Below are 72,089 nucleotides of genomic sequence, written 5' to 3'. Positions count from 1 at the left end.
ATAAGGTGATCTGTATGTTTTCAATGTGTCAGGGATTCCCATACTGGTAAAGTTATTCCCTGTGCTGCAAGTTCAGATGACAGTGGCTCACAATCATCCATCCCAGTATGCCCCATTACAACACACCCTTGTTCGTACATCCCCCAAGTTCCAGCTTTCATTGACACATAGCTGCCCTTCTGTACTGCCCTCAGTCCCTGTCTGTAATGCAGACCGTGGGGTGTGACTCTTGGGAGTCTAAGCATGCAGCCAATGTAGCTGTGCGTGGAGTTATGTGTATGGATTGCACTGGTTGTTTAGCCTTTAGTAGCTCACAATGATTGTGAGTAATCAGGGGTGGCACTCACATTAGAATAGGTTACACAGCCCTGGCCTAAATTACCTTGCAGGCCTTATTGGGTAACATGAGGAGCTAGAAAGTGTTGAGGGTGCATATAAAATTAATGTAACTCAGAATTTCCACGCTACCTCTGAATGTGTTGTGAAAAAATGGAGATACTGTTTAGTGAATGCATGTGTGCAACATCAATTACTCATGTCCCAGCAGTACTGACAAACAAAATCACGCAAAATGTATTTTCTTTTTCTTTCCTGTCATCCATACAGGTCAATGCCCATCAGAAGTGTGAGATATATAAGGGAATTGCAAAGAAGGTGCAGACCCTGGGGGTCCACAAATGCTGCAGCCAGCACTGTCAGAAGAGGTGGGAGGACTTGCATTGGGTGACTCGCAAGTCTGCTGAAGGCCAAGTTGGGCAGTCCTGCCAGCGATCCAGGTGCGTGCACCGCACCGTGACCCCCTAATGGCCCACATCCTTGCCGCGGCTTACCCAGAGTTTGATGGCCAGTTGAAGGCCCAACAGCAGCATTAAGGGGTTAAGTCATTATCTTTAGATATTGTTGCTGTTCAACATTATTATTTCCATCAACGTTGTATGACATCAACATTAAGTTTGACACACAGCCAAAGCCCACGAGAATCTCTGGAGATGTAAGTTAGTCTGACAGTGTCTGATGCTGTGTGTGGTGTAATTGTTTGTGCAGAAGCTTGACAATATATTCCACTTCACAAGGCAAATAATGTTGTGAGCAGACACATGGCTGCATGCAAACAAACAGGGTACCTGCATTTTCTCAATGTCATGAGTGTCAGTTGCACCAGACATGCCACATGTCATGATGGGATCAAGTGGGATGCTCCATCACAAGTGTGAGTAGGTAACGTAGGCCCAATAAATGGTGACTATGGCAAACTGTGCAATCATGATGCCATTTGTATACCGGACTTTACATTGGTAAGTTTGTGCTATGACAATATGAGAATGTGCATTCAAACCAAATGAATGAACTGGAATTCTGTGTACAGTGGCATCATTCATAGTCTGCAACATGTTTGGAACCAGTTTGTCCAGCAAACTTCTAGTCAGTTTATGTGGGCAGTGGCAGTTGACCTGAGGCCTTCATCATTTACAAATGTGCACGTAAGTCGGTATTCATTTTTCCGCAGGGCATACTCTCCTTCGGCTGTTGAGACTTTTGAATAGTTCCTGCATTGGCAGTTGTGCTATTTTCCTGGATCACGGCATGACATGCTCTTTTTTACCTCATATCCTCATCATTCACATATTCCAGCAATGCTTCATAGGAGAAGATTTTAAATTGCTGAGCACTTCCCTGAGCCCTTCCGGCATGGTGGATTGGTGTGGATCCTGCTGCTTGTGGGTACACATTTGGTAAGCCACATATGAACCTCAGGCAAATATCCTTTTGTCTGAATGATGATCCCGATAATTAATTAAGGGGATTGAAATGTCTTTGACTACAGTACCATGACTCAAAATGATGTAACTCTGTACTTGTGAATATGCGCATGGTTACTTGATAATAGTGAAATTACTATTTGGTTCTCATTTAATGTCACATATGAAGTGCCTGAGTGGAAAATGTTTTATGACCTTCCCCACTTCGACTCACTTATTTATGATTTTAAAAATGTATATAACTATCCATTTGTATATTTTACTTAGAACTCATTATATTTATCTGTTCAGTTGGTTGCCCCACCCTTGCACTTTAGGGACCGTTGTTCCTTTAAAACATTTGTACCCCTGGTTCATGAATACCCATAGGGTGTCCTTGTTCTTATAGATTTGTAAGCCAGTATGTTTCAGACAACATGAACTTGTATGCCAAACTGTATTAATTGCAGCAGACAGGAATGTGTCCACATTGGTGAGAGTCACATGTCCCCACACAACATTTTGATGTCCTTATTTCTGTCCGGAGGAGAAGTAAAGGATGGAGAGCTATGTGATACTCAAAGGGACTTTTGTAGATGGAAGGTTAAACACATAGATGTTGCAATGTCCCATCTTGAGCAGTCAATTTTCAGCCCTACACCCGGCCCCGTGCATAACGTGAATACATTTTAGCTCTGTACATCAGTGGTTCACAGTTGTCTCAAGGCCTATTTTTTTTATTCATGCTGTTGAAACCCCTTTTCATGGAGGGACCTACAAGTGTATAAGTGGCAAAGGCATACATGAAATGTGAGCTGGTATGGGGGATTATTGTAATTTGTGCAAATGTTGTATGTTGAACAATAATGTTTAAATGTATTGGCACAGATACCCTCAAACTGTTGTATCTGTATTTTCAACATCATCTGGGAAAGGTGAAGGTGACAGTGGCCAAGTCGGCGGGAGGAAGCAGGCAACTGAGATTTGGGTGTGGACACCACTGTCACAGAGGGACCCAGTGGCATGGAGGGTGAGAAGACTGGCACAGAGGCCATAACTGACTCATCATCTTCTTCTGAAGCCTCAAATCAAGACCAGTCCCTAGTGGTGGCGGACCCTGCAGCAACTGAGACACTTGCATCATCGTCCGTCACCCACATTCCAAGCTTCACCCTCCCTGTTGATCTCTCCCAGTTGGTTGTAGCCACCCCCTAAAAGTGGCGGCATCACCTTTGCTGCAGGCACCTCTGCCCCTGCATCCCAGGCTGTGCTCACTGAAGAGGCTGTAGACCTGTTACGGACCTTCGCCGTAGGCCAGGCTGCACTTCTGAAAGCCATCCAGAGGCTGACTAGCCAGAACACCCAGATTCTGGCTTACATCCCAACACTGAACCAGAAAAAACACAGACACATACATGCAGACACCACACACACACACCACCACAAGCATACCCACAGGCATCACACCCACCACGAAACAAATGCACACACTGACCACAAGCACACCCATAGACACAACGACCACCACTACACCAACACCCCACACACCACAGTCACACCACCGGTCAGCACAACCACCACCATACCAACACCCACATACACCACAAGCACATCCCCAGTCTGCATACCCACCGCTACACCAGCAACAACAGACACAAGCACACCTCTAGTCAGCACACCCACCACCAAACGTGCATGCACCAGCACACCCACAGACACCACACCAACACACACCACATCCACAACATACACATGCACACATACTGAACCGAAACGCCCACACTCAACCGCCCAACAGACAATCTGTAAGAGACACAAATCTAAGCATGCAGCACACACACACCAGACCCTCAAGCACCCACACCTTCAACACACACACACACAGCAGACACAGCCACTTCCTCCAGCTTCCAACCCCAAATCCCTCTCGAACGCCTACCTATTTTCCTAAAGAAAACCTCATATTTGCCTTTGCCCTGACCCCTTCCTCATCCCAGATCACCCTACCCAAATGTTTTGGAACCCCTTCCACATACCAACCCACCCCTTCCTCACTCCAACCCTCCCCCTTCAAATCCTAAACTACCCCTTCCACATCCCAACCCGCCCCTTCCAAATCCAATCCCACCCCTTCCACATCCCAATCCAACCCTTTCAAATCCCATCTCTTCCATATCCCAACCCACCTCTTCCAAATCTAAACCAACCCCTTCCAAATCCCAACCAACCTCTCCCAAATCCAAACACACCCTTCCCAAATCCAAACCCATCCCTCCCAAACCCAAGCCCGCCCCTCCCAAACCCCCCAAAAGGAATGATGTGCCTGCTATCTGCCCCATAGATGCCCTTCGAGAGGAGCTTTATTTTTGTTGTGACATTAGGAGACAAGCTGTGGGAAAACACCCATATGATAGACTCATCACCGGGGCCTTTGTTAATTTATTTGTTATTATCTTTATTTCATTTATTAGAGAGGTTTCTCATTTATATAAAACATTTTTATTTTGAAAATCCCTTTGTCCTGGCCCTATTTTGTGATTGTTACTAATTGTTAGCTGATGTTGTCCTTTCTGGTAATGTGTGTGTCATGCACTTAGTCTCATTTGTGACAGTGACAAGCAGAGGATGTATATTTTTGATTATTTTTCAATACACACAATAGTGTTTTACATTAGTGATGGACATATTAATTTTTGTGCAAGCATTCATGTTGTCACTGTTCACTTACAGCAAAAGTCTATGGGGGTCATTACAACATTGGCGGTATAAGGCGCTTACCGCCGTACAGAAGACCGCCAATACACCGCCGCGGCCGCGGTAGACTGCCACAGCTATTATGACACACATCACGGAATCCGCCGAAATTCAGACACCCACACAATACCGCCACACCAAAGGTCAGCGAGAAACTGGCGGAAACACATCCTCCACGCCAATAGAAACACACCCATGCCATTACGACCCACGAATCCACGCGGCGGTCTTTCAACCGTGGTATTCCATTGGCGGTACACACCGCCGCGCTCAAAATACACACACATCTCCAAAACACCGCCACATTGTACAATTTGAAATACACACACCTGACACACATACACACACCACTCCCACACACCCAATACTATATAAAACACACACCCACATCCCCCACAAACCCCTACTACCAAAAATTCAGAGAGAAGGCCAGAGAGACAGCACAGAACAGACAACCCCATCACACAGAGGCACACAACACCATCATCCACGCAACATCCAAGCACAAAACACCACATACCACTACACTCACTACACTCATCAACACATACACCACCCCACACATCACCTACACCACCCCATGTCATGCCAAAGACATCCCCGCTTCTCCGAGGAGGAGCTCAGGGTCATGGTGGAGGAAATCATCCGGGTAGAGCCACAGCTATTTGGCTCACAGGTACAGCACACATCCATAGCCAGGAAGATGGAGCTATGGCAAAGAATAGTGGACAGGGTCAACGCTGTGGGACAGCACCCAAGAAATAGGGAGGACATCAGGAAGAGGTGGAACGACCTACGGGGGAAGGTGCGTTCCACGGTATCCAGGCACCACATCGCGGTACAGCGGACTGGCGGCGGACCCCCACCTCCTCCCCCACAACTAACAACATGGGAGGAGCAAGTCTTGTCCATCTTGCATTCTGAGGGCCTCGGAGGAGTCGTTGGAGGAACGGACACTGGTAAGTCTAATCTTAACCATCATACCCCCCACCCTACCTACATGCTATCACACACCCCCACCATCACACCCTCCCCTATCACCCCAAATCCTCACCTATCTACCCATGACACCAACCACCCATCCCAACCCCAAGACCTGCATGACATAACTAATCATGGACACCCATCACCAAAGCATGCCCACTGCACAGACCCACAACAACCCCCAACCATCAGCACACAAGCCCCCAAACAGGGATGCCTGCACTGGGGTTCACGAACACCCAACCATTGCACTCCATGAAACACACACATGCAATAATCATGTACTTATACCCCCGCAGGAACCCGAAGGAATGTCACCACACCAGAGGGTCCAGACAACACCACTCCACCCCCAGAAGAGGCCCACAGTGACGACAGCAGTTCTGCCCCACTGGATCTTGATGACCAGGGCGGACCATCGTGGGCCTCAGGACAGTCGGTTCCCCTTGCCCAGCCACAGCCCAACACCGAGCTTACACCCTCTGGTAACACCAGCACAGCACCCACCCAGCGGGCCCAAACCTCCCTACCCAGGACAGGTCAATCAGCGGTGTGTCCACCACTACAGGGCACCCAGGCGAACCCACCACCCCAACAACAACAGCGACCTGGGGGCAGTGGTAGTGGGCACACGGTCCAGGGGACGGAGGCACAGGAACACAAGGGAACTGGGAGGGCTGCTGTGCGACAGAGGGAGGACAGGCCAAGGGAACCAACTCTCAACGAGGCCCTCTCCTCCATCATGAGAGCATACCACTACTCCCAGAAGACGATGGCCACGGTCCTGGACAATTTGCAGGAGACCCTGCGTCTGCAGGAGGAACAATATTTGGGGTTCAGGGAGGAGCTCAGGACCATCGGCTCCGCCCTGGGCACCATCGTAGGGGTGCTGACGGACATTCAAAAGACCTTGAGGGACACCGTGGAACTCCAAGGGGCCCCTGACACTAGCCACGATCATGAAATGCCCACCACCTCCGCCGGCGCTAGTGGACAGGACGCCCGCCACAGGACCAACACACCAACACCCCATCCCCTGCAGACGGACAACCACCACGCAAGCGGGTCCTGAGATCCAGGAACAGGACAGAGCAAGATGTCAAGACCCCCGCCAGGAAATAAGACCACCCTGATTGTCCCCCCACTGTCCCACTTTGTTACCCTGTCCAAATCGGAACTGACCTAGCTCCACTTCCAATGCCCAGATGTGCAATGTACCTGTGAGACTAATAGACTGGACTCTGCCATGGACATTCCTCCACCATCACCCATCACCAGTTTACAACCCCCTTCATTTTTTGAGCACTTAAATAAACACCCTTGAAACACTAAAAGCAAATGGAGTCAGACTATGATTTGTAAATCTGTATTATAAATTACAGTTTCATAATGGGTTACCCATTGGAAGGCTAACATACCTATGTCACACATCACAAGCCCTTCAAGGATGCAAACAGTTGACACGTAGGTTACCACACTTGTGAAACTAAAATGGAAGGGTACAACTCAGTTAATAAATAGTGATTGAAATGTAGGTACAGGATAGAGGTAGATGTGTGAAAGTTAATGTAATGGTAAAAATGAAAATGTTCTCACCTGTGTGTCACTGGAAATATTGCTGTATGACTGACTCCCTGTTGTCGTTTTCGTCTTCCTCAGCTTCATCCTCATCACTGTCCACAGGCTCCACAGACTCCACAGCTGCCACAACACCGTCATCTGGATCATCCTCCTGCAGAAAAGGCCCCTGGCGTCGCAATGCCAAGTTATGGAGCAGGCGATGATGATGTCGCACACCTTCTTCGGTGAGTAGAATAGGGACCCACCTGTCATCTGGAGGCACCGGAACCTGGCCTTAAGGAGGCCGAAGGTGCGTTCGATAACCCTCCTAGTCCGCCCATGGGCCTCATTGTAGCGTTCCTCTGCCCTGGTCCTGGGATTCCTCACTGGGGTCAATAGCCAGGAAAGGTTGGGGTAACCAGAGTCCCCCCAATATCCATACACGGTGCCTCTGGAGTTCACCCATCATATCAGGGATGCTGCTATTCCGCAGGATGTAGGCGTCATTCACTGAGCCAGGGAACATAGCATTTACCTGCGAGATGTACTGGTCTCCCAAACAGACCATCTGGACATTCATTGAATGATAACTCTTCCTGTTCCTGTACACCTGTTCAGTCCTGCGGGGGGACCAGAGCTACATGGGTCCCATCAATGGCACCTATGACGATGTGGATATGTCCAAGGGCATAGAAGTCACCTTTCACTGTAGGCAAATCCTCCACCTGAGGGAATATGATGTATCTCCTTACGTGTTTCAGCAGGGCAGACAACACTCTGGACAACACATTGGAAAACATAGGCTGGGACATCCCAGATGCCATGGCCACTGTTGTTTGAAATGACCCACTTGCAAGGAAATGGAGCACTGACAGCACCTGCACGTCAGGGGGGATTCCAGTCGGATGGCGGATTGGTGACATCAGGTCTGGCTCCAACTGGGTACATAGTTCCTGGATTGTAGCACGGTCAAACCGGTAGGTCACGATTAAATGTCTCTCTTTCATTGTCAACAGGTCCACCAGCGGTCGGTACACCGGAGGATTCCGCCATCTTCTCATATGTCCCAGCTGACGGTGCCTAAGAAGGACAACAGCGAAGAACCAGTCACTATTCCTCCAGGTATGTACCCACAGTTACACACAAGACTACAGCAGACACAAAACCCTTCCTGTATGTGTGTTGAGTGTAGGCCTCAGTATGTGTGACGCAGTTGAAAAGGAATCCATGTGGGCCCCTGAAATGGCGGCTGCCTGACCTCTAAACTGGGACAATGGGATTGTGGGGTAACAGCGCTGGTGTTTCACACCGTCGCGGTAGGCGGTCGTAGACTGCGGCGCAATGCTGCATTGGTTAACATTGGACCCTATGGGTCCCAGGAGCCAATGAACAGGTGCGCCGGCGGTGATGATGCGCCCCGCCGCGGACGTCACCACCATTTTCTATCTGTTCAATCACTAGATACCTGACCTTTGACAGGAGAGGACCTACACTGCTAGTGCTGCTGTGACCTCGGTCTGGATGCGACGATGGCTGCTGCGTCTGCGGAAAGGGACCCTGCCTTCACTGCACAAGAGTTGGAGAAACTTGTGGATGGGGTCCTCCCCCAGTACATGCTACTCTACGGTCCTCCAGACCAACAGGTTAGTACACAGGGAGCACGTTGTAGGGGCTAGGCCTGGGTGGACAGGGCTGGGTGGAAGAGGGAAGGGGGCAGAAGTCATACTACAGTAAAGCATGGGAATAAATGGGCCACATGGTCAGAGTAGGGAGGGGGCCACTCACATTGATGGTGCAGTTGGTAATGACTGTTCCTCTTTCCTTGTGCATGTCATGTAGGTCAGCGCCCACCAGAAGAGGGACATTTGGCGTGCCATCGCCAAGGAGGTCCGGACCCTGGGGGCCCCCCAGAGACGGGGCACCCAGTGCCGTAAGAGATGGGAGGACATTCGCCGCTGCTGCAAGAAGATGGCGGAGGCTCAGCTGGGGATGGCCTCCCAATGTGGGAGGGGTGCCCGTCGTATCATGACCCCCCTGATGTTCCGGATCCTGGCGGTGGCCTACTCGGAGTTGGATGGGCGCTGAAGGACATCACAGCAGACACAATGGGGTGAGTACACTCTCATTCTGCTGACTTTGCGTGCAGTGGAGGTGTCTGGGTGGGGGAGGTGGGCTCTGGGTGTCCCTAGGCCAGGGCGAGTTAGGTAGGCAAGGCCCCTCCGTAATGTAGTCCATGTGGCACTCTACCCCACCTCAGTAAATTATCAAGTTGAGGTATAGTTGCCCCTGTGGCATCCATGTGCGCAGATTTCCACCAATGCCATGTAGGCCATATCCCAGAAATTGCCTGTGCAGAGAGCAGGAGCGTGGCGTTGTGCATGGAGCTGCTGCGTCTGTCTTGTCCGCCAACGGTAGCGGTATGCCATGCATTAAAACTCTTTTTGTTCTGTCCCCCCCCCTTTTCCTGCTCTCCCTGTCCTTTTGTACATCAGCATCAACAGGCGGAGGTACAGTGGCACCGGAGCACGAGGGAGCTGCATCCCACATGGCCATGGAGGGCCACACCACAGACTCTGAATACACCAGTGGGACGGAGGGCGAGGGGAGCTTCACGTCGGCCACCGGATCTCAACCAGCGACACAGACTCGTCCGCCGATGTGAGCACCCCTGTGGTGGCGGCACCATCTGTGCGCCCCACTTCTACAGGTACAGCCGCCACCCCCCCTACCAGCACCGCCCTCCCAGCAGCCCCTCAGCGTTCGCCCCGTGCCCGCTCACCCAGGAGGGTGGGCATCACCTTCACCCCAGGCACCTCAGGCCCTGCCCCAGTCACACCTGCTGCCCTCAGTGAGGAGGCCATTCACCTCCTCAGGTCACTCACTGTTGGGCAGTCTACCATTGTGAATGCCATCCAGGGTGTAGAAAGGGCGTTGCAACACGGTCATGCATTCCTGGAGCGCACTCATTCTGGTCAGGCTGTCCTTCAGCGAACTCTGCAATCTCTGGCCTCAGCACTGATGGCAGCAATTGTCCCTGTGTCCAGCCTCCCCCCTCCAACTTCCTCCACCCAGACCCAATCCCCTGTACCCCAGCCCATCCCAAGCACACCTACAGACCAGCATGCACACAAGTCAACACCCAAAAGTAGCTCAGGCAAACATAGGCACCACACATCCCACAGGCACTCACACAAGCATCACACCCATACAGACACAGCAACATCCACTGTCTCCACTGTGTCCCCCTCCTCCTCTTCTCCCTCCTCCCTCCCAGTCTCGTCTACACACACACACCTGCATGCACCACATCTACAGGCACTAGGACTCGCACCAGGACACCCAGCACCACACGCCGCTCACCTGCACTCACCACCTCCACTGCCATTTACACGTCCCCTGTGTCCTCTCCCAGTGTGTCTGTGACGCCCCCTCCCAAAGTACCCAAACGCCGGCAATCACTTACCCAAAATCCATCCACCTCACGACAGCCTCCAGTACCTGCACCTGCACCCAAAACAGCTAAAGTGACACCTCCTACAACCACCTTCTCTTCCTCCACTCCCAGACCCCCTCCAGCTACCCATCCCAGTGTTCGTCAGAAACTGTCCCTCTGTCAAATTGACCTTTTTGCCCCCCCCTCCAATTCATCAGTCCCGTCGTAGCGCCTCAGCCAAAAAGCCACCAGTACCAGTGGTGCGTGTTCCAGGTTTTTGGAGTGCACCGTCCACCAGGGCAGGCAGTAGGACCCGGAGCCAAGGCACTGACAGCCCCCCCCCCTGTAAAGGCTCCGAAATTGGAGAGTGGACGACGGGACCGTGTCAAGACTCCTGGTGGGACAACAAGTGAAATGGGATCGAAGGCGATTGGTGAGTCAGCTGTACCTCCAAAAAAGGTGGGGAAGGTCCTGAGGAAGTCTGCCCAGCCTGTTGCGAGTGTCACGGCGGAGAAGTGCGCCATCATTTCCGGCGGTCCAGACACAACCGCCAGCACCGTCATCACTGGTCCAGAGCCCACCGCCAGAGTCAGTGCCCAGGAGGGCCCAAGTATTGTAATGGGTCCAGAGCCCACCGCCAGAGTCAGTGCCCAGGAGGGCCCAAGTATCGTAACGGGTCCAGAGCCCACCGCCAGAGTCAGTGCCCAGGAGGGCCCAAGTATCGTAACGGGTCCAGAGCCCACCGCCAGAGTCAGTGCCCAGGAGGGCCCAAGTATCGTCACTGGTCCAGAGACCACCGCACAAGACACAGCCCAGGAGGGCCCAAGTATCGTCACTGGTCCAGAGACCACCGCACAAGACACAGCCCAGGAGGGCCCAAGTATCGTCACTGGTCCAGAGACCACCGCACAAGACACAGCCCAGGCGGGGCCAGGATGCCACAGCCCCGCTGGGCAATGATGGAACGTCATGCCACACACCAATGTCCAGTATGGAGATTGTCATGCCACACACCAATGTCCAGTGTGGAGATCGTCATGCCACACACCAATGTCTGTATCAGAACCGCCATGTCAAAGCACCGCTGAACAGTCCAGAGACCGCCATGGCAAAGCACCGCTGAACAGGGCAAAGACCGCCATGGCAAAGCACCGCTGAACAGTCCAGAACCGCCATGTCAAAGCACCGCTGAACAGGGCAAAGACCGCCATGGCAAAGCACCGCTGAACAGGGCAAAGACCGCCATGGCAAAGCACCGCTGAACAGTCCAGAGACCGCCATGGCAAAGCACCGCTGAACAGTCCAGAACCGCCATGTCAAAGCACCGCTGAACAGGGCAAAGACCGCCATGGCAAAGCACCGCTGAACAGGGCAAAGACCGCCATGGCAAAGCACCGCTGAACAGTCCAGAGACCGCCATGGCAAAGCACCGCTGAACAGTCCAGAACCACCATGTCAAAGCACCGCTGAACAGTCCAGAGACTGCCATGGCAAAGCACCGCTGAACAGTCCAGAACCGCCATGGCAAAGCAACGTAGAACAGTCCAGAACCGCCATGGCAAAGCACCGCTGAACAGGGCAAAGAACGCCATGGCAAAGCACTGCTGAACAGTCCAGAGACCGCCATGGCAAAGCACAGCTGAACAGTCCAGAGACCTCCATGGCAAAGCACCGCTGAACAGGGCAATGCACCGGGTAGGAATGAATGGCCCACCACATCAGGCATCCTTATCCCATGTGCAGCTGGGACAGTGACAGGACACTACCTTTCACGGGGAGACTCATCCAGTCTGGGCACCAGTCACCCCCCAGTACCAGTATGGACCTGCATCGACTTGAGAGACTGTGGCTTTGCACTCCCCAGGATTGAACAGTGGGCAAGCCACCCACTGTAGAGACTTGAGAGACTGTGGCTTTGCACTCCCCAGGATTGAACAGTGGGCAAGCCACCCACTGTAGAGACTTGAGAGACTGTGGCTTTGCACTCCCCAGGATTGAACAGTGGGCAAGCCAACCACTGTAGAGACTTGAGAGACTGTGGCTTTGCACTCCCCAGGATTGAACAGTGGGCAAGCCAACCACTGTAGAGACTTGAGAGACTGTGGCTTTGCACTCCCCGGGATACATCAATGGGCATGGAGCCCCATCGTGGATCTGGCTTTGCATTCATGTGGCTGAGGTGCCCCCCCTTCCCTTCCCTCTGAGGTGCCTGTGGTGTTTCTATCTGATGCCCCGGAAGTGTTCTCTCGGATTTTGGTCAGGTATCTATTGTGGGCCTCGCCCATGCATTTTTGGACTGTTTGTGCACGGACAGTGTTGTGTACATATCTGCAATACTTCTCGGATTATTTATGTAAATATGAGTGATTTTGGAATACATATATTTGTATATTTTTGTATGACATGTATATTGGCACATTATAATGTTTGCCCGAAATTCCCATTGTCTTTGCATTCTTCCAGGGGGATTGTGGGTTGTTACTGTTCTTTTTGTGACTGCATTGGTGTGTATGTTGTACTATGCGAGGGTGGGGGTGGGGGTGTTTGGTGGGTGTCCCCCTAACTTTTGCCTCCCCGTGTCGTAGGTGCAGTACTCACCAGTATCTTCTGCGCCTACGTCGCTGTTGGTCATGAAGGAGCAGAAAGACAAGGGCGGGTAGTATTTGGAGTTCCGGCTCCATGGAGTCGTCGTTCCTCGTGGGATGTGGAGAAGGTGAGCGTTTTCCCATAGCAAAAGCTGTTTCTGCCGTGTTTTTATCCACGGTGAATCCACCCCGGAAAAGGTGGCGGATTGGCCTGTTGTGATACTGCGGGCGGTACATTGTCTCCTGCCTGTCTGTTGGCGGTGACCGCTGCGCTGCTTGTCTGTACCGCCGTGGCGGGCGGTGTGTTAAAGTGGCTGTCTTTGTTGGCGGTTTCCGCCAGGGTCATAATTCCCTTTTTTTGTCCGACGGCCTGTTTGCGGTATTACCGCATCTTTAACACCGTCCGCCAGGGTTGTAATGACCACCTATGTGTTTATGTTTTTGTGACTGGATAATGCAATTGTGTTTATTTTGAGATAATGTGTCAATAATATGAACATATGCAGTACACAGGGAACCTGGCACAGTTAAATAGGATCTTATGTTTGTGATATATTACACACACCAAGGTGGACATGTGACCTTCATACATTTCTGTCATGTTTTCAGTTTGCCAGTAAAATTGGTAGAACATTCTGTGTACACCCACCTGTAGCATGTTGTAGTGTAATTGCTATATTATCATGCAATTGTTTGGTTCAGATTGGGTATATTGTTACAGTTCATGCTTTCAATATTTTGTGGACATTATTACACACACGCTGATATCGAAATAGGGCAAACAGACCAACACGGCAGCAGATGGGTTTCCAGTCAAAAACTCGACTGCAGGACCGTTATTGCCAACATCTAAATTAAGCCAGTAGTCAGAAGGTAAAATCTTTGACCAGGATAAGCTTGGTTGGTATCTATGGCCCATGCTCTATCACGATCTGCCTCAAATTGCTCCTAGATCCAGGGCTACTGCGACCATTGACTATCATTGGCAATTTGTTCTTTTTGGTGCTACTTCTATTTAAATATTTTTAAAAATCATATCCACAGTTCCCCTTATCAGACTTGTATCATTTTTGCATGAAATTTTTTCTAAATGTTACTTTGTTTGTGATTTTTATTGTTTTGGATTTTGACTTTATTACTCTTTTGGTATTTGATAAATACTTTACAATTGCCCTAAGTTAAGCCTGTCTGCTCTATGCCGTAACGACCAAGGTCAGGTTAATTTAGTGACTTTGAGTGTTTACCTTAACAAGGGTTGTGATCATGTCTTGAGGTGGGTAGTATCCCACCCCATATAATAACACAGTTTCTTACAAATGGGATAGCAAATAGAGGCACAGCACTACCTGCTGGTGCAAATGACTCTAAATTTAGGCCCATATTTATACTTTTTGACGCAAAACTGTGCCAACGCAGTTTTGCATCAAAAAATTTAGCGCCGGCGCTGTCTGGTGTGCGTTAAAAAAAACGACGTACACCAGGCAGCGCCGGCGTAGGGGGAAAATGGCGTATGGGCGTCCAGAAATGGTGCAAGTCAGGCTGAGGCAAAAAATTCGCCACAACCCGATTTGCGCCATTTTTTTACGACGCCCATCCCCCATTGAAATGACTCCTGTCTTAGCAAAGACAGGAGTCATGCCCCCTTGCCCAATGGCCATGCCCAGGGGACTTCTGTCCCCTGGGCATGGTCATTGGGCATAGTGGCATGTAGGGGGGCACAAATCAGGCCCCCCTATGCCACAAAAAAAAAAAAAATACTTACCTGGACTTACCTTAATGTCCCTGGGGTGGGTCCCTCCATCCTTGGGTGTCCTCCTGGGGTGGGCAAGGGTGGCAGGGGGTGTCCCTGGGGGCTTGGGAGGGCACCTCTGGGCTCATTCTGAGCCCACAGGTCCCTTAACGCCTGCCCTGACCCAGGCGCTAAAATCCGGCGCAAATGCAGGTTTTTTAGTCCCGCCCACTCCCGGGCGTCATTTTTGCCCGGGACTATAAATACGACGCATATGCATCGCAGTCATTTTTTAAGACGGAAACGCCTACCTTGCATATCATTAACGCAAGGAAGGTGTTCACGCAAAAAAATGACGCTAACTCCATGAACTTTGGCGCTAGACGCGTCTAACGCCAAAGTATAAATATGGAGTTAGTTTTGCGTCGAATTTGCGTCGAAAAAAACGACGCAAATTCGGCGCAAACGGAGTATAAATATGCCCCTTAATCTTGTAGTTATTCTATGTATTATTCCATTCTAGTTTGTATTAAAATACGTCTCTTTCTTGGAAAGATGAGCATTGGGATGGTTATTAATTTATTGTGTACTTGTGCGATTGTACAGCTCTGAACCCCAACACCCACACACTACCTCCACTGCTACCACTTAGAGTCCAGTGTGGAAAGAGTTGCACTTGACGCAGTTTGCCTAGCCAAACATGGACAGACTTTGGGACATCTGAGGCAAATTATCTCAACCTCCATGGTTGCCCCATGTACCTCCAAGTGGAATCTGACACTGTTTTACATGTTGTGTATGTAAAAGATAATCTTATGCTGCTGCTGTCTGCGCTTAACCTGCTCTGCATGTGTGAAGGAGGAGTGTAGCACCTCTTTTTATGCAACAAGTGCCCTGTACATGTTTGAATCTTGCCCAACTTCTGCCCATTCCGTACCTGTTCTACATATCAATAAAAGCGTTACTCAAAATCAATCATTCACTGTCTTTGAAGCAAACAAATGCTCTTGAAAATGTTATTTTCTTTAACATGGTTGACTCTTAAATGGAGAGTCTGCAACTCAGAATCTGGTATTTATATGTGTAAACTAATTTGCAGTCCTAAAATGTTCGTCCAACCCTCGTATGCCTGAAATGTACATTGAATCTCTACTTTCTGGGTGGTAATTTTCTTACATTATTTATTGAATAATGTTTGCATTGCGCTTGACATTTTGCCTGCTTGGTGCTTGATGGACGATGGTAATAATCGGTATAGTACTCTCCGTCCATTGATCTTCAAGGAGAGCAATGCAATGTCATAGTCACAGTTGGCTAATCTGTAAAATTCTAGAATAGGGGTTTTAAGCTTCCTTGGCTGGGCCCCTTCAGTACGGCAGGCTGCCATGTTCAGGCAGTGATATACCAAAACATTCTTGAGGTTATTTGGCTAACATCCTAAAGTTTATTTAAGTTCATTCCAGAAGCAGGGACCCAGACCTTTTTAGAATTTATATATTTCTTCTTTATTTGGACATTTTATGACATAATCGAGCATCATTTTTCAATCTAAGATTTCATGTTGGTTGATTGTGGGTGAACAGATTTTACAAAAGTTAGGGATTCTTTTTCAGAAGTCACTGTGCATGGTGCACATCATTTCTAACTTGATCCTTTGCCGTACTGGTAGCCAATGTAGTGACTTCTATTTAGGAGTGACAAGCTTTTTTTGAGATTTAAACACATACTAGGTATCTGTGTCAGGACCCAACAACTCTGCCTAATTTGTTAACATCCTCAGGGGCATTGTTTTAATCATGTGCATGTAGCCCCACTGGGTTACTTGTAACATCATTGTACTGTCTGCATTTCAGGATAGATATTGCCAATGTTTGATATGTACTTGATGTTACCAATGCTTGTTGCACTATATAGTTGTTTTCACCAATGCTTGTTGCACTACATAGTTGTTTTCACCAATGCTTGTTGAACACATGTGAACGTGTCAAGTCCTCCTGCTTCTAAAGGTGTCAGGTTAACTTGTTTATTGGTTGCCAGGCATCCACCACAAACCCCAAGGTCTCCAGGGAGCAGGTGTTTTAAAAAAACATGAGTCATGCTGGCTATAAATACTCTTGCTGTGCACATGACTCTGCCTGGCTTTCTTCCTGTCTGGCATGGAAATCTCTCTGCACTCTGGAATTTCCCCCAGGCCCCACCTGCTGCCCTCCAGCTGGCAGGAAAGAGTCTCAGCAGAGATCTTCTAGAAAGAACACACTTCAGGAGAATGCGGTCTGGAATCTGTTTGTGTAGAATTTTATTATGTGGCTTTGTTTTTTGTTGAAAGCTGAAAACTGAGACTCATTGCACTCTAGCCTTCTTGAGACTTTGAGAGGCCTTGTCTAAGGACACAGACATGATTTATGAGTTATGCCTTGATGAGGGTTGAATAACAGATGTAGCTCAGGGGACTTGACAACTTTTGTTTTGTAACTGCGAAATGTGACAGAACTTCACTATCTTCCACTTGTTTATTTTTTGTACTAATAGTGATTACGCAATTCAGTGCTAGGATTACTTTATGTGTGAGTTTACTTGCTTTTTAAATTGCAATTCATTTTATGTTAATAGTGATTATGCAATTCAGTGCTAGTAATACTCTATATGTGAGTTTTCTTGCTTTTGTTATTGCAACTCATTTTATGTTGTAGTTTTACCATAGAAAACTTAGTGTGAAAGTGCAGATCCATGAAAGAGACTTGTAGAACATCCTAATTTGTTTACAGACATTCAGATTTTGTCACCTTTTGTAGATATTAATCCATGAGAAGAGAGAGATGGCCAAGTTGCTGATATTACCAGGTGAATGTGCTGTGATAACCAAATTAGATTAATTTAATGAGGTCTTTGCATGCCTTTTTGAATGCTGTTTAAGGAAACCAGTGCATGCTTTATTGAATGTTGTGAAACAGTTTCTTAATAGCACATAGCTTCACCAATACCCTAATTCATCACAGAAAAGCAACTTCCAGGCGCTCCACTGACAGTCCGCCATAACCCGAAGAACTGCACCCGGCTGGACCTGGTGAAAAGGAGTGCAGTGTTTCTTTCTTTCTTTTTCCAAATCCCCTTCCCTTTTGCAATCAGCAGCACCAAGAGGTGCCTCAGGAGGTCGGTCATTGCCCCTGCAGACAGCCTGGTTTTCAGGTGGGTGGCTGCGCCACAACAATCTGATTCTGGATTAAACTCATGTAAACCATTATAGATGATGCTGCAATTATTCTACCTCGATGGGACCAGGGCTGTAGTTATTTTGATAAGGTCATTAGCCAGTGGCAGAAGTTGCATTTCCTCAGCCAGGCACATTGGCAATCTGTGCTTTTGACCACCGTGAGGATATAAGGAATGAAGGGCATCTCTGTATAAATTAAGTCTTAGGTGGTCATTACAACATTGGCGGTAAAAGGCGCTTACCGCCGTGCAGAAGACCGCCAATGCACCGCCGCGGCCGCGGTAGACCGCCACAGCTATTATGATACACATCTCGAAATCCGCCGAAATTCAGACACCCACACAACACCGCCACACCAAAGGTCAGTCATAAACTGGCAGAAACAAATCCTCCACCTCCACGCCAACAGAAACACGCCCATGCTATTACGACCCACAAATCCACGCGGCGGTCTTTCAACCGCGGTATTCCTTTGGCGGCACACACCGCCGCGCTCAAAATACACACACATCTACAAAACACCGCCACATTGGACAATTACAAATACACACACTTGATACACATACACACACCACTCCCACACACCCAACACAATATAAAATACACACCCACATCACCCACAAACCCCTATGACCCAAAATTCTGAAAGAAGGCCAGAGAGACAGCCCAGCAATTGACAACCCAATCACACAGAGGCCCACAACACCATCACCCACACAACATCCACGCACAAAACACCACAAACCACTACACTCACCACACTCATCACCACATACACCACCCCACACCTCACCCACACCACCCCATGGCACGCCAAAGACACCCCCGCTTCTCTGAGGAGGAGCTCAGGGTCATGGTGGAGGAAATCGTCTGGGTAGAGCCACAGCTATTTGGATCACAGGTACAGCACGCATCAATAGCCAGGAAGATGGAGTTATGGCGCAGAATAGTGGACAGGGTGAGCGCCGTGGGACAGCACCCAAGAAATAGGGAGGACATCAGGAAGAGGTGGAACGACCTACAGGGGAAGGTGTGTTCCACGGTCTCCAGGCACAACATTGCAGTGCAGCGGACTGGCGGCGGACCCCCACCTCCTCCCCCACAACTAACAACATGGGAGGAGCAAGTCTTGACCATCTTGCATCCTGAGGGCCTCGGAGGAATCGGTGGAGGATGGGACACTGGTAAGTCAAATCTCAACTATCATATCCCCCACCCTACCTGCATGCTATCACACACCCCCACCCTCACCCCCTCCCCTATCACTCAAAATCCTCACTAATCTACCCATAACACTAACCACCCATCCCAACACCAAGCCCTGCATGACACAACTAAGCATGGACACCCATCACTAAAGCATGCTCACTGCACATACCCATAACAACCCCCCAACCATCATCACACAAGCCCCCACACAGGAATGCTTGCACTGGGGTACACGCACACCCACACATTGCACACCATTACACACACACATGCAATAATCATGCTCTTATACCCGTGCAGGAACCCGAAGGACCGTTACCACACCAGAGGGTCCAGACAACACCACTCCACCCCCAGAAGATGCCCACAGTGACGAGAGCAGCTCTGCCCTACTGGATCTTGATGACCAGCCCGGACCATCGTGGGCCTGAGGACAGTTGGTTCCCCTTGCACAGGCACAGCCCAACACCGACCTTCCACCCTCTGGTAACACCAGCACAGCACCCACCCAGCGGGCCCAAACCTCCCTACCCAGGACAGGTCAATCAGCGGTGTGTCCACCACTACAGGGCACCCAGGGTAACCCACCACCCCAACAACAGGGACCTGGGGCAGTGGTAGTGGGCACACGGTCCAGGGGACGGAGGCACAGGAACATAGGTGAACTGGGAGGGCTGCTGTGCGACAGGGGGCGGACAGGCCAAGGGAACCCACTCTCCACGAGGCCCTATCCTCCATCATGGGAGCATACCACCACTCCCAGGAGACGATGACAACGGTCCTGGACAAGTTGCAGGAGACCCTGCGCCTGCAGGAGGAGCAGTATATGGGGTTCAGGGAGGAGCTCAGGACCATCGGCTCCGCCCTGGGCACCATCGTAGGGGTGCTGAAGGACATACAGCAGACCTTGAGGGACACCGTGGCACTCCAAGGGGCCCCTGACACTAGCCACGATGATGAACTGCCCACCACCTCCGCCGGCGCTAGTGGACAGGACGCCCCGCCACATGACCACCACACCAGCACCCCATCCCCTGCAGACGGACAACCACTACGCAAGCGGTCCCTGAGATCCAGGAACAGGACAGAGCAAGATGGCAAGACCCCCGCCAGGAAATAAGACCACCATGATTGTCCTCCCACTGTCCCACTTTGTAACCCTGTCCATAGTCGAACTGCCCCAGCTCCACTTACAATGCCCAGATGGGCAGTGCACCTGTGAGACTAATAGACTGGACTCTGCCATGGACATTCCTCCACCATCCCCCATCACCATTTTACAATCCCCCTTCATTGTTTTGAGCACTTAAATAAACACCCTTGAAACACAAAACAATCTGGAGTCAGTCTATGATTTGGTACTTTGTATTATCAATGACAGTGTCATAATGGCTGTACCATTGTAAGGTTAACATACCTATGTCACACATCACAAGCCCATGAAGGATGCAAACAGTTGACACGTAGGTTACCACACCTGTGAAACTGAAATTGAAGGGTACAACTCAGTTAACAAATAGTGATTGAAATGGAGGAACAGGATAGAGGTAGACGTGTGAAAGTTAATGTAATGTTAAACCTGAAAATGTTCTCACCTGTGTGTCACTGGAAATATTGCTGTATGACTGACTCCCTGTTGTCGTTTTCTTCTTCCTCAGCTTCATCCTCATCACTGTCCACAGGCTCCACAGGCTCCACAGCTGCTACAACACCGTCATCTGGATCATCCTCCTGCAGAAAAGGCGCCTGGTGTTGCAAAGCCAAATTATGGAGCATGGAGCAGGCGATGATGATGTCGCACACCTTCTTCGGTGAGTAGAATAGGGATCCACCTGTCATATGGAGGCACCTGAACCTGGCCTTCAGGAGGCCGAAGGTGCATTCGATCACCCTCCTAGTCCGCCCATGGGCCTCATTGTACCGTTCTTCTGCCCTGGGCCTGGGATTTCTCACTGGGGTCAATAGCCACGAAAGCTTGGGGTAACCAGAGTCCCCCAATAGCCGTACACGGTGCCTCTGGAGTTGACCCATCATATCAGGGATGCTGCTATTCCGCAGGATGTAGGCGTCATGCACTGAGCCAGGGAACATAGCATTTACCTGCGAGATGTACTGGTCTGCCAAACAGACCATCTGGACATTAATCGAATGATAATTCTTCCTGTTCCTGTATACCTGTTCACTCCTGTGGGGGCGGACCAGAGCTACATGGGTACCATCAATAGCACCTATGACGTTGGGGATATGTCCAAGGGCATAGAAGTCAGCTTTCACTGTAGCCAAATCCTCCACCTCAGGGAAAATGATGTATCTCCTTACGTGTTTCAGCAGGGCAGACAACACTCTGGACAACACGTTGGAAAACATAGGCTGGGACATCCCTGATGCCATGGCCACAGTAGTCTGAAATGACCCACTTGCAAGGAAATGGAGCACTGACAGCACCTGCACGTCAGGGGGGATTCCAGTCGGATGGCGGATTGGTGACGTCAGGTCTGGCTCCAACTGGGTACACAGTTCCTGGATTGTGGCATGGTCAAACCGGTAGGTGACGATGACATGTCTTTCTTCCATTGTCAACAGGTCCACCAGCGGTCGGTACACTGGAGGATTCCGCCATCTTCTTATATGTCCCAGCTGACGGTGCCTACGAAGGACAACAGCGAAGAACCAGTCACTATTCCTCCAGGTATGTACCCACAGTTACACACAAGACTACACCAGACACAAAACCCTTCCTGTATGTGTGTTGAGTGTAGGCCTAGCTATGTGTGGCACAGAAGTTAATGGAGCCATGTGGGCCCCTGAAATGGCGGCTGCCTGACCTCTAAAGTGGGACAATGGAATTGTGGGTAACTGCACTGGCGTTGCACACCGTCGCGGTAGGCGGTCGTAGACCGCGGCGCAATGCTGCATTGGTTAACATTGGACCCTATGGGTCCCAGGAGCCAATGAAGAGGTGCGCTGGCGGTGATGATGTGCACCGCCGCGGACGTCACCGCCGCGGACGTCACCGCCGCGGACGTCACCGCCATTTTCTATCTGTTCAATCACTAGATACCTGACCTTCGACAGGAGAGGACCTACACTGCTAGTGCTGCTGTGACCTCGGTCTGGAAGCGACGATGGCTGCTGCGTCTGGGGAAAGGGCCCCTGCCTTCACTGCACAGGAGTTGGAGAAACTTGTGGATGGGGTCCTCCCCCAGTACACGCTACTCTACGGTCCTCCAGACCAACAGGTCAATACACAGCGAGCACGTTGTATGGGCTAGGCCTGGGTGGAGAGGGCTGGGTGGAAGAGGGAAGGGGGCAGAGTTCATAGAACATTAATGCATGGGAATGAATGGGCCACATGGCCAGAGTAGGGAGGGGGCCACTCAGAACGACGGTGCAGTTGGTAATGACTGTTCCTCTTCCCTTGTGCATGTCATGTAGGGCAGCGCCCACCAGAAGAGGGACATTTGTCGTGCCATCGCCAAGGAGGTCCGGACCCTGGGGGCCCACCAGAGACGTGGCACCCACTGCCGGAAGAGATGGGAGGACATTCGCCGCTGCAGCAAGAACACGGCGGAAGCTCAGCTGGGGATGGCCTCCCGACGTGGGAGGGGTGCCCGTCGCACCATGACCCCCCTTATGTTCCGGATCCTGGCGGTGGCCTACCCGGAGTTGGATGGGCGCTTGAGGACATCACAGCAGACACAAGGGGGTGAGTACAACCTCATTCTGCTGACTTTGCGTGCAGTGAAGGTGTCTGGGTGGGGGAGGTGGGCTGTGGGTGTCCCTAGGCCAGGGCGAGTTAGGTAGTCAATGCCCCTCCGTAATGTAGGCCATGTGGCACTCAACCCCACCTCAGCAGAGTGCCAAGTCTAGGTATAGTTGCCCCTGTGGCATCCATGTGCGCAGATGTCTACCATTGCCATGTAGGCCATAACCCAGAAATTGCATGTGCAGAGGGCAGGCGCACGGCGTTATGCAGGGGGCTGCTGCGTCTGTCTTGTCTGCCAACGGTAGCGGAATGCCATGCACTAAAACTCTCTTTCTTCTGTCTCCCTGTCCTTTTGTACATCAGCATCAACAGGCGGAGGTACAGTGGCACCGGAGCACGAGGGAGCTGCATCCCACATGGCCATGGAGGGCCACACCATGGACTCAGAATGCACCAGTGGGACGGAGGGCGAGGGGAGCTTCACGTCGGCCACCGGATCACCAACCAGCGACACGGACTCGTCCGCCGATGGGAGCCCCCCCTTGTGGTGGCGGCCCCATCTGTGCCCCCCACTTCAACAGGTACAGCTGCCACCTCCCCTACCAGCACCGCCCTCCCAGCAGCCCCTCAGCGTTCGCCCGTGCCCGCTCACCCAGGAGGGTGGGCATCACCTTCGCCCCAGGCACCTCAGGCCCTGCCCCAGTCACCCCTGCTGCCCTCAGTGAGGAGGCCATTGACCTACTCAGGTCACTCACTGTTGGGCAGTCTACCATTGTGAATGCCATCCAGGGTGTAGAACGAGAGTTGCAACACAGTAATGCATTCCTGGAAGGCATTCATTCTGGTCAGGCTGTCCTTCAGCGAACCCTGCAATCTCTGGCCTCAGCACTGATGGCAGCCATTGTCCCTGTGTCTAGCCTTCCCCTCCAACTACCTCCACCCACCTCCACCCAGACCCAATCCCCTGTACCCCAGCCCATCCCAAGCACACCTACAGACCAGCATGCACACAAGTCAACACACAAAAGTAGCTCAAGCAAACATAGGCACCACACATCCCACAGGCACTCACACAAGCATCACACCCATACAGACACAGCATCATCCACTGTCTCCACTGTGTCCCCCTCCTCCTCTTCTTCCTCCTCCCTCCCGGTCTCGTCTACACACACACCTGCATGCACCACATCTACAGGCACCATGAGTCGCACAAGGAGAACCAGCACCCCAAGCCGCTCACTTGCACTCACCACCTCCACTGCCATTTACACGTCCCCTGTGTCCTCTCCCAATGTGTCTGTGATGCCGCCTCCCAAAGTACACAAACGCCGGCAATCAATCACTCAACATCCATCCACCTCACAACAGCCTCCAGTACCCACACCTGCACCCAAAACAGCTAAAGTGACACCTCCGACAACCACCTCCTCTTCCTCCCCGCCCAGACCACCTCCAGCTACCCATCCCAGTGTTCGTCAGAAACTGTCCCTCGGTAAAATTGACCTTTTTGCCCCCAACCCCTCCAATTCATCAGTCCCGTCGTAGCACCTCAGCCAAAAAGCCTCCAATACCAGTGGTGCGTGTTCAAGGCTTGTGGAGTGCACCGGCCACTAGGGCAGGCAGTAGGACCCGGAGCCAAGGCACTGGCAGCCCACCCCCTGTAAAGGCTCTCAAATTGGAGAGTGGACGACGGGACTGTGTTAAGACTCCTGGTGGGACAACAACTGACATGGGTTCGAAGGAGATTGGTGAGTCAGCTGTGACTCCAACAAAGGTGGGGAAGGTCCAGAGGAAGTCTGCCCAGCCTCTTGTGAGTGTAACGGCGGAGAAGTGCGCCATCATTTCCCGCGGACCAGACACAACTGCCAGCACCGTCGTCACTGCTCCAGAGACCACCGCCAGAGTCACAGCGCAGGAGGGCCCAAGTATCGTCACTGGTCCAGAGACCACCGCCAGAGTCAGTGCCCAGGAGGGCCCAAGTATCGTCGCTGGTCAGGAGACCACCGCCAGAGTCACTGCCCAGGAGGGCCCCACTATCGTCACTGGTCAGGAGACCACCGCCAGAGTCACTGCCCAGAAGGGCCCGACTATCGTCACTGGTCAGGAGACCACCGCCACCCCTGGAGTCAGTGCCCAGGAGGGCCCCACTATCGTCACTGGTCCAGAGACCACCGCCAGAGTCACTGCCCAGGAGGGCCCCACTATCGTCACTGGTCAGGAGACCACCACCAGAGTCACTGCCCAGGAGGGCCCGAGTATCGTCACTGGTCAGGAGACCACCGCCACTGCCGGAGTCAGTGCCCAGGAGGGCCCCACTATCGTCACTGGTCCAGAGACCACCGCCAGAGTCACTGCCCAGGAGGGCCCCACTATCGTCACTGGTCAGGAGACCACCGCCAGAGTCACTGCCCAGGAGGGCCCGACTATCGTCACTGGTCAGGAGACCACTGCCACCCCTGGAGTCAGTGCCCAGGAGGGCCCCACTATCGTCACTGATCCAGAGACCACCGCCAGAGTCACTGCCCAGGAGGGCCCGAGTATCGTCACTGGTCAGGAGACCACCGCCAGAGTCACTGCCCAGGAGGGCCCGAGTATCGTCACTGGTCAGGAGACCACCGCCAGAGTCACAGCCCCGGAGGGCCCAAGTATCGTCACTGGTCCAGAGACCACCGCCAGAGTCACTGCCCAGGAGGGCCCGATTATCATCACTGGTCAGGAGACCACAGCCAGAGTCACAGCCCCGGAGGGCCCAAGTATCGTCACTGGTCCAGAGACCACCGCCACAGTCACTGCCCTGGAGGGCCCCGGCTGCCACAGTCCCGCTGGGCCTCACACCAATGCCCAGTGTAGAGAACGTCATGCCACACACCAATGCCCAGTGTAGAGAACGTCATGCCACACACCAATGTCCGTATCAGAACCGCCATGTCAAAGCACAGCTGAACAGGGCAAAGACCACCATGTCAGAGCACCGCTGAACAGTCCTGAACCGCCATGTCAAAGCACCGCTGAACAGGGCAAAGACCGCCATTACAGAGCACCGCTGAACAGGGCAAAGACCGCCATGTCAGAGCACCGCTGAACAGTCCTGAACCGCCATGGCAAAGCACAGCTGAACAGGGCAAAGACCGCCATGCCAGAGCACCGCTGAACAGGGCAAAGACCGCCATGGGGAAGACCGCTGAACAGGGCAAAGACCGCCATGTCAGAGCACCGCTGAACAGGGCAAAGACCGCCATGTCAAAGCACCGCTGAACAGTCCTGAACCACCATGGCAAAGCACTGCTGAACAGGGCAAAGACCACCATGGTGAAAACCGCTGAACAGGGCAAAGACCGCCATGGTGAAGACCGCTGAACAGGGCAAAGACCGTGTAGGAATGAAAAGGCCGCCACATCAGGCATCCTTATCCCATGTGCAGCTGGGACAGTGACAGGACATGAACTTTCACGGGGAGACTCATCCAGTCTGGGCACCAGTCCCACACAGTACCAGTAGAGAACTGCATCTACACGAGAGACTGTGGCTTTGCACTCCCCAGGATGGCACAGTGGGCAACCCACCCACTGTAGAGACTTGTGAGACTGTGGCTTTGCACTCCCCAGGATGGCACAGTGGGCAACCCACCCACTGTATAGACTTGTGAGACTGTGGCTTTGCACTCCCCAGGATGGCACAGTGGGCAACCCACCCACTGTATAGACTTGTGAGACTGTGGCTTTGCACTCCCCAGGATACATCAATGGGCATGGAGCCCCGTCGTGGATCTGGCTTCGCATTCATCTTGTTGAGGTGCCCCCCCTTCCATTCCCCCTGAGATGCCTGTAGTATTTCGATCTAATGCCCCGGCAGTGTTCTCTCCGATAGTGGTCAGGTATCGTTTGTCGGCCTCGTCCATGCATTTTTGGACTGTTGGTGCACGGACATTGTTGTGTACATATCTGCACTACTTCTCAGATTGTATCTATAATTAGGAGTGAATTTGAAATATATATCTGTATATTTTTGTATGACATGTATATTGGCACATTACATTGTTTGACCGAATTTCGCATTGTCTATTCATTCTTCCGGGGGGATTGTGGGTTATTACTGTGATTTATTGTGAATGTATTGGTGTGTATGTTGTAATATGCGAGGGTGGGGGTGTTTGGTGGGTGTCCCCCTAACTTTTGCCTCCCCCCTCCCCGTGTCGTAGGTGCAGTTCTCACCGGTGTCTTCGGTGCCTACTTCGCTGTTGGTCGTAGAGGAGCAGAAAGACAAGGGCAGGGAGTATTTGTAATTCCGGCTCCATGGAGTCGTCTTTCCTCGTGGGATGTGTTCAGGTGAGCGTTTTCCCATAGCAAAAGCTGTTTCCGCCGTGTTTTTATCCACGGTGAATCCACCCCGGAAAAGGTGGCGGATTGGTAGGTTGTAATACTGTGGGCGGTACATTGTCTCCCGCCTGTCTGTTGGCGGTGACCGCCGCGCTGTTTGTCTGTACCGCCGTGGCGGGCGGTGTGTTAAAGTGGCTGTCTTTGTTGGCGGTTTCCGCCAGGGTCATAATTCCCTTTTTTTGTCCGCCGGCCTGTTTGCGGTATTACTGCACCTTTAACACCATCTGCCAGGGTTGTAATGACCCCCTTAGTGTATTTTTCTTTTATTTTATTTTGGAATTGGGACTAGGGCCAGCAGAGGAAGTTTTTTCACATTTGGAACATTTCTGTGTTAAGGACATTTCCTACAAAGAAGGTGCCTGCTTTTCTCCCTTCAAGCTGAGGAAACATTGCCTTATCTAATGAAACATATGCTTGAGGCACTTAATGATGTCATATTAGTTAACTGATCCTTTCTTGATCCGGAGCTGGTTCTGTGTGTCATTGGTGTAAAGCTGGAACTGAAAATATATATTGATGTTGATGTGATGAAAAAGAGAAACAGGTATATATCCTTTAGGAAGATGATGCATCTATGTTCTGGGGAGAAGTGGTGATAACAAGGATCCCTGTGGTAAACTCTGTTGGGTCTCTTTGATCCATATACATTTTGCTTTCATCCAGCTATCCGAGTGCTCTTATGTCTCTACACTAGTGCTAGTATTTATGTTTTCCTAATGGATTGAAGCTTACCCATGTGCCCCATATAGTCATTTAGTTGTGACCCCTGGCTCGCCCTTTGCAACTCCTGACACTGCCTTTGCGACCCCTGGCTTCAGAGGAGGCAAATTCAGTGCCAGGAACACAGTGGCTTACCAACCACAGAGGGTAACCCATGAAACCCCCAAAGGGGTCTGGGTAAAGCTTAATTACAAAAACAACAGAGACCCCTATGAACAAAATTGTTTTTTAAAACTCCCATCCATTCAATCCTCATCTATACATACACATCATTACCCTGCATTTATTACAAAAATAATTTATTACAATTACCAAAAATATTTCTTTATACACAATTTATAACGTCCCCCATCATATCACAGCCAAAAAGGAATAGAAGAGAAACAAGTGCAATAGAGATAAAGTGCTCGTGTTTTTAGTAAAGAATGAGAAGTGATAGATTTCACCCTCAAAACATCCCAGAAACCATCCTCTTAAGAAACATGTAAAATATAAAATACAGCCTGTTGGTTAATCCTTAAACCACATCGAATCGCAAAAAATTTCTTCAAAATATCCCCCATTTCAATTCTCTAAAAAATAAACCAAATCCAGGCTAGACCAATATCGTCGACGTTTCGACCCACTCACGCTCTTGGGCCAAATATCGTCTCCACATGGGTCTTCATCAGGACTGATAGATAGGGGAACCTACAATTAACCAAATGAAATAAATCAACCTACACATCAACCACTATATTTCCTGGGTAATGCACCACATCCTACATACTCTCCATACTCACCCATATGAATCCACATTAAATTAAATAAACTTCTTCATCCATAGCGCTTAGTACATCCATCAATCTACAACACAAAAAAACCTCCATATAATATCACAACACAATAACCATTAACAACCATATAAAAACCTACAAACACATTCTTACCTTAACTCATAAAATACAAGATAATTTCATTATTCCACAGTTTTCTGGCTCTTCAAAGACTTCCAACAAGTGCCTCTTCTATTTCTATTTCACAGCCTTAAATAAAACACAATTATTTATATAGTTTTAAAAAAAAAACACACCCTATTTCTATCCCTCAATAAAATGCAATAATAGCATCAATATATCCTCAAACCTTCACTACTGTATCCTTTCTATTCCATATTGAACCATCATATAATTCATTCCAATCTTCATTATTAAACCCAAACAACCCTCAACACTTAAATATTCTGTCCAAAGGTCCTTCAATCCCATTTAATTCGATCACCGTAACCCTCTTTAATCATAATAACTCACAAAAACGGGAACAATGCCAAACCTTTCACTCAGCAAGCTTATTTACAGGTCAATCGCTTCGTCAAGAAACTAGGCGCTGTAAAATTCCGCGTTTAACAACTCTTTTGTGCGCGCATACGTATGCGTCAGCACGTTCGATAACAAGAGGATTGCGGAAGTCCTCCCAAAGGGCAGCCATGTTTTCCTAGTGTATCTTAAACAGGCGCATGCACGTCTAATGCCAAAAGACTTCCATGGGAATGCGGAAATATTCGTAATCCCTCTTCCGTCTAACAACCAAGGGAAAATAGATGTCAAAACCACCAGCACATCCGCACTATGGAACCAAAATTCCACATAAACAGCATAAGATCTTTAACCTTTAAATTCCTACATCTTGCCACATTATAATGGCACAATTTCATTATCCATTGCCAACCATCCTTATATCATTCTGTGCCAGACAACTATTCAAATTCATGAACATTTGCACAAGTGTCATCATGAATCACCTCTTGTATAAACAATATCAAGACACGCCCATGTGTCTAAACAAGAGGATTCAATCAGTGAAACAATATATCCTAGAATTATCCTGATCAGTCAAATTGTTTCTAATATCCATACTGGCAAGAGACACACTTATCCGAACCACCAGCTATTTTCAAAACAATCTAAAGATTTTCAGGGCCACAGCAACCACCTACCGGGGGTCTATATCTCAGATTATTAACCAGAATATATATACATATCTTAACCATTCAATAGACTAGCTGTTTGTCTTGCTATCTCCTCATATTCATTTAGGCCATGTGAGACAGAATCCAAAACATGGATCCATTTACATTCCTGTAGGTTAAGATTGTTCGAAAGATTTCCCCCTCCTCTATTCACCTTGATTTTTTATAATACAAACCATCTCAATGATTCAACTGGATGAGTCAATGTGGTAAAATGACCAACCAAAGGAGCCCCTTGGGTTTGACATCGAATTCGACTACAATGTTGCATAATCCGCACCTTCACTTTCTGTTTCGTTTGTCCAACATGTAATAAATCACATGGACATTTGACCACATAAATAACATTATTGCTATTGGAATTTGTGTGTTCCTTCAATGTCACAGACAGATGTTTATATTTAAATATTTTTATTTCTAGACATTTTACACATAACTTCCATGACCCACATTTAAAATATCCAACAATCCCTGGTAAATTCAACATCATTGTTAGTGATGGTCTGATCGGTTCCGTAAAAAATGAGCTCATCACCCAGTCTTTAATGTTCTTGCCCCTTTTAAAAGCATACATAGGGGGACCATTGACTTCAAGTTCATCTGCAATTAGATTCCAGTGATGATTAAAATTCTTTTTAATTTCCGTGATCTTGCATTTTATGAGTTAAGGTAAGAATGTGTTTGTAGCTTTTTATATGGTTGTTAGTGGTTATTGTGTTGAGGTTTTTTTTGTGTTGTAGATTGATGGATGTACTAAGCGCTATGGATGAAGAAGTTTATTTAATTTAATGTGGATTCATATGGGTGAGTATGGAGAGTATGTAGGATGTGGTACATTACCCGGAAATATAGTGGTTGATGTGTAGGTTGATTTATTTCATTTGGTTAATTGTAGGTTCCCCTATCTATCAGTCCTGATGAAGACCCGTGTGGAGCCGATATTTGGCCCAAGAGCATGAGGGGGTCGAAACGTTGACGATATTGCTCTAGCCTGGATTTGTTTGTTTTTTTGGAAGAGAATTGAAATGTGGGATACAATTCTATTTTGAAGAAATCATTTTGTGATTCGATTTGGTTTAAGAATTAACCAACAGGCAGTATTTTATATTTTAAATGTTTCTTAAGAGGATGGTTTCTGGGATGTTTTGAGGGTAAAATCTATCACTTCTCATTCTTTACTAAAAACACGAGCAGTTTATCTCTATTACAGTTGTTTCTCTTCTATTCATTTTTTGTTGTGATATGATGGGGGATGTTATAAATTGTGTATAAAGAAATATTTTTGTTAATTGTAATAAAAAATTTTTGTAATAAATGCAGGGTAATGATGTGTATGTATACATGAGGATTGAGTGGTTGGGAGTTTAAAAAAATGTTTTGTTCCTAGGGGGTCTCTGTTGTTTTTGTAATTAGGAACACAGTGGCAACTAGTTAGTTGGGGCTCTTCTCTCTTTGTTTTCTGTCAATTTTTATTACACTAATCGTCAAGTCTAACATATTATTCACTACTAGAGTAATAGAAATGAGGTACAGTTAGCTGGAATATGCCCTTCCATGGCAGCTGACGTAAGCAAAAATGTTTTGATGTGTATGCTGTGTGCGTGCTTGCGGGTGAGAATGTGTTCATGTGAGAGAGTGTGTAAGTGAATTTGTGTGTATGTGTATGTGTGTATGAGTGAAAGTGGGGGTCAAAGGGTGCATGAGGTCACTTCCGCTACCCCTGCTATTTTGGTGGATTGACGTCCATGATGTGCCCGAGCTGATGCAATCACTGTAGCCAAGAGGCTACTCCAAGACTTTCTCCTGAGGTTTGGAGTCTCACACTGGATCTTGAGACTACTGCAAATTGTCTCAATAGCTTTGGTTCTCAGGTCCAAGTTACACTGTCTAGTTGTGTGACCGAATCTATCACAATCAACAGCCTAGAGACTGGTTTCATATTAAGCTTCATCAGTGAAAGCAAACATTTTAATCATGGACATGGGGCACATCCCAGATCCTGCTCATCATGAACACTGCACCGAAATGCTGCAGACTACCTGCCTCAATCCATGCTTCATACTACAAGTGGACGACAGAGCCAAAAGACATCACACCTGCAAACCAAAGTGATCCTGTACCTGCACCCCAAGGAGCAACTGTGCTTTCAACCAAATGCACCCCTGCTGCTGCCACTACAGTGTATGGTTGTCATCAGGATGAAGCCCCTTCTCTTGCCCATGGCAATGACATGCAACCTAAGTAGGGGAAAGCCTCTCAAGTACCTGTTCCCTCGTTGTGTCTGGCCTGACTGACTCACTGTTTGGCCGTATCTGGAGGGAATCTGTGGCGGTGTGAAGAAATCAACTGAATTGTTCCAGCTTCAAACTTCTGGAGCAAACTTCTGCTATAACGAGACAATATTTTTTTTCATTTCATGGAGCAGTACAAGTATAATATAAATCGTTTTGTTGGGTACATGCTTACTTGCACGCTAACTCTTATGGAGGAGGGCCCATAGTCCCAATCCCGTTGAACAAAGATAAAAAACGAACTGTATGTACATGGTCACTTTAATTTTTTAATGTGACAAAGTCACCACTCTCATTCCCATCTCTTGCCACGACCTGTACCTAACCGAGCAAGAGATTTAACCCCGCCACTCTGCTGTCCACCTCAGTGTTATTGCTTATGCACTGGCTGATAACATTGGAGTCAGAAGCGTCTCAGTAGTGCACAGTAGCTCACAGTACTGACGCAGCACATTCCTTTCTGCTTTAACTGAACCCACCTCATTTATCTCTCATTTTAAACATTATTCCAGAGTACTGTTTGCATGCAATGGCTTGGCTGATCAATGCCAGACCTTCGTCTGTAGAAACTGAGCTTACCTCTGGTCCCCAAAAGGCTGATCTGGATCTTGCTTCATTTATTTTGTGACACTCTGAAACAACACCACCGCATTTGCGCAAGAGGCAACTCATAGACATTTCAGAGACTTCCTTATCTTTGCCATCTTATTATTAATGTATGGTAAGGGTCTACTCATCTAAGAAATATATCAAGTTGCCAAAGTACTAGAAGAGGTAGAAAACAACTGCTCTTGCCTTACCGTGGATCAATGAGAGGCCCGACAGACACTTACTTTACAGAAAAGAAAAGCTTTTGATTTTGTCCTAGGCTGCCTAAGGTGGAGTTTGTGCAAATAAAAGTACAGAATGCTTTATGTGTCAGTGACAGTAGGTTTGCTTTTAGTGAAAGAGAGGGGGAGGGTAGAATCTTATGTGTCATTAAAAGGCAGTCCATATAGCATGTGGTTGTGCAGAGGGCAGCCTTCTCGAGTGGGGTGAGACAAATATGAGACCCTAATGGCAGTACCTCAGCTAGCTTAATCCTGGAGAACGTCTCCTCCACTCACCTCCTCTCATCTTGTCATTCCTTTACAATATCCTCCACAGTGAAGACCTCATCCCCAAATGGGTTGATAGTCTCCCCTTCTGCCAAAAGGCTGCCTTCTGTGTTCCACTGAGGGAGAATGGAAGCAGCCCATATAGTTGTGTGTAGGATTTTACAACAAACATAACTACAAATGATGTCTCATCCACGGTGAAATGTATTTTCCTCTTGAGCATGGAGGTCTGCATCCTTCAGCTTCAATGTCAGCAAGACGCAGAGGAAAAAAGAAGATCCTTTGGTCTGGACAGTATTTATGTAGTTGGAAGGGAACGGGTGTCAAGTGTGGAGAATTGTTTTCTGGTGTATGATGTTCCTATTTCCTTCCATGTGGAGGTTGTGGTAAGAGTGCTGAACATAAAATATGATCATAAAATTACAGTTGAAAATTACTTTTATTCAGACTTCACCCTGTAACCTTAGGTAGTGGAGACATGCAGATTTATACTTTGTGGCAAATGTAAGCTTGTAAATGGTGTCTGGCCTAAAGGGGTATTTTTACTACAAGCTGAAAGAATAAACTTACATGTGTAGGTTGCTTCATGTGTAAGTTTACCTTTGTGAATAGCCCCTGAAATGTCTAGAGTATTTATAAACAAAATAATGTGTATTAGCCACTGGCCAAAGGGAGCTTTGAGGTGGATGATGAGGATAAAATGATAAAATAAGATGTTATTTGGGCTTCCTGGGTTTCAATGAATGCCCATTCAAGGCTCTATAAATGTAGTAACCCCATTATCGGTTTACCTGTGGGTGTGCAGGCAAAGGGCGGGATAAACAGCAATGGCTTCCTACAAGGTGTCAAAACCAACTCGGGACTTAAAAAAAAGATTTGGCTAGGGAGGTCACTGGATCTATGCAGTTGGTCATCTGGTTTGGTCATTGAAATGGATAAAAAACTCTGCCTGGATTAAACTCTCCTGAATGCCAAAGCAATTTGCAAGTTTCTTGGATCAATGAAGCAGGCTCCTGCTTTTACCTCTTTCTAGGATGGCGCAAGAATCTCAGAGTGGGGCACCTGAAGTGGTTATCCAACAAAGGCTCAGTGTTATTTGTGGGGCTTGATGGATTACTCTCTGCCATGCTCTTGATTTTCCTTGCTCTTGATTCTCTTGATGAATTCTCAAACTTGGAATACTACTTAACACTCCAAGCAGATTATAGAGTCCCACCTCAACAGTTGTTAACTTATGATGGCAGTGACCAGCTTCTTCTGCATCATGGGCACCGTACTTTTACTTGCATCAAGGAGCTACTATTCTAGTATCTCCAAGAAACCTTTTGTGCTGTCCAAGTAAATACTTCAGACCCCTCCTCTTTCCAAGGCACTTAGCAATACAGGTATTGTATTGTATTGTATTGTAATCGTATTTATATAGCGCTTACTACCCCTGACGAGGCGTCGAAGCGCTTTTCGATGAGTAGCACGCTACTCCGGTACCCAAAAGAATTAGTGATGGATTAGTATAATTTAATAAGGAGTACAGTTTTAGTATTATTATGAGTTAATTTGAGTTGCGGATATGAGAGTTTGTTAGTTAGATTGACTGGAGTAATGGAGGGGTGGAGGAGGAAAGAAATCCAGAAGTGTTAATTGGGAGTTTCTCCTTCATTTACTCAATCCAAAGGCTTGAGATGAATAAAAGGGGGAGCGGAGGGGAAAGAGGATGTGGAAGGGTTAGGGAGAGCATAGTAGGAGGGTGAGATGAATGCAGGAGAATTTAGTAGGGTTGTGTGGGAGGTCACAGAGGTACAGTGAGGTTTGGTGAGTTAGATGTGGAGGTGGAGGGAAGAGCTTAGGCAGAGATGTTTAGGAGATGAAAGTGGTCGAAGGGATTTGGGATGAGTCCGAGTGAGAATGGAGGATAGTTTGATAGAGACATGACATAAGAGTGATGAGTAGATAAGTGTGATAAAAGAGAGCAGAAATTCATAGATATCTAGTATAACAACCCAAAAAACCAGGAGCCATGCAAAGATCCACAAACATGCCAGGCACAGAAACAACATATACACATACATACACATATATATATATATATTTATACACACACACATATGAATACAACACACATATGCACATATAATACATAATTAGAATCATGGGTAAAAATATACTTAGTCATCCATCCATCATCCTGGTAAAAGGCGGGAATTCCTTTACCTACTTCGAGGGTGGACGGGGTGTGGCTCAGCGGGCGGAGCTTACAGGTGCTTTATAAAGGGAGAGCCTTCTCCTCTGTGTCTCCAGCAGAGGAAGATAGAACCCGCGCGTCTCAGTCATATACAGATTACGCTCCAGTACATCCTCAGTTCACCTCCAGGAAGGATTCTAGATCTTTTCTGCTATGGGATCTCTGAGCGCACAGCCTTGCTTTATCTTTGCCAAGTCCAAGAGTTAGGGTGGCTTGTCCTTTCCAGAAGGTGAGCTTCAACTGCGGCATCTGCTGCGTTTATATTGTACACTAGGGGTACGTGATGGGCCATGGGGTAAACGTCTCCAGCAACCTTGTGTGCCTTTGGCAATGTTATTGTTACTAGTGCGTCTTTGTGGAGATGTCCTCGTGCTTCTGAGCATCAATAACGCACCACGTGAATCGGCGGTAAACGCAGTGGGGTCGTTTGGAAAGATGACCATCATCCTGGTAAGAGGCGGGAATTCCTTTACCTACTTCGAGGGTGGACGGGGCGTGGCTCAGCGGGCGGAGCTTACAGGTGCTTTATGAAGGGAGAACCTTCTACTCTGTGTCTCCCGGAGAGGAAGATAGAACCCGCGCGTCACAGTCAGATACAGATTACGCTCCAGTACATCATCAGTTCACCAGTATGATGTTTTGAACTTAAGGAATCCAGGATACTGGATACAAAACAGCAAAGCAGGTCTAAATTCCAGCAAGACGAAAAGTCACATTAGTACTTGGAATAGAACTGGATCACTATTTCTCGTACTTCTGGAAAGAATCAGTTTAGCAGAACAATTAGAAAATCAGCTTTTCTTCAGCTAAGTAGAGAGACAAGCTATTTACAAGTATATTCACATGGCTTGGCATTGTAAAGTAGAAATCATTTGGGTGATTGGTTCATGCTCAAACCTAGCAGCCATCCAATGATGAATGTGTCTGACTATTGTGCCCGCTCATCTTTACTACAGAGTGGGTACCCATAACTATCAAAAGAGCTGCATGTTGGCACCAAGCATTTACATCAGTGATACCCCATGTGATCAAAATGGCTATTGATAGGTTTTCTGAGAAATTACTCCTCTCTGCCTCACTGTTAGATCACAGTAACTTCACATTGGAATACCAGGCCGCCTGTGTTGATTACTCCAGAATATCCTATGAGGCAATGCCCTGCCACGTACATTGGAGTCCTCAATCCCCTTTTGAGATAGTCAGTGCACTCACAACAAATAGGTTCAATAGATCTTTTTGCCAGAAGGTGTACTACATATTTGATAGTGTGGTCTGGGTCATGAGTCCACATTTTCCAAACTTGCAGGAAACATACAATTCCAATATATATTCACATCTCAGCCTATATTAAATGTGTTGGGCAGTGGTTGGAGGCAAGGGACACCTTTCTACTGGACTCTGAATGTTGACCCTTACTTTCTCATAGTCATAATTTCCTTTATTTCGGCTCAAATGAACCACAAAAGGTGCAAAATAAAACATATATCAAAAATATAAAAAAGTGACACACAAATTCATATCTCCAAATAAAACACATGCCATTAAAATACAGTGCTGTTAAAACCCAATACAGGATAAAAAAAAGAAACAGTTCATAAAACACACAGAACAGATAGTGTACGACCAAATCTCATATCCTCAGAGAATATTTCAAATTACATAAAGTGTCCAGCAATCGGAAGAATCATTTACATCTTATTAAGAGCTTTCATCCTGATATGCCATATTGAGAGCATATAACTGGAGACTGAAAAAACACCGCTGTCTCCAGTATCAGTTTTACATATTCTTAGTACAACGAGCCCTGCAATCAAGGAGTTTGCATAAAGGAATAATCCAATTTGAACGTTGCTTCACATAAGCTTTACAAAGGAACAAAACACGTTCAATATTTTCGACTGCCAGACAGCCCATCGGACACATATTTGATGCATCCCCTTTTTTAGACCAAGTACAAGTAAAATAAGCCAAAGGTAAAATCCCTAATCTGAGCTTTAGATAAAGAACACATGCAGTTGGATTAATAATGAGGTCTGAATATGGCTCGAAATCTGTTACACACCTAAACCACAAATAAAGGTCTACGAAGGTGCCCGAGGTAGTTTCGGATATTTCAGCTCCCAGCACAATATTCCAAAAGCACTTCTTTAGTCTGTCCCTGTCATCTTTTGGTAGGGCAGTTAGATGGAACCAAAAATCCCTCAAACCCAGCTTTAATAACAAGGTTTTCACTAGGCCTGGGCCGAGTTCACACAGTTCTGATATGCAGACCTCTACAAAGTGCCGAAAAAAATTCTGCTGCGCTACGTGGAGTTCTGCGGGCGGTGGAGTTTGGATAAGTCACTCTGTTGGCACTGATTTTCAGCGTTGGAGTTTCCCCTGCACTATAAAATCAGCTTGAGTGGCATCACACAGAGCGCCAGAGGATGCTAACTTTTTTCTGCCGCTAGAGTAGATTTTTTACTCGAGCGACAGCTTCCTCAATGGGAGTGGTAGCTTTCTCATTGCGAATGGTCACAGCCTACAGCAATCACTTGCGTTCAGAAATCTTGGTCGCCATCTTAGCGATTTCTCTCGTTCACTAACTTAACATTGGTGCTCCACAGCAAGAGAAAAAAACTACGCTCTGCGTCACTTCGCAGAGTTTTTGGGAACTCGGCGCAGAGTGGGGGAAATCCCTGAACTCTGCTAGCGGAGCCGAATTCTTCACCCACCCCTAGTTTTTACTTGGTCCATTCAGGGAATATTCCCAACTGATTGACCATCCAATATACCCCTAACGCAGTCCGTGTAAGGTTCCAACTCCTCTTTTGACCACAGCCTAATGTAATATATAATAATAGGTCTCAAGGTTGTAATGTTGGCCACTGATGTTAAATTAATGTCAAATCTAATTGGGAGAGTGGGGATAAAAGTAGGAAGCCTCAAAAGAGATGTTATGAAAATATTTTCCGCCTTATCAAGTGAGCTAAGGTTACAATACCCCCAAAAATCTGCCCTGTATAAGGCTGCCCCACAGGTTTGGAACTTGTATATCTCAATGGGGGGTAAGATGGTAAAGGTGGACATCCTGTTTGCAAATCTTGTAATGGCTCCTGCTCTCTATTTTAGGATCAAAGCACTTGTCTCTATCTTTGGTGGCCATCTATGAGAATCATTCAATCTTGCACCCAAACAATCAAATTTAAGTAACTCCTTCCAGTACCGTACCCTCTGGGAGAGCCTTGCCTTTTGTTTTTTTTATATGCACTAAAAACATATATTTTGATTTATTACAATTCATTTCTAAAGTGTGCTGTTTGAAAAAAAAAGACTGAATTTATCTAAAAGAGCAGATAAACCCAGAGGAGTTTTGGAAAGTAGCAGGGTTCCATCTTTGAAAAGGAGACATGGTATTTTGTGACCTGCCATCCTAGGGAAATTGTTTTCACAGTTTAGAAGATAAGGAAAATAGCCATTTAGTTTTTTACGCACACTAAAAACCATATATTTTGTTTTATTACAACTCATTTCTGAACTGTGACCTTTGAAAAAAAGACTGAATCTGATAGAATAGTTGAACCCCGAGGAGTTTTGGAAAGTAGCAGGATATCATCTGCAAAAAGGAGACATGGTATTTTGTGACCTTCCATCCTATGGTCAATCCGATTTATCGGTCTGTAATTTCCTGGGATACATTTATCTGCTTTTTCAAAAACAGGGATTATCTCTGCCCCTTTCCTCGAGCTAGGAATAGGAGCTCCTGACATTACTGCATTTGACAAGAGATTTAGATAAGGGCCCCATATCTTAAGCTTGGAGCAAAATATATCAGGGATCTTGTCCAAACCAGAGGCTTTCCCTGGTCTCTGGGCCAAAATTGCTGCAATTGTTTCTTCTAATGTAAACAGCATCTCCTTTTCTCCAGAAGATTCAGTAATAATAATAAGTGACAAGGTATCATTTATGCTGTCGCTTGAATTTTTACCACCATATAGAACTGAAAAGTGTTGGATCCAGTCCCTTGGGGCAATATGACAATCGGGACAGGCTGGATCTCTACAACCATTTTGTGCAACCAAGTGCCAAAAGCACTTATTAACCCTCTGTTTTGATGCATCCAATAGGTCATCCCCCAATGCCAGCCTCCCACTGAGCTTTGGTGATTCTAATCGTCCTGTCATACTTCCTTCTAGAATCAACTATCTCTATTCTTTCTTGCCAAAGTCCTTCTTTGCAGCTCTACAGGATTCACTAAACCATTAATTTATTCTTGTTTTCAGAGTGCCACTTTACTTCTACTCTTTTATAAACATATTGCCTAGCTTGGTGAAAAAATATTCATGCAACTCCGCAATCTGGGAAGATAACAGGGCAGGGTGCTCGAAAGATTCCAATTCATTGGATACAGTCCCATAAATCTCAGGTTTCGCCACTTTAGATTTACAAAGAACCTCTCATTTCACTTTTCATTTATTATTACTCAACACTACCGGGTTAGATAGCAGAGATGGGATCAAGGTCTCAGTGTCTCTTATTTGCACCTTATCCCAGTCTAATGCAATAGGGGAATGATCAATATCATGACAGTCTTCAACTGCCATGTCTGCCATTTCATTCCATGCCCGAACATTTAAAAGGATAACATCAATATAACTTTTACAGTTAACCCTCGCAAACGTAAACTTAGCCACAATATCCAATGGAAAACGTCCATTACCTGGTCTCAGACCAGAGGAGACCACCATATCAATAATCTGAAGGGCAACAGAACTCATTTTGGGTGGTTTCCTAGAGGCACCAAAAGTAGAGGTTCTCCAACATTCGCCTTCTCCCTTGATTAATTCCAAAAAAGGGATATACTGTTTAAAACAAAAATTAAAATCACCTGCAATTATCACAATATGGCTAGGACTTAAATCTGCTAAAAAAGTCTTCAAGATTCGGTGGTCCTGGGGTGGTTTATTGAAGGAGCCTGTTATAAACGTTAATCAGAAAGTAAGGAGCACCAAGCTTGGGTGACATACTGAGGGCTAGGTGATCAGGGAAGTCAATATTTCAATATGCATTCTCTTGATAACAAAAATAAGGATTACTTTGGACCATATAAGAAGCCACCCGCCCGATGGTCTACACTCTCCTGATGGCCATTACGCTGAATCCCATGCTTCTGACCAATTATATTCTTTTTTCGTGAAGGAACCCGATGCCCACACTCTTCCGTATAGGCTGGTCTATCATAGACTGGGGTCTTATTTTGAAACGAATTTCAGAACCATCTAGGGGAGAAGAGCACTGGTCTACAGAAATCAAACCATCCACCAAGTCAGGCAAAATTAGTTTAACTTCAATTGTGTCCCGGGGACCAGTAGGCGCTATAAGGTGCTTTACATAGGAAATGTCAGAATAGATGATCAAGAAACACTGTCTGACATGCCCGATCCAGTGTAAAACATTATTTCTCAAAGAGGCACTCCCTTTGAAAGAACCAGATGACAACTTCGGCACTTTAACCATACAAAATGAATGGTCTGATGCATGAAAAGGTTTCCACTGTGGACTTTAAGGGGAACAAGGCCAAAAGAAAGTGACAATCTATGGCTACGAGACCCCCATGTGGAACTGTGAACAGGTTGAGATATCGGATAAGCAGTTGGAGCTTGGATCAACACCGACTTACGAAACTCCAGTTTGCAAGATACAAACAAGGGAGGAACAGAATTAACAGAAACACAGCATCACATGCTTTTAGAATGATCACCTTGAGAACTGCGGAGAGGGATCTGACTAGCTGAAAATGTTCTGCGTAAACCCCTAATAATCTAGTCGGAACCCTTTGGTCTTGCAGGGCAAAAGCAGTCTATGCACGGTGGTGCAGTTGAGGTGTAAGTTATAAGGACTCTGACAACTTACTAAGGTGGTCATTACAACCCTGGCGGAAGGTGTTAAAGCAGTGCCATATTGCAATTACGACCGTGGCGGAAACCGCCAACAAAGACAGCCACTTTAACACTCAGACCGCCACGGCGGTACAAACAAACAGCGCGGCGGTCACCACCAACAGACAAGCGGGAGACAATGTACCGCCCACACTATTATAACAGGCCAATCCGCCACCTTTTCCGGGGCATATTCACCGTGGATAAAAACACGGTGGAAACAGGAATTTCAAAGGGAAAACGCTCACCTCTACAAACCCCATGAGGAATGAGGAATGAGGATACCATGGAACCGGAACTCCAAATTCTACCTGCGATAGGGAGGCAAAAAACAGGGACACACACATGCAACACCCCCACCCTCACCCACTACAACACACACACTAATACATGTTGATACATTACAGTTACACCCCACAAGCCCCCCGGAAGAATGCAAAGACAAAAGGAAATGATTGTAACCATTGTAATCTATTGAAATCCAGTACTCAAAAATATATATACACTCTAAACAAATATATACACCAATAATACAAGTCCAGGTATTGCACCATTTATAGTCCGTGGACCACTGGGCTCAAAATGCATGGGCGAGGCCCACACTCGATACCCGATCAAAACAGAGAGAACACTGCAGGGGCATCAGATAGAAATACAACAGGCACCTCTGTGGGAAGGGAAGGGGGGGCACCTCAGCCGGATGAGTGCACAACGCCAGATCCATGAGGGGGCTCAATGCCCACTGTTCAATCCTGGGGAGTGCAAAGCCACAGTCTCTCAAGTCTCTCCAGTGGGTGGCTTGCCCACTGTTCATTCCTGGGGAGTGCAAAGCCACAGTCTCTCAAGTCTCTACAGTGGGTGGGTTGCCCACTGTGCAATCCTGGGGAGTGCAAAGCCACAGTCTCTTAAGTGGATAACAGTCTCCACTGGTTCTGGAGGGGGACTGGTGCCCAGAGTGCTTCATCCTGTGAAGGACAGAGGTAGTGGATGGATATCTCCACTGGTTCTGGAGGGGGACTGGTGCCCAGAGTGCTTCATCCTGTGAAGAACAGAAGTAGTGGATGGATGTCTCCACTGGTTCTGGAGGAGGACTGGTGCCCAGAGTGCATCACTCACCCCGTGACGGACCCAGTTGCGTCAGTGCCCCTGCCACTCATGGGCTAGCGGTGCTTGAGTTGGCGGTGCCCTGTTCAGCGGTGCTTGAGTTGGCGGTGCCCTGTTCAGCGGTGTGTTGGCGGTCTTCTGCGCGGCGGTAAGCGGCTTTTACCGCCAATGTTGTAATGACCCCCTAAGGGTTTTAACTCCACCCAACATTATTCACTTCAAACTAGCACTTCATTTTTTAGGGCAACAATTAATTCAATAGCATCATGGAGAGAAAAAGGTGAAGTAGATGGAGAGGAAACAATAACACCCTGCGTTTCGGTAGTTGGATCATGAACCTCCTGTCATGCTGCATACCTGTTTGAACCAATGGCAGCTGGTATGTAGGCAGAGTGTGGAGGCGGGCAAATATGATGTTGGTGCCTGCATGCATGCATGCAAGGTGAGTGGTGTGTGTAAAGAAAAAGAAAAAAAACACTTACCTTGCTTGCTGCACAATGTCCGACGTCCTCCTTGCTCAGGTCTCCTCGGGCTCCAGCAAATTCCCTCAAGTAATCCTGGTGCTGCTTTCATGTGGTAACCCTCATGAATGACGCATTAGAAATGGAGGGAGTGGCCTCTCTAAGCACTTACAAGAGGGCTGGAGGTCTGTCCTTTCTCTAACCCAGCTGTGTTAAAATAGGTAACAGAAGTTTAAAGTGTGCATGTCTGGCTGGCCTTCCCAAGACACCCGGCCAAATAGACATGCACATTTTAAACTGTGCACAGCTCACTGCTGCCACTCATCAGAAGTGGCCCCACGCCATCCTGAAATTCGGTTCAGGATGGGAGCATAGAAAATAAAATTATAATAAATTAACTTTATTACCATTTTATTTTGTATTCCTAAGGTGGCATTTTAGGCAGAGAGGGCAGTACTCCTCTACCCTAAAGAAGGAACCGGCGCTGGTTTGAACATTTGATATTTATGTCAGTATGAGAATCCTCTTTATGAGCAGAAGCAGAAGAGTGATTAATACCTAAATCCATTATAGGGACCAGGACTAGAGAGTGGAAAAAGTAATTTACAGTTGAAACTGGATTGTTTCAGGGCCTAGATTTTGTCATGAGAAGGTCCGGGACCTCACCCCCCCCTCCCCCCCCACCCACTCTATGGTGACTTTCCCTCCATTTGTGTCTTTAGTATTTAAAAGTCTCATCTTCTTCAACTGGGGTATCAGTCTCATTAGCAACACACTTCGCAGCCCCATGATTTGGCTGTTTTGGAAGTTCAGAAAGTTTAGATTGAGCAACGAAACCAAGAGGACTATTTTGAGCCTTCCTTTTCCCTGTTTTTAGCACTCCATATAATATTGTGATAAACAGTTGCAACAATACCTTCAAAACCAAGAACATAGAGCACAGAAGCAGTAGAAAGTCTGGGATCCAAGACCAAGAGGGGTGGCCCGGCCCTGCCTCTTCTGGGCACTAGGGGGCATGTGGTGAATTTTACCTGAGACACCAGAGAGGTAGCAAGATGGCATTTGGCATGGGATGCCTAGGTTGGTGGTGGTCCTGGTGATGAGATTGTGGTGCCATCTTCATCTTAAAGGGTGATGGACCACTGTGCTCTCGAGCAATAGGAGATATATTGATTGGTGGCCAGAGCGCACTGGCAGAGTCTGTGACAGTGCTGGATTTCAAAACCAAAGCAAGCAAGACAGGCGAGAAGTATTGTGCAGGAAGGTGATCCCAGAGAGTGTAGTTTATACTAAAAGGCCTGCAGGAAGACCAAAACACAGAATGACAGCATTGGGGAATTTCAGGCAAAGAACAATGGAGAGAAAGCCATGGAATAAGAAAAGGGAGAGTGGAACTTCTTCATGTCCCCTGTGTTTAATAAAAATTGTGGAGAAATCCAACTCAGTCTGCCTAAAATTATGTGATGTGATTGATGTCTTAATATGCTAAGGTATCTCCATTGGGTATGCTAATGCATTTTCTCCTTTCGGTCAGGATTCAAAAATGCTTTCCTCCGAGGTCGAAGGGATCTTTTGACCAAGTGAGGAGTGTGGTTAACCACATATAATCATTCCTATCTCAATCAAAACAACAACAAAAAATTTAAACACCATGACCAATGTGGCCACAGAAACATGACTCCAATCTGTGAAATGTTTTCAAGCTTATTATGACCACAGAGCCAAAATAACGCAAATTGTGTGCAAGATTAAGCTGTACAAATAAAGGAAAACCATAGACAAGAAAAGGAAGTCAAAAATAATTTGGAAAAGTAATCTATCTCAGGCTAAGTTAGTCTAACTCTAAAAATAGGCAGGTGCCAACATGCTCACTCTAAATCTCTAAATAAGAAAAATACAAGGCAAGGGGACACTTTGTATTGCATTTAAATATATCTATCAGGGGATCAGCACACAATTCAGGTTTATCGACAAAACAAGGAATCTTCAGCAAAGTCCATTAAAAGCATCATCAGGGGAGTGCAGAACATGGGCTGCACATAGGAAACATGCAAAATCTAAGGGGACAAGTTAACAATTCAAAGTGGAGAATGTCAATGGGCAAGAATCAAGAGAGGACTGACTGAAACTTAGAATGTCCGTCCCTAATCTAAAACTCGCAAATCAATTTGACTGGTCAATCCGATGAGTCCACATTATGCAAAAAGGACAATATCCAATTAAAATTAAAACACAAGATGAAGATTCCCAGGTCTGGGGAAGTCGTCTCTCCTTCCGTGTGACACCGGCAATAACTAACAACTCTGTACAATATTTGATACATTCCAACATCTTCCCATGGCTCACAGCAGTTCCAATGGTTCTCATGAGACTGGATAATGAAACAGTAGGGTCTGTCTGGAATCCAAATCTCCTGCTCTCAATGTACCATGTTAAAGGCCAGTGGGGGGGAAAGTAACAAATAATACAACAGGACTCTTTACTATTCATGTGAAACATTATAAGGGAAAAATTCATGTTAGAACAAAAGATGAGTCAACATTTCATGTTACTGCAATACAAAAACTTTAGGCCTCGTTATGCTAACACAACAAATTAAGGCCCAGATTGAAACGAAAATGACGGAGCACGATGCTGCACCAAAATTGGCAGCGCTGCACTCTGTCATTTTCACAACGCAGGGATGTGCCGTATTTAATGACATTCGGTGCACCCCTGTGTTCCCCCCATGCACCGGCACTAAATTTGCTGCTGAGCGCCAAGCCGGCCATCCTTCCGCCATGGTGCAAGGATGGCTGCGTTGTGGACACATGTAACTTTAAACTAATAAGCTATAAATTATTATAAATCATATCATTTTCTACTCATAATGAATCATTCTAATGATTAATATATTTCAACATTGTTAAATCATGTTAGCTTTTTATCAGTTCTGGTACGCACAGCATCTGCCATGGTAGCCACAATGTCCACCACTAATTAAAACATGTACACTTTTCAAAAATAGATGTTAGTGCAATTGTATAAGCTGAGCTTTAAAATGCAAATATAAAGTCGCCTAGTGCTGAAACTAAAATTTACGCTCCAACAATCCCTCCTCTGACGGCAAATTATGCCATCACAAAAGGACATTCTCATTTACAGTGAGACAACATAAAGCCTAGTTGTTTGATAACATAAGGGCCTTGGTCTACTGAAACTCTCAATTCTCTTCAGATTCTTGTAATAACTGCTCCTCATTTTCTCCATTTCAATTTCTTCCCTTCTCTGTTTATTCTTGGCTCCTTGTATCTTCCAGGAATTGTATAACTTGTGAAATCCAAATGTGACTACGACACACACAGTCACAATTAACAAAGGTCTCAGGATCATTCTACCATTTCCTGTTCTAGATCTCGAAACCAAGATCCAAAATTTGAAAATCCTTTACCTGTTTTTTCCAAGATATCTGTCTCCTTCAGGTCTTTTAGGTAATTTTTCGGATTTGTCATGTTCAAATAAAGATCCAAAAATCCTTACTGTTATTTCGAATATACGTGCAACAATGTTGCGTCTGAAAAACTTTGCAAACTCTGCCTTCCCTCGCCAATAAGATGTCTAACATAAGACGATTTGGCAAAACATTGATCTCATAACAACCATTTCCATGTCCACTAAAAGCATAGCATCTGCATAATCAGTTGACCTCTTGCATACAATAGTTGACAACTTTCTAATCTTTATATCACACCAACTGACAGAATCATGGCACCAAAAATGTCACCTATAATCTCCTCTGCACTAACTCCTCTCTTTGACCTAGAATTAGATTTCCCTTTCCAGACTGGATTGTCAAAATTGTCCACATGGTAGATTTTCAGAAAAACTACCCATAAATAGCACATATCATACAGCCTTTCGGCAGCTTGAAATAGGCATTTTTCCCACAAATGAAATAAACACCTGGTACGGCAGGATCCTATCTATTTCACATAAAGGTCCAAACACTCACACAAAAACATGTCTACATTCACAAGTTCCTACAAACGTATTAGCAGTCTTTGATTGTGGCGTGTTTATACATAGCTTCCCTACATGATGCCAATCTAAAGCTAGGCGCCCCTGTGTATCACCACCTGCAAGATGTGTAGCATCTTTCTGCCAGTCCTGTAAAACGATTCCCTTTTCTATTTTGGTTTTCATTGCCTTTCTCCTGTCATCCATTTGATTAATGAAATCTTTCTGTACTTGTGTGAGAATGCAGGTTAAATTATTCTTGTGTGCATAATCAGTGCCAAAGGTTGGTGTTGGTTCAAAAGAAACCTCCTAGTATGTCAATGTTAATAGCTTTAGCAATGCTACTCAAATGCTGGTTAATAGGCACAAAGGAAAAGATGGGATCAAAGTTAGAATAAACATCATGAATATACTCTTGATTATATAGATGTGTTAATAACAGACTGCTACTAATACCATAAGTCAAAGACAGACTATGGTATGTGATTTCTTCCTGTACAGATGAAGGAATCTTTATACACACATAACAATAACACACATCTTTAGTTTCAAACTATTCATAGAGTAATCAGTAATGTACATTAGAAAACAAGGGTCCCTTTGAGCTATCAAGATGAAGCAATCTCTCATCCCAATACAATTGATCTTGTTTTGTATGTGACTCCTCGTGCAGTGGTGTAACTATACTTCCTACATTGTCCTTCACTGACACACTCAATCCTGCAATCACCAATATGCTCAAAATCATACATATCATTGCTCAACCAATACACTCATTTTTACATTTACTCCGTGTATCTTGATCCAGGTTCATGACTTGTCTAAAATCAGACCCAAAATATCAAATTTTAAAAAATCAAAACAAAATAACAAATGTAAAGTGCTTTTCATTTTTTTTCTTAACATGAGCAAAGCAAAAACAAAAGCAAAAATACTTCAAACTCTTTTTGCACTTATTTTCAACAGTTCTTGATCCCCTAGAAAGTTCATCAAGTTTTTATTAACAAGTTCTCAATTTTTAAAAGGAAAAGTCTTTAATAAAATACTGTTTGGTAATCACTAATTAGCACTCCAAGCATGTAGTGTCTGTGTTCATCAATTGGCAAGGTTATTTCAAAGTTTAACTCAAGTGTAATTGCAAGTTCCAGAATATTCAGGTGAATCCTCACAGTCAAAACAAAAGGCAATAAATTCCTTCTGTCATTCATTTGCAGCAAAGTTAAGTCAATTCGGGTGAAGAGTATATGCGGCTTGGCACTTTTTTCTCTTTGATCTTCTTGCTGTACTGTTTTCATCGTTACTTTGATCAGACTCTTCAGCTACTTCAACAAGTGTTGGAAACACATCTGCAAATGGGTCTGGACTTTTTGAGGGATACTGGTCTCTCACAGTTTGTGTTTCAGGCACAACTGGTGTTACAATGTTGGCTGAGCTAGCAGAAGTTGAATGACTTTGTCTTGACTCTCCTGCACCTCCAACAGTCTTTGATGTGCTCATACTCTCACCAGTTTGTGCAGCCTCTGTGACAGCCACTTGTCCAGTCCTCACAGTTTGGCTAACCTGAACCCCTTCACTCACCGATTCCGATCCAAGAGGAACAGGCACTGTACCTTTAAGAGGACTTGGAACTTTGCGTGTATGGCTCACGTGAACCCAATCTAGCAGACCAGTACACTTCACAACTATTGTAGTTACTAGAATAATCTGAAATGGCCCTTTCCAACACGAACCTAGACATGTCTTTCTCACATGTTTCTTTACCAGAACCCATTCACCAGGACTCAAGTTGTGACACTGTTACTGTGATGCTTGAGCTGTTGCTTCTTCAACCTGATAAGACAAAAAGTAAGCCACATCAGCTAGTCACATTAGGCATTGATTCCATCTGAATAACTTTTGTACGCAGTATTACTTGATTCACAACTGGACTTGTAATTTGCTGTGCTGTACTAATTACCTGAACTGCTGGATAATTTGCAGGCAACTACATCACTGAACTGACAGAGGTACTCTGGACTACCTGAAACAGACTATGTGAAACTGGAGCTCTGGCCCATGTTGAGAACTACTCTTTCAACTGTATAATATGGCAGGGGACTAATCATTAAAAGTTGATTAATAAACTCATTTTCTTAGTCAATGTCAGGTGCAGCTGCCATTTTATTCTCATCTGCTGTCTGCTCTATCTTGTCTGTCTACTTTTTTTCGTTTTAGTCATTTTACTACCATCCCCTTCTTCTGTTATAGCTGGCTAATTTTTACTCCCTGCAGCATACCTGATCTCCAGATTTTCTGCTCCTCATCCCATCTAGCTTCTGCCAGTTTTTTTCTGCCCTCCTCATTCTAATCTCAAATCTCAGTGTTTCTAAAATCCTCAAATTAAAGGTTCTGTAACATGGGAAAGCTAATGAACACTCCTTCTCTGTAATTTTACACCATTGTTTAGTCCAAATACATGCCGAAACTCCTCCTGCTTCTATCACCTCATAGCCTGGTCTTCCCTCGTGCAGGAATGAACATATCCCTAACAGGAATAAACACATCTCCTCTCAGCGCACTTAAGGCTTTGGAAAACTTAATTTTTGCACCATTTCAATCCACAAATGCAAATTCTAAAGAAACCAGGAAGTAATTTCAATCCCACAATCCTTTTCACAAGCTGTCCTCAACCAATAACAACGCAGTACTGTCAACTAATATGTGTGGAGCTTTCTCACTAACCGACCAATCCCAGCGCAGACCAAATGACGCCACAGTCACTTCCCTCAGCAACTGCAAGTCGCTTTGCAACTGTGTCAGACACAACTCCATACATTCACTAACGCGAAATGTCATGAGCATTCAAAAAAACAAAAACATGACTGCTCACTACGGGAAGGACTCAAACGCTTTGAAAGCTGTACGGCTTGCTCATCCGACTGTGGCCTTCCCAATTACACAAGTAAAACTACACCAGAAAATCATACCCTGCTTGATGCTGGTCCTCCACCTGCACTCAAGATTCACCTAATATCGACCAACAACTAACTCTCACTCAAGGAAAACTACTGGTATTTTCGATGGTGCCTCACTGCAGACAATAAATTAACCAATGTCTCCATACACTTGTGCATTACCCATGAGTCTTAGATCGCAACAGACCTGTCAGCAACAATAACCGCTGACATTTTTTAGCACAAAGCACTGCAATAACTTTCAATACGACAACTCCACAACCACCTGAGAACATCACACTTCACTGCAGTTTTAGCAAAAGTACTGCAAGCGCAAAACCCTACTTATACATATGCCTTAGCACTTGCAATACAATGCTGGAACGTCATCAATCTCTCAACTAACCATAGAACAACTCACAATGTGAGCAAGATTTTAAAAGATAGCCAGTCATCGATCCAACAACAGAATTGTCAATCTTAATTCTGAACAAAATCACAATTGCCCCTCCCAAGTGACGTAACCGTCACTCTGCTGCCAGAAATTTGATAATGCGTTTTCTCCTCCCTGTCAGGATTTGAAAATGCTATCTTCCAAAGTTGATGGGATCTTTTGACCCAGTGAAGAGTATGGTTAACTGCATATAATCATTCCCACCTCAATCAAACAACAAATTCAAACACCATGACCAATGTGGCAACGGAAACAAAATTCCAATCTGTGAAAAGTTTCAAAGCTTATTATAACCACAGAGCCAAAATCACATAAATTGTGCACAAGATTAACCCCTTCGCTGCCAGGCCTTTTCCCCCTCCTGTGCCAGGCCTTTTTTTGCCTATTTGGAGCAATTCGCGCTTAGGCCCTCATAACTTTTTGTTCACATAAACTAACCAAGCCAAATTTGCGTCCTTTTTTTCCAACATCCTAGGGATTCTAGAGGTACCCAGACTTTGTGGGTTCCCCTGAAGGAGGCCAAGAAATTAGCCAAAATACAGTGAAAATGTCGTTTTTTTCAAAAACATTGGAAAAAGTGGCTGCAGAAGAAGGCTTGTGGTTTTTCCCCTGAAAATGGCATCAACAAAGGGTTTGTGGTGCTAAACTCAGCAGCTTCCCAGCTTTCAGGAACAGGCAGACTTGAATCAGAAAACCGAAGTTTTCAACACAATTTTGGCATTTTACTGGGACATACCCCATTTTTGCAATTTTTTGTGCTTTCAGCCTCCTTCCAGTCAGTGACAGAAATGGGCATGAAACCAATGCTGGATCCCAGAAACCTAAACATTTCTGAAAAGTAGACGAAAAGTTGAATTCAGCAAGGGGTCATTTGTGTAGATCCTACAAGGGTTTCCTACAGAAAACAACAACTGAAAAAGAAAGAAATTGAAATTGAGGTGAAAAAAACATCAATTTTTCTCTACGTTTTACTCTGTAACTTTTCCCTGCAATGTCAGTTATCGAAAGCAATATACCATTACGTCTGCTGGACTCCTCTGGTTGCGGGGATATATAGGGCTTGTAGGTTCATCAAGAACCCGAGGAACCCAGAGCCAATAAATGAGCTGCACCCTGCAGTGCGTTTTCATTCTATACCGGGTATACAGCAATTCATTTGCTGAAATATACAGAGTAAAAAATTGCTATCAAGAAAACCTTTGTATTTCCAAAAAGAGCACAAGATAAGGTGTTGAGGAGCAGTGGTTATTTGCACATCTCTGAATTCCGGGGTGACCATACTAGCATGTGAATTACAGGGCATTTCTCAAACAGATGGCTTTTTTACACACTCTCCTATATTTGGAAGGAAAAAATGTAGAGAAAGACAAGGGGCAATAACACTTGTTTTGCTAATCTATGTTCCCCCAAGTCTCCCGATAAAAATGATACCTCACTTGTGTGGGTAGGCCTAGCGCCCGCGACAGGAAACGCCCCAAAGCGCAACGTGGACACATCCAAATTTTTGAAAGAAAACAGAGGTGTTTTTTTTGCGAAGTGCCTACCTGTAGATTTTGGCCTCTAGCTCAGCCGGCACCTAGGGAAACCTACCAAACCTGTGCATTTCTGAAAACTAGAGATCTAGGGGAATCCAAGATGGGGTGACTTGTGGGGCTCAGACCAGGTTCTGTTACCCAGAATCCTTTGCAAACCTCAAAGTTTGGCTAAAAAAACACCCTTTCCTCTCATTTCTGTGGCAGAAAGTTCTGGAATCTGAGAGGAGCCACAAATTTCCTTCCACCCAGCGTTCCCCCAAGTCTCCAGATAAAAATGATACCTCACTTGTGTGGGTGGGCCAGGTGCCTGCAACAGAATAAGGCCCAAAACTTGAAGAGATAGAAGGGATAGCACAGCGAGTTTATAAGGGCATATACTTTTATACATCTTTAGACGGACTCTGCTTTGGGGACCCACATAAGTGAGGTGTCATTTTACTTGGGAGACTGAGGGGAAAACTGGGGAGTAGGAATTTTGTGCTGGAGCGGTGATCCTACTAAGAAAAGTCAGGAAAATATACTTTTTTATGCAAATTTTGAGGTTTACAGAGGAGTCTGTGTAAGAAAATGTTGGGGGAGCCACGCAAGCCACACCTCCCTGGACTCCTTGGGGTGTCTAGTTTAAAAGAAATGTCTGGGTTTTGTAGGTTTCCCTAGATGAAGGCCGCACCCAGGACCAAAAACATAGGTGGGCCCTCCCCCCCCAAAACAGGTATTTTTGTAATATATCATATTGATGTGTGCACATACGTCCGTGATGTGCCAAACACTAAAATTGTGAAAAGAAACACACTTAGGTTATGTGAAGATGACCCCGCACCCACCAACCAAGTTCGTGGCATGCTTCATCATCGGGGTCCCACCCGAGGCACCTAGCGTGTCACAGGTGTGCTGCGACGCCTGATTACAGCGGAGCAGGTTTTGTCATTTTTACCACACATACTGGTTGGATTTGGCACGAGGGTGAGTGATGGGTCAGTGGATCAAATTTTATTAACAAGAGATTTCACAAAAATGAAATGCACTGCTAATAACTGAAAGGCAAAAAACTGAACCAATGACTCACAGCTCGTGAGCTGTAAAGCCGCGACAAGGCACCAACCGCTTTACAGTCCATTCACACATCTTTCATACATGACACGCACAAGACCATTCACACCTCCAGCCACGGGCCCAGCACATTACAACACTCACATCGACAGACCGCGCCACTCAAGGGCCCATCACTTACATACGCTCACATGCCTGATACAAGAATCACACCAGCTGATGGGAGTGTGGACTGCCGTTTGGCTGGCACCGCCAGCCAAGAGCCACCCCACGCACACCGCCAGCCAAGTGCCACCCCAAGCACACTGCCAGCCAAGCGCCACCCCACGCACACTGCCAGCCAAGCGCCACCCCAAGCACACCGCCAGCCAAGCGCCACCCCACGCACACCGCCAGCCAAGCGCCACCCCACGCACACTGCCAGCCAAGCGCCACCCCACGCACACCGCCAGCCAAGCACCACCCCAAGCACACCGCCAGCCAAGCGCCACCCCAAGCACACCGCCAGCCAAGCGCCACCCCAAGCACACCACCAGCCAAGCGCCACCCCAAGCACACCGCCAGCCAAGCGCCACCCTAAGCACACCGCCAGCCAAGCGCCACCCCAAGCACACCGCCAGCCAAGCGCCACCCCACGCACACCGCCAGCCAAGCGCCACCCCACACACACTGCCTGCCAAGCACCACCCCACGCACACCGCCAGCCAAGCGCCACCCCAAGCACACCACCATCACTTTTTTTGTTTATAAACAACAAAGAAACCACTAATTATAAAATAAGCACTAAACCACAAACACAAAAGCTCTAACTAAATACATGACAGAGATGCCAACCGTGAAACATATGAAAATATAAAACAGACAGCTTACGCTCACGGTATTTCCCAGATTTTTTTTTTGGTATGTTAACTGCTGTAACAGCCGGGCACACACAGCCCAGGCTTTGAAGGGCATTCGGGGCAGTACATCCGGCTCTCCCTCCGGATTAATCTCCGGGCACATACTCTACATTTCTTTGTGGGCATGTCTTTTTTGGGAGTGGGAGGAATGTGATCTGGAAAGTGCCGATCTTTCAATCTAGCCACATCCTCCACCACTTCTACTCTAGGAACTCTTGCCGGTTCCACCACAATAAGGCTTTCTATCACCGACTCCTGAAATTTAACAAATGTCATCCTTGACTCAGGTGAACAATCCTTGTATACAATGAAGGCATTAAAAGTTGCCAAATGAAATAATGTAGGGCCAACTTTTTATACCACATATAAGACTTACGAAGAGCAGTGTAAGGTCCCAACCTCTGATCTACTCTATCAACACCACCCATGTGCCTATTGTAGTCCAAAATGCACGCAGGTTTGCGCACTTCCGCAACCTGACCCCAAACCGCCACAGGGGAAGTACTCTCATCATGGATGGTCGATAGCATGTACACATCCCTCCTGTCTGAAAATTTCAGAGCTACAGCTCATTATTCCGCAAGGCACTGCACTGTCCCCTCTCAAGTTTTTTACAGACAAGCTCCCTTGGATAGCCTTTCCGGTTAGAACGGATCGTGCCACAAGCAACAGTGTCCACCCTAAACAACTCCTTGAACAACTGCACTCCAGTGTAGAAATTATCTACGTACAAATGGTGACCTTTGTTAAACAGCCGTCTAGCAAGTTCCCACACAATTTTTTCGCTAACTCCAAAAGTGGCCGGACAACCAGGAGGGTCAATACTGGAATCCCTACCAGTGTAGACCCGGAAATTATACACATATCCTGTACTGCTTTCTGACAGCAGATACAATTTAATCCCATACTGTGCCCTCTTACTAGGAATGTACTGCTTAAAAACTAAACGCCCCTTGAAAAGGACCAAAGACTCGTCCACACTTATCTCTTTGCCTGGAACATAGACCTCTGAATACCGATCCACAAAATGATCAAGGACAGGCCTAATCTTAAAAAGGCTGTCGCAATCAGGGTGATCTCGTGGCAAGGCTAAAGCATTGTCTACAAAATGCAGCATACGAAGAAGAAGCAAATACCGATTACGTGTCAAAGTTGCAGGAAATATAGCAGTTGCCATCAAGGGACTAGTAGACCAATAAGAAGCCAGTGACGGCTTCCTGATCAACCCCATCAAAAAAGACAACCCTAAAAACCTTTTCATCTCTTCCAGATATGTGGGAACCCAATGAGTAGCTCTAGACTGAGGCTTAAGTCTGGCAGCGTTGTCCCGCAAATATTGCTCTGCATACACATTTGTCTGCTCCACAATCTCTTCCAAAAATACATCGTCCATAAACAAGTGAAAGAAATGGACAGGCAAAAAGTTTTCCGTATTAACTCTACACCCTGGGAGACCAGTAAATGCAGGTAACTGTGGCTGCTCCATGTTTGGGGCAATCCAGGTGTCAGGTCTTCTAATGGGAAACCCTTCAGCCCCAGGCTGCTGCACTCTTGGCACATCAATGTCCTCCTCTAACACAGGCCCCTCATCTGCACTGAGAGTAGCTTCCTCATCACAAGAATACTCTTGGACAGAAAACTCACTTCCAGAATCTCCTGCTTCCTCCTCTGCCTCAGATGCAGAGTCAGTGTCGTAATCATGGTCTGAAGACGACTCAAAGAGCATGCGAACAACCTGCTGAGCGGTCACTTTGCGGCTAGCCATGATCCTAACAACAAATGGATTGCCAACAACAACTAGCACTAAAATAAGTAATAAACAAAGTGTAGCTTTATCACAAAGAGTTATGTATTACAAAAAACTATACCACTCAGTTGCCTGAAATAGCTACTCACCAAGCAACTACTCTGCACAGACACAGCAATCACCAATGATATCCCACTAAAAGGAAAAAAGAAAAAAGCAAATTAGACATATGACAACACAAACATCACTGTGCTCAAATCTAAGGACAATGTCAAACACACAATACTGCATTTAGTACACCACCTACAAACATGTCATTCATGCATGTCAACAATACTTCTTTGGAGTAAATTGCTTTCACTTACCTAAAACATGCAACTATGCAAACCGCAGGACAACTACTGCCAAAACCGCAAAGATCCACAGCAAAGGAAGCAAAAGCGTTGAACTAGAAGAAAAAGAAGAAATAAATTGTTATAATCACAAATACAAATACTTTGCCAGTTGACAAACACCCCACCACCAAGACACCACCAAGAACTTAGAAGTTGTCCCTGGTACCTAAGTGGATCCTGCCCCCCTCGGGGTAGATGGGCGTAAAAAAATTGGGGGCAGAAATGGGCAACACCTCTGTGCCCCCTTCCCAAAGGGGGCACCCCCAGCACAACACAAAACAAAACAAAAAAATCCCTGCCGTATTGGTGGTTTCTGCCCTCCTTGGGGGCTGATGGGCCTACAAAAATAGGGGCAGAGATGGCCAATACGAACTTTCCCCACCTTAGGGGGGTGACCGTTGCCCAAGGGGGGCCCCCAAACACACACCACACACACACACACACAATCCCTGGCGCCTAGTGTGCTTCCACCCCCCCCCCGGGGGCCAGATCGTCCAAAAAATGGCTGGTCTGCCATCGGGGGGGCCGAAACAGAAAAAAAAAAAGCTCCCCAGGGGAGAGACCCTTGCCCAAGGGCTTGCCCCCAAAATAAACAATAAAAACAAAATCCCTGGTGTCTAGTGGTTTTCACCCCCCCCCCCCCCCACCGGGGACAGATCTGCCGAAAAAACGGAGAATCTGCCCCCAGGGGGGGGCGAAATACAAAAAACAATTGCCCCGGGGGGGCGACCCTTGCCCAAGGGGTCGCTCCCAAAATACACACAAAAAATAACATCCCTGGTGTCTAGTGGTTTCCGCCCCCCCCCCCCCCCGGGGGCAGATCCACCGAAAAATTGGCGGATCTGCCCCCGGGGGGGGGGGCGGAAAAAAAAAAATTGCCCCGGGGGGGGGGGCCCTTGCCCAAGGGGTCGCCCCCAAAATACAAACAAATAATAAAAATCCCTGGTGTCTAGTGGTTTTCGCCCCCCCCTAGGGGCAGATCCGCCAAAAAATCGGCAGATCTGCCCCCAGGGGGGGCGAAATACTGAAAAATTTGCCCCCCAGGGGGGCGACCCTTGCCCAAGGGGTCGCCCCCAAAATAAACCTATCACAAAAAATCCCTGGGGTCTAGTGAAAACAGGCACAGGGGGAAAGGAAAAACCCTTTCCTTTCCCCCGTGTCTGTTTTCACCACCCCCCGCCCCCCAAAAACGGAAAGGACTCACCTTTTAGGTCCTTTCCCGAAGACGCGCTGGAAGCAAATGGCTTCCAGCGCGCCCGGCAACACTAGATGACATCAGCGCGCTGTGCGCGCGCTGACGTCATCGGATTGCCGTGGGGGGGGCGGGGGTGGAAGGGGAAGGTCTTCCCCTTCCATCCCCGCCTTGGAGGGGAGGGGGGTGCATGGGGGGCGCGCTAGCGCTCCCCCAAGTTCCCCTGTGCCATGGACGAGATGATCTCGTCCAAGGCACAGGGGAACTGTAGCCTTGGACGAGATCATCTCGCCCAAGGCATAGAAGCGGTTAAGCTGTACAAATAAAGGAAAACCATAGTCTAACCAAATCTACTAAACAAATTTAATCTGCGCAACATCAGCACCACTAAGCATTCCAAAAGAATTGCATGTACCATCAAAGAAACAATGTGTGCAACAGAAGCAGATTTCAAATCATTGTTGATGAAATTAGCCAAGCCAATATCACACATCAATATATGAAATTAGATGGACAAGGTGTAGGACAACCTACTTCTATCACAAATTAGCAGGCTAACAACTGTGGCCAAAACAAAAGAAAAGGAAGACAAATAAAATTTGGAAATTTCATCTGTCTCAGACTAAATCTAGCTATAAAAATAGGCTGGTGTCAACATGCTAACTCTAAATAAAACAAAATACAAGGTAAAGCGACAATTTGCGTTGCATTTGAATATACCTCTCTTGGGATCAGCACACAATTCAGGTTTATCTACAAAACAAGGAAAGTTCATTGGAAGCATCATCGGGGAAAGTGCAGAACACGGGCTGCACATGGGAAACAGGAAAAAACCAAGGGGACAAGTTGACAATTCAAAGTGGACAATGTCACTGGGCAAGAATCAAGAGAGGACTGACTGAAACTTAGAATGTGTGTCCCTGATCTAAAACACACAAACCAATTTGTTTGGTCAATCTGATGAGTCTATATTATGCGAAAAGAACAATATTGAATGAAAATTAAAACACAAAATTAATTTTGCGACAGCAATGAAGATTGCCTGGTCTGGGTAATGTCATATCTCCTTCAGTGTGATACCAGCAATAATTAGCAACTCTGTACAATATGTGACACATTCCAACATCTTCCCATAGATCATGATAGTTCCAATGAATCTCATGAACCGGATGCAGGGTCTGTCTTAAATCCAAATCTCAAGCTCTTTATGTACCATGTTCAAGGTCAGTGGGGGAAAACTTACACATAATACAATAGGACTCTTTAATATTCATGTGACATATCTTAATGGAAAAATTCAAGTAAGAGAAAAAGAAGATGACTCAACATTTCATTTTGCTGCAATTCAAAACTTCAGGCCTAGTTATGCTAACACAAGAAATTAAATGCATTAATATTGCCATTAATAAAATACTCATAATATGCATACTTATGAATTAATCATTAATAATATATCATAAAATATGCATTTTAATATTAATTGCAATATTTGTTAAGGCATTACACTAAATATGACAGAGATGTGCATTTATTTTCTGCAAACATGTAACTTTAAGCTAATAAACCATAAATCATCATACAAGCTATTCATTTCTACTCATAATAATTTATTCTAATGATTAATATATTTCAACATTATTCAATCATGTTAGCATTTTATCAGTTATGGTAGGCACAATGTCCACCATGGTAGGCACAATGTCCACCAGTAATTAAAATGTGTACACTTTTAAAATACATGTTAGTGCAATTGTATAAGTTAAACCTTTAAATGCAGGTATAAAGGCACCTAGTGCTGACTTCTATGCCACTAAAGCATGACTAAAATTTGCGCTTCAATAGGTATAAATAGTAGTACACACTGGCCAGGACTCTTTGGGCCCAGTTAGTCTTAATACGTGTAATATGACATCCTATATTTTATGGTGCATCCTTATATTCCATTCTGATGAAACAGGAGAGAGCCAAGAAAAAATTGACCACGGAAGAGTCCAGCATTGATTCAAGAAGTTGATAAAATCATTGGACAATAAAATGTGGGAACTGGAGAGGCGGTTGGATTGCGTGGAAAGTTTACGTTCTGTGGTGATACACAAAAGCAAGATGAATGCATTTTAAAATAAATGCTAAGAGTACACAAAGTAATTACATTTTGGATTTTCCTATGCACTCTTAGAGAGACCGATCACTGACGCAATGCATAGCATCTTTGCTGATGCAAACAAAACAGGAGGAATGAGTGGATGTTTAAAGAGCAAAACTCTTTACTGCCTCCATATTCAATACATAATCCCATATTCAATACATAAACCACAAAAGGAACTGGTAGGTTGTATGCCTCGCTATGAGCTACAAATTATACTCCTAGAGTACGAGCTTGTGTACTTGCTTCAGTTACTTGAAATGAAACATTGGTCAGTGATCCCTGCAATGACAAACATATTATTATTAAAGGGAGAGAATTGTCAAAAAGGTAGCAGCTCCTCACTTACACTAGGTGGCATGCTTCATCATCAGGATTGCTCCCTCTCTGACACCTTCAGAGTGCTAGGTGGGCAAATTGCGAGATTTGGGACAGATATAATCAGAGGTGAGTCGAGTTCCAGGCAGGGTTAAAAACACATTATAGAGTTGAAGAAGCTAGATATTTGTTATGATAACTTCATCATAATCCTCCTAAGTTCCTTAGCTCATAGGGATCACTGACATATGTGTCATTAAAACAAATTGAAGCAATCATATAAAGTCTGAATCTAGCAGCACAAGTGGCAGCACTTGGGAAGATGTAGCGCCTCCCTGTCCTTTTTGTGGCTGACTGTGTCTTTGTTGAAAGTTGTTTCCCTTCAAGCCACGTATGGCCAGCTTGAAAATATGCAGCCATTCAGAATTTTTTTTTAAGTGAGTGACAGATTGTGCACAAACGTAATTCAGGAGCAAACAAATGCAGCCACTGTGTTCAGTGTTTGTGGCTGTGGGTCCCACTGCTGGCTTGGTGAATCCTGCAAAGTTGAAAGTGTCTTACGGTTAATGAATTTGCTTTTTGCAGCACAAAGCATTTTGGAGAGTTCTAACGGTGGTGCTGAAATGACAAAAGACCTTATTTGAAGTTTGGCCAAGGATTGCTCCAGAATAAACTTGACAGATGTCTCACCCATCTTGTTGCAAGTGTCATAGGATAGAATGCACTTGTAATAAGATGGCCAGGATAACTTTATGTTTGTGATGAAGGAATCAGTCTGGCAAACTCTAAATCAGGCCCAGAGTCTCCTCCTACTGACACTGAGCAGGTAGATGTGACGTGGACTCGGGAAAAGGGGATTTAAGTGCTGTTGTGGGAAAGGGTTTTTGTTATGCTGTATTGGGCCTCTCCCCTTTTTGCTTCCTGTGTCCTCTGTTTTTTCCTGTTCCTCAACCCCTCTGCCACCCTTTGTCCCATTTGCTCCCTCCTCATCCTATTAACTCCCATCTTTTTTTGTTCCCTCCATATTTCCAGAGGCCTATATGCCTTGGGGGATTTATTGCTTTATTGACTACCTGTTGGTGTTAGGCATAATGAATGAAAAATTATTCACAAACCTGAGAGCCGATGATCCTGCAAGGTGTACAGGGGTAGGTGTAAGGATGCGTTATATTTTCTTTCTTTGCCCTCCTTTTTAGGTTGAGCACGCAAGCGCTTTGACCTGTTGTATTGTGGACTTTTAACCATGCCCATGTCACACCCATCAATTTCACTTGTTCATGGGCTTGCCTTTCAAGAATCACTTGATGTTATTGGTAAATGCTTTACGTTTGTCCCGCCTTGAGGATGTTTTTGTCACTCCTGGCATACTGCCCCTGTTACATGGTTTACTGCATGGATTATTGCACGATTGCTGATATACTTCATCGTGGGCAAACTACTTGTTTTCTTTTGTCACTACCCTTCGTGCCGCATGGCGGCCATGGCCCAAACAGCGCAAACAGGCACAACAGCGTGAACTCGATCAGCGCTATTGGAAAGTTGGTCACATTGTTCACACTGTTTTTTAATCTGGTGGCTCTCCCCTAAAACACTTGAAATTGGTAAATGCTATACGTAAAACAGAAATCCTCAAAGCAAAAGCGGCTCTGCTAGCATAGTGGGAGAGCTGATACTACAATATTCACTATACTTGGGAAACTCATCCCATTTTGCTTTGCAGGACATAACTTGTACAAAACCATTTTGCTCATAGCTCAGCCTGTGGTGGTCCTAGCACAACGGGACCACCAACAAAACTTTCAGCATGACACACTCTTTCTGTCTAGATCATCACTGGGTCGCCATACTAAATTAGTGTGGAACACCAAAATAATAACCCTGCTCAGAATTCAGTCCCTATTTAAGCTCCCTTATGGCTGGGAAGTTTTGTTTTACAGCTTGGAGTAGTTTGTGTTTTAAGGGCCTTAGTATTACAGTAGCCCTGCTAGGCCTGAAAATGTGTAAGGCATTATGCCCTCTGGGGGCTAAATATATAGTTGTGCTACATTACTTTGTGTCATTCTATTTTCATGTGGTCATGCCCTGCAGGGACTAATTATATGTTTACATGACTTTGTTTCTTAAAAATGATAGTTTAATTGTGGTGTCCTCTAGGGGCTGGCCTGAGCATTACAGTCTAATGCCAAATGCTTATTTCTGATACAGGTTTTTATTGGGTTTATATGATAATTGTATATGTTTTATTAGTCTCTCCTTATATCAGTTATGACCATGATTCAGGCCAACTTAACATCCTTACGGCACTATGACTGTTTGAACACTCTTGATATGTTTGGGTAATCCTTCTAGTTTATAGTTTATTTCTCTTGTTACTCCTCCATGGCTGTCTTGTTTTGGGAAATGTGCTAGCCAGCCAGCAACTCTGATGGTGGAGTAGTGAACATGGTATTCTTTTCGAATTAACATGGCAGATTTAAATTAGGATGCTAAATGGCAACATTTTAATTTTTGGCTGCAGATAGAGGAAGAAGGTAAATGGAAGTGCTTTAGTTATATGAAGTGCCACTGGAATTATGTGGCAGGAAAAGACCAAATGATGCAGCAGAGTTGATCAATTTATGTGGCAGGAAAAGTCCAGTTATGAATTTACAACGCCAATAGCTCTGACGTAAGCAAATGTGAGACCCATTGCATTGCAAATGCTTGTTTCTTTTGCAATGCTGCCATTGGCTGTGAGGGATTTCATATGTTATGTCATGTTACCTAGTATTTACTGGGTGCTTGTACAATGCAATGTTCCCCAATTACTTGGTCTCATGGTGCTTTGTGCAGACATTAGTCTGTGATTGTGATTAATTTAGGGAAGATTCTCCACTGGCAAGATTTTCCTACACCATATTGGGGTGGGTGCGTAAGTTGGTGGATGTGGGTTATTCTTGTGGATCAGTTCTGTAAATAAGGAATGGGTCTTTTAAGCTTCCAGCTTAACTAAGGCGCCAAGTTTGGAGGGGGTTGTCTCTCCATGGTAGTTTCCAGTTGGGTAGAGTTCATGAGACCATCAACCCAACCTTATTAGGGACAATTGGTCTTGTGACCTAAGAATGAGAAGGGTGTTGGGTGCCTGTCATTGTAGGGCAATATTTGTGGCTCTATTTTTTTCTCATACAATATGTATTATGTATGAACTACACTATAGTGCATGCAAGTTACCCTGGTTTCTTGTTTCCCACTACCGTTGTAGTTGGAACCGGTTTGTTCTTATCTTGCACAGTTGTTGTGGTTCTTGGGCTCAACCCGCCACTGTTGCCTGACGTTTTCCAAAGAAGACATACAAATCCAGTCTATCAATAAGTCCTTTATTTTGCTATTCCAGAAAAACATAAATGCCAGCCAGTGTGTTCAGGGCAAAATTTGTAAAAAACATAAGTGCAAAGGCCCTCGCCAGGAGGCCACCGCTGCTTGCACTACATATTGTCACTGTCAGTACTGCCAAAGGCAGTACCTACACAACTCCTAACCATCACACTGCTACAAGTGCGACAATTCACACTGCTTGAGGAAGTATTAGTTGTTTACATGTATATTCAACTAGTAAACAACTGTTGTCCTGGTCATCTTTAAATTACAAAAAAAACAGCGCCACCATGTGCCAGCTGTCAAGTGCCAGTGCTGGCAATTAAGCACTGAGTGTGTTTCTTTCCTCTCATAAGATCTTTTTCAGAGTTATGTGATAAATCATACTGTGCTTCCTTAAAATCCAACTTTAGTCCTAATATAGATCATGTGATTGATGCATTGTTGAAATGGCCCTTTTTGCAGGGTCATCCCCAGTCTTTTTGCCTCCTTCCTCCTATTTTTTCTGACCTCTTTTAGTTGGCTTTAGGACTCTGGGCACTTTACCACTGCTAACCAGTGCTAAAGTACATATGCTGTCTGTGTAAAGTGTACTGTTGATTGGTTTACCCATGATTGGCATATTTGATTTACTGGTAAGTCCCCAGTAAAGTGCATTAGAGGTGCCCAGGGCCTGTAAATCAAATGCTACTAGTGGGCCTGCAGCACTGGTTGTGCCACCCACATTAGTAGACCTGTAAAAATGGCTCAGACCGGCCACTGCAGTGTCTGTGTGCAGTTTTTAACTGCCAATTTGACTTGGCAAGTGTACCCACTCGTCAGGCCTAAACCTTCCCTTTTACTTCATGTAAGGCACCCCTAAGGTAGGCCGTAGGTAGCCCCATGGGCAGGGTGCAGTGTATGTTTAAGGTAGGACATATACCAGTGTGTTTTATATGTTCTAACAGTGAAATACTGCCAAATTCGGTTTTCACGGTGTAAGGCCTATCTCTCTCATAGGTTAACATGGGGACTTCCTTTAAATATCCTGAAAGCGCAGATTCCTTTGAGAGCAGATAGAAATGTAGAGTTTAGGGTCTCTGAACTCACAATTTAAAAATAAATCTTTTAGTGAAGTTGGTTTTTAAATTGTCTGTTTGAAAATACCACTTTTAGAAAGTAGGCATTTTCTTGCTTATACCATTCTGTGACTCTGCCTGTTTGTGGATTATCTGTCTGTCTCAGTTTGACAGTTGGGCTGTTTTGTACCTCTCTAGACATTGACTCAAAAGGGAGTGGGTTGTAGCCTGCATATCCTGATGAGCCATCTGAGCTACAGAGGAGGGAGGAGTGGTCATTCACACCTGAAAGGAGTGTGTCTGCCCTCACACAATGCAGTCTCTGATCCCGTGGTGTGTGTCTGGGGCCTGGCCTGGACAAGGAAGGATCTTGCAAACACTTGAGACTTTGCTTTGAAGTTTGCCAACTTCAAAGGCAGGACTGGGTATAAGAAGAAGACCCAAAACCCCAGACTTTTAGAATCTTTCTGGAATCAAGAGGAACCTCTGCCCAGGAGAAGAGCTGAAGGAGGAGTACTGTCCCTTTGCTGTGCTGCTTTGCTGGACTGGCCTGCAGTTTCTGCTTATGCCTGAAAAGAGTGCAAAGGGTGAACTTTGATGTGTGTCCTGCTAGAGAAAATTGCCCCAGGGGCTTGGGGTAGAGCTTGCCTCCTGTTGGAAGTCTCAGGGGCACCAAATACTTCAGTTTCCTCGACCTGCAGCACTGGGAACTGTGTGTTTTGTGCTGTTCCAGAGTAGAAACCACTGTGACGCCGCCAACAACGCTGCTGACCTGCACCGTGACCTGCCAATGCCACACGGAGTCGCATTGCCCGCTTCGCACTGCGACCCTGGTCTCCCCGACGCTGTCATCGGACGACTTCACCTAGCCGCTGCTAGCACCGCAACTTGTGGGCCACGCACTCTGGCATCGCCTGCTCACACCGCAGCCTGGGCATCCCTGACGACGACGCTCCTGCTGACACTGGTGCCGCGGCCTGCACTGTGGCCTGTGGGCACTGCTTGTGAGGTACACAAACCACCTTCCCGCACTGCAGCCCTGGTCCACCTACGCCAGAACCATCGACTCCTATGTCGTTACCACGCATCCTGCCTGCATCGAGGCCTGTGGACACCGCTCATGAGGGTCACGAAGCACTGTCCCGTCCTGCACCACTGGCTTGGGCCCACCGATGACAACGCTTCAGCAACGCCGCCGCCGCTGCCTGCACTGTGACCTGTGGACACCGCACGTCGCACCGCCCCACTTCACACTGCAGCCCTGGGCTCACCGACGCCGCTGGACGCCGACACCGAGCCTCTGTCTGCACCGTGATCTGTGGGCACAGCACATCGCATCGTCCCGCTTCGCACCGCAGCCCCGACGCCATCCATGCTAGCGCACCTGACTTCATCAGCCTGGGGTTCGACCCGTAAGCTGTGTGACCTTAAGGACCCGATAACTCCTGCACCGACTCCGGAACCGACACCTCAACGTCAGCGACGATGCTCTCTGGAGCTCACCGCGAGGATCACGACGCCCTTCAAATCCAAGGTACTGTTTGTGGGTCTTCCCGACACCGTAGCTGGCCGGCAACGCTGCAGCTGGTCCACAACGCCGCGGCCTGAACTGTTGGTTTTGCTGATCACGATGCCGTGATAGCCCCAGGTGGAGCTATCGACTTCCAGGAACTGTATTTTGGAATAAGTCTTGCAGAATTCATATTTTTATTACTGTATGTTGGATTTTTAATGTATTTGGTCTTGTTTTATATGGATAAATATTGGCTATTTTTCTGAAACTGGTGTGGTGTCCGTTTGTAGTGTTTTCAATTATTACTGTGTGTTATGTGCAAATGCTTTACACATTGCTTCTGAGATAAGCTGGACTGCTTGTGCCAAGCTACCAAGGGGTTGAGCTGGGGTTATCTGAGCGGGTATCTCCCTTATCCTGACTAGAGTGAGGGTCCCTACTTGGACAGGATGCAAACCGACTGCCAACTAGAGACCCCATTTCTAACATGCATTAATATGTTAAAGTATCTCAATTGTGTTTAAGTAGTAAGACACACTGGTCAGGACACTGTTGGGCCCACATCCTAGTCTCTATATGTGTTATATAACACCCTATATTATACAGTGTATCCTTAAAGTCCATCTGAGGAAATAGGAGGAGGTCAAGAAAACCTTCACCACTGTGCAGTCCACCATGGATTCAAGAAGGCGGAAAATAAATGGCCACTCATTTGTGTGAGTCCCTCTGTCTTTGTGTCCCTGAATATGTATCTTTTAGTATTTCCTGTCCAAGAAAAATTGTCTCTGACGTTCTCTTCCTCCACCAGAGTCCTCTTGTAGGTTTTCTTTCCCAAAGACCTCCTGTACCCTGGTTTTTAACTCCCTAGTTCTCTTATCCAAAGACGGAAGAGACTGGTAGACAGATAATTAGCCAGGTAGGCACATGGACCTCAATTCACCGAAATGCCAGCGGAAGCATAATTGGCATCACAGGCCATTGGACCTTTACTTCTAGTCACACACACATGCTTACACATACACATTCACACATTCTCTTTCACATAAACACACTCACCTGCATCCACACACGTAATACACATTTAAAATAATTGTACTTACCTCAGCTTTCAGATAGGGACATATTCCAACTAATTGCACTTTCTTTTTTGTTTAAAAAAAAATGAATAACTTAATTCACTACTTGTGTAGAAAAAATAATTGACATAAACCAGGAAAATGGAGCCCCGTCTGACATCTATTGAATAGCCCCTGTGTTACAGGCACTGATTTTGCCACATCTGAGGTCAAGGGTCGCAAAGGCAGTACTAGGGGTCGCAAGGGGCAAGTCGGGGGTCACAGCTGCATTCCCTGGTGACCCCAAAATGATATCCATGGGTTGGCACCTATCCAGTGATAGCTTTGCTATTGGTGACAATTGAGAGGAAGCTCTGCTGCCTGATGCATGAGCGGGACTGCTTTTCTGTCCACACCGAGCCGGTATCAGCCAGCAGAGCAAGTGACTGATCTGCCAAATGTGACAGCCATCTCAGCTGTCTTTGACAAGTGAAGGAGAGCTGTGCTGTTCTGGGCAAATGCGGAGCTGGGAAAATGAGGAGCAGCTCTACAATATATGACTTGAGGGGCTTCAGAGCTCTCTGTCGTGAGTGTCGAATAAGTCAGCAAATGTACATGAGAGAGCATAACTTGGCTGGGCCATTATGCGTTCCAGAAGGGGAACTGAAATGCACTTGACAACATATATAATGTGTCTTTTGATGTAGTCATGTAAACAAAGAAACTTGAGTCATGAAATGAAATGCATTTACAAGTAGAAATGTAGAATGATCATATACAAATTACTTGTATGCAGTATTATTCCATGAATGAATATTATGATTCCTTAGTTAACTGACATTTTCATAATTGTTCTTCTTTTATTTTCCACATATAAAATACACATTTAACAATGTATTTGAATGTGCATTAAGTTTTACGCTACGTTAGTTTGAGATGAGGCCTGAAAATGCTCTATTTGTTTTTAACCTTCAACGTGAGAGTTTGTTTTGCTGTGTGTTGCTTTGCTTGCAGGTACATTCACAGAAGCCTTCTTTTAATAGAAAGTTTACTGTTAGTTATAGATAAGGGGTATGAGAAAACATGTTGCTAAAGACAGGGGTATTACTGCGGAGTTGTGAAGGAGAACTCCTCTCCAGATTCCTGTAGACGAGAAAGATCCAAGGTTGCCCTGATTGCTGAACCAAGAGATGAAAGCCTAATTAAAGGATACCATTCACTACTGTGCACGCACAAATTACTGGGAGTGACGTCAACAAGTTTGGGGGGATAAGAGTGTTTCAGATAGTTAGAGGCTGAGACCCTTCTTGCCCTTTGGACCTTTAGAAACTTAGAGAGGTTCCGACCTCTGTTTCCTTTTTGCATGGCTGATGTGGCTTTATGCTACACACATCTCTCTTGCTGAAACGTCTATTGAGGTTTCTGCAGTGCTGACACTTCCCTTTTTTTCTAATATTTCAAGCTTGACCATTTTAGGCTTTCTTGTAGCTTACTAAATTTGTTTTGTAAAAATAGGTTCATGGGTTAGGCAGGAGAATTAAAGCTTGAACTTGGAGCATCAGGTGTTATTCCTTATTTTCTGTATTGTTGCTAGTGAAGACGTGGTCTGTTTAATGCTGGTGAGTTTCAATTTTGTCCGACTCTTTAGCTCACCAACAGTAATCTTGTATTTGTATAGCATGTTATTGAGACTCATTTACATAAGTTTGGCTTTGAATTTGTGATAAATCTTTTGAATTTTAATTTTGCCTTTGAGATTCAATGTGTTACCAAATGGGTTACACTGTAATTTTAAGTTGAATAGTTTCTTGTGGTTCTCTTCACCCCTCAGAACTTAGAAAAAGATTAATCAAGCCCAAGAAATCAGCAATAGTGCCAGATGCTGGAACAGATTATAGCGACAAGGATGGTTCTCTTTCTGAAGTGAGGAGTACTGGAACCATATTCTAGATTGGTTAGTCCCCAGAGTTCAATCCCTAGTGCCCATGCCTAGACCTTGGAAGATTGGTGAAGTTGCGGAAACTTGAAGGAGAGTCATATTGGCAGTGGCGGTGTGAGTATTAATTGGGCTGTAAATTGTGGCAGTTCATGTCTAGCTTGCAGTGGTAGTGAGATAGGTTGGTGTCTTGCAGAGATGTTTTGTATGTTGTGTGAGTGTGGTGATTTGTAAAGTTGAAGAGGGTATCGGATTTGACGTAGGCTATAATCCCAGGATAGTATTAAAAGGTGCAGAAGACACCTAATTAAATTGTCTGCTAAGTAGTTGTGTTCTTTGTGAGAACTCATCAATCGTCCACTTGAGACAGGGACTTATCTTTGTGTGAATGTGAGACAATAGGTATAGTGATCTTAATGCGCAGAATCAATCTGTACTGATCTGGATGATACCACACAGGTCGCAGTTTTATTTGAAGGGTTTTAAGAATTTCTTGTGTGATTGAAAACTGTTGATACTTTAGGGGAGCAGACAAAGATAATTGTACTGTGTTTATTAGATGTGTGCAATGTTGAGACAAGAGAATGCATGCAGATTGTAAAGGAGGGGGGATTGATGTGAGGAGCGAAAATTATGTCATAGTGTGCCGTGCTGGTGTAGGTCAGCTGGTGTGGTGCTGCACTGCTATTGGTTGAAAGCTTCATAAAGAATCATGCTCTGATTAGTTGTCATTTTGGAGCAAGGAATTGTGGAAACAGCGTCTTGAACTGAAAGATTCTTGTGGTGATTGTCAACATTTAATTCGGAAAAAGGAAATGTTTTAAAGTTATGCGAGATTTGTTTGGGGGAAATGTTTAGATTACTAGCAGATAGGGAGAAGAGGCACCTCCTGAAGATACCCCAGGACACTACATGGCGCATAACGTACGGCTTCATATATGTGTTTGAAATGGTCAACGGCACAAGTTCACAGAAAAGGAAGGTCCATTGAGATTTCCATGTTATGGCACATTCGATGTAAGAATTATTGAAAATTTGAAGAGGGTTTTGTATGAGATGAAACCTCCTCCTACACCCGCACAATATGAAGCACTTAATGCTTAGGAACATGCTGCTTATGCTAGAGAGAGAGAAATATCAGGGTAGATCACAGAAAGCTATATACAGTATACCTATTGAGACGCTAAGTGGGATGCAGAGCGGAAGAGGTGGGAAAAGGAAACAAAAATGACTAAAAAACTGAAAGAGAAGAAACAAAAAGAACCAAATGACATGAGTAAAGTTGACAACAGAGATTCTGTAAATAGTCTTTTGGATGTGTTGTTGTCAGAACATCATCTCTGTATAATAAAGCTAGGGAGGAAGGTGGAAATGGTGATACTGATGGTAATGGAAAAATCATATTTGCCACATCCCCAGCTAATGTGACTCCTAGTCCTGTGGAAGCTACTTTACCTAATGTAGCTTATTAACCAAGAAGTGTGGGTTTGAGAGAGTGCGCCCCATTTGGCCCTACCAAGCGTACTGTTGATGCTTTCACTGTCCCAGTTGCTATTGGCCTGGTGGATCCTATGTATAAATCTGAATGTTCCGTAAAGAACACTTATAATTTGTCTGTATCAAAAACTGTTGGTAGACAGAGTGGAGTTTCCACTAGTCCTAATACTAAATAATTTGTGACATCCCGACACATAAAAGTACCCCATGTTCAGTGAGTGCAGCTTCGACATTGAATATTTCTGAATACACATCTATAGCTGATTACCAGAAAAGTACTGGAACCCCTATATGGGAACAGACTCTAAATTATGGAAATAGTGTACAAGGAAATGAGGCTATGCCTAAGATTCCTGTGGTGACTCGAACTCTCAGTGCTAAGAAAATAGATGATTGGGTAAAAACTTTTAATGAGGGTAGTCCTTTAAGATATAGTGTGAGTACAGAGGTGAGTCAGAGTATGGTTCAATCTTTCCCGATGGAGAGATTGGTGGATGTAATGAAACTCAATTGGAATGACATGAAATGATCAATAGAAATCTTAAAATGGAACGATTAGAAATTTATCATGAGGATGAACTTACACTTATGTGCAGGGATATTACCAAACGAACAGGATAAGTTCATGATAAATAAGCAGAATTGGCCCAAAAATGTGAAGTAGATTGGAAAAACAAAGGTCTTTACAGAGAAGTTGCATAGTGTGCTTTAATGAAAAGGGCATTAGTGATATGAGAATCTCTTGAATGAAAATGCAGATTAGAGAATTAATTCAAAACATTAGGAAATTAAATGTACTGGACAAGTGGGAGGCTAAATGGGACAAAAAGTAAGAGGTAAAGAAATCCCCAGAGATCCACCTCTGGGAGCAGGAGAGGGGGTTGTCACAACTTTCCCATTCAGAGAAGTGCTTGGTGGAGGTTATGTACTTGGGCCATGGAGAAGAAGTGATCTTGCATTATTCACTAACGATTCCCCAAAATTGAGAAAAAATCAGTAGAATGGTACAGACAAGTTGAGTGATTTGTGAAAAGGTGTGGGTTGATTTGAACACATAGGCCCTCATTATGACCTTGGTGGGCGGCTGAAGCCGCCCGCAAAGATCGGACCGCCGGGCGGCCGCCAATGCGACCGCACTCCCGCCGCAGCCATCAGGAGATCCCCACTGGGCCGGCGGGCGGAAACCTGGTTTCCGCCCGCTGGCCCAGCGGGGATCTCAGCCGCAACACAGGAGCCGGCTCCAAATGGAGCCATCGGTGTTGCGGCCGTGCAACGGGTGCAGTTGCACCCGTCACGCTTTTCACTGTCTGCACAGCAGACAGTGAAAAGCTGCATGGGACCCCAGGGGCCCCGCGACCCCTGTTCCGCCAGCCTTTTCCGGGCGGTTCAAACCGCCAGGAAAAGGCTGGCGGTAGGGGGACTCGTAATCCCCTGGAGAGCGCTGCTAGCAGCGCTGCCCTGGCGGACGGCAGTTTCCCACCACAATGGTCCCGGCGGTGCGACCGCGGCGCTTTCGCCGCGGTCGTAATACTGTGGATGCTGGCGGTGAAATCCGCCACAACAACCCTGGTGGTCCAAGACGGCCAGGGTTGTAATGAGGGCCATTATTTGACACTGTTGTTCTGAGTGATTTATGGACAGAATGTAAGGTAGCTGTTTAATGGCATGAGACAGAACCGATCAGAAATCTAGTACCAAAATGTCCCTCGTCATCGGTGATGAAAAAGTATCAGCAGGTCATGGCATTGTTTAAAGCAAAGATGCCTCCCCAAGATATTGATTGGGTCAAAACCGACAGAACAACTCAAGAACCGAAGGAGTCAATTTATGCTTACTATGAGAGATTGTTGCAGGCATTTAGTAGTACAGTGGAATGGAGACGTCGGAAGC

This window comes from Pleurodeles waltl, chromosome 9 (assembly GCF_031143425.1).
Source record: "Pleurodeles waltl isolate 20211129_DDA chromosome 9, aPleWal1.hap1.20221129, whole genome shotgun sequence".
In the NCBI taxonomy this organism is placed as follows: domain Eukaryota; kingdom Metazoa; phylum Chordata; class Amphibia; order Caudata; family Salamandridae; genus Pleurodeles; species Pleurodeles waltl.
Note: the sequence above shows the minus strand (reverse complement) of the source record.